At 45.9% G+C, this 71709-nt stretch overlaps 2 protein-coding genes across 3 annotated transcripts in view; both read left to right on the forward strand.

Moving 5' to 3' along the window:
• The first annotated feature begins 11383 nt into the window (after window positions 1-11383).
• On the forward strand, window positions 11384-41336 carry Apcdd1 (APC down-regulated 1). Its single transcript, XM_021150269.2, has 5 exons — window positions 11384-11778; window positions 23129-23312; window positions 26109-26640; window positions 38183-38504; window positions 40122-41336. Exons 1-5 carry the CDS (start codon window positions 11721-11723, stop codon window positions 40568-40570), a joined length of 1545 nt encoding a protein of 514 aa, XP_021005928.1. The 5' UTR covers window positions 11384-11720; the 3' UTR covers window positions 40571-41336.
• A 25015-nt stretch (window positions 41337-66351) lies between these two features.
• Window positions 66352-71709, forward strand: part of Napg (NSF attachment protein gamma) — a 21885-nt gene continuing 16527 nt past the window's right edge. For both annotated transcript variants that reach the window (XM_029471968.2, XM_021150837.3), the window contains exons 1-3: window positions 66352-66528; window positions 68976-69043; window positions 71146-71230. In XM_029471968.2, the coding sequence (XP_029327828.1) occupies window positions 66473-66528; window positions 68976-69043; window positions 71146-71230 (209 nt within the window). In that variant the 5' untranslated portion in view covers window positions 66352-66472. The remainder of the gene's footprint in view (window positions 66529-68975; window positions 69044-71145; window positions 71231-71709) is intronic.

A 71709-nucleotide genomic window follows, 5' to 3' on the forward strand; every position in this document is an offset into this window, starting at 1 on the left:
GAAAATTCTATCTTCCTCTGAACCCAAAACAAACACAGAAGATGCAAGCCTGCCACACACATCTCTGCTCTCCCTCAAAGCAGACTTCCCTCAGACCAAGTGTTCACCCCTCACTCTGTGAGGTGCTGGGGATGGTGGGTGGTATTCCAGGCAGTGCCTTGTGTGAATGCCATCCAGTTCTACCTTCACAGAGCAGGCTCATGGCTTCACTGCCATTACAAATTAAACCTTGATGAAAGTAGATGGTTTAGGGTTTATGGATTATTTATATTTTAGTATATGAGCTTGTCACATCTGATCTTCATGGACTCTATAATCACCAGGGAAACATATCTCTAGGAATTATCTGCGATCAGCCATCTAGATAATGATCACTACAGTGAGAGGATCAATGCTAAATGTAGGAGGTAGCAGTCCATGGGCTGGGTCCTGCACTGTATGGAAAGAAGAAAGCAAGCTAAGCACAAGCATTTCCTCTCTCCACTTCCTGACTATAAATGCAGACTGACGAGGTGCCTTAGGCTTCCATCTGCAGAACTTCCCCACCACGATGGATTGTATACTCTAACCATGAGCAGTACAATCTCTTCCTCCCTGGAGTTGCTTCTGGTGAGTATGGTGTTGTAGAAATAGGACAAATAGCTAATAACAAATCAACTGTTATCTTGTTAAGGGAAAAGCAAAGACCACAAAATCACTCTGCTTGGTCCCTGTGATGGTTTGAGTAGTTGTGGCCTCCATAGACTCCTGTCTTTGAAAGCTTGGCCCATAGAAGTGGCACTATTAGGAGGTGTGGCCTTATTGGGTAGGTGTGGTCTTGTTTGAGGACGTGTGTCACTGTGGGAGTAGGATTTGGAGGTCTCATGTTCAAGCTAGGCCTAGTGCTGACTGTGGATCAAGATGTAGAGCTCTTAGCTCCTTCTCCACCATCATGTCTACCTGCATGCTACCATGCTGTTTGCCATGATAATGGACTAAATTTCTGAAACTGTAAGCCAACCACAACTAAGTGTCTTTCTTTATAAGAATTACGGTGGTCATGGTGTTCCTTCACAGAAATAAAACCCTAAGACTACTTCTCACTAGGAAGAGCAATCAAAGAAATAAATTCTGAGCACGGGAAAGCGGACTCCAATCCAGAGTTGCACCAGAAGAGAAGAAGATTTGTAACTAAGAATCTATATCTAAGCCTGATATTTTCCTGTGTTTTCCTGATGAAACGGACCTCATATGCATGCAGAGCATAACTAATACAGGTTGGTGTTGACTATACACTAAGTGAATGATTTACCACAAACACGTAAGGGTCCTGTCATGTTCCAGGAAATGGCTATAACACAGGACCCAGTATATGGGCCAGGGGAAGATGAACTGGGAACGGCAGCTTCCTGGGTGCCTTGTCCCTTAGTGCCCAATGTTTGCCATTGCTGAGGTCCCTGCAGGGACCAAGCACTATAGTAAATGTCTAATCCCACTTCTTAACCCACTACTCATCCTCACAAGGGACTTCACCACTATTAAGACCATTGTACACCCCACAAGGGCTCTGGTATGGTACCCCAAGAGCCATTTTTTCCCACTTGATAGATCTCAAGACCTGAGGAAAGGGGAAGAGAAAGGAAAGGGTGGGAAGGGGAGGGGATGGGGGAGGGAAGGAAAAACAACCTACATGGTGAGTAAAGGTGCTAGTGCCTTTCTTGTTGAAAAGCAAAAGTACATTGCCAGGTGTGTCATGATTCTTCCTCTCCCCACATGTTTCAGAAGGAGCCAGGAAGAATGCAATAGATGCTCATGGAAAACTCGAGAAAACCGGTGGCTTCCGAATAAGCATTGTGTCTGCTAGCATAGTCCCCCATGCACACGTGATTAGACTTGCCCCAGCAGAAAGTCCACATTTCAAAACCACATGTATAAGAGGGGGAAATGAGATTATTTTCAGTAAATATTTGTCAGATCAAGAAGACAAGAGCTTTATTCTAAGTCTTAGGGTTTCTATTGCTGCCATGAAACACCATGACCAAAAGCAAGTAGGGGAGGAAAGGGTTCATTTGGCTTACACTTCCACTTTGTAATCCATCACTGAAGGGAGTCAGGACAGGAACTCAAACAGGGATGGAACCTGGAGGCAGGATCTGATGGAAAGCACGTGGAGGGATGCTGCTACTGGCTTGCTCCACATGGCTTGGTCAGCCTGCTTTCTTATAGAACCCAGGACCACCAGCCCAGGGATGGCCCCACCCACAATGGTCTGTACCTTCCTCCATCAATCACTGATTAAGAAAATAACCTACAGGCTTGCCTACAGCCTGATCTTATGAAGGCATTTTCTCAATTGAGGTTCCCTCCTCTCCAGTGATGCTAGCTTATCTGTCAAGTTAACATAAAACTAACCAACACCCCTTCCCACCATGTTTCTTTTCTATATTATTTTGTATTATTTATTGTTCATGTTCTTTGGCTATAGGGAGAATTCACATTTTTCAAGTAGTCTGACTACAGTATGATTTCAGTTGTGATATATGAAGAATCCTCAGATCATAAGCATGTTTAACATCCAACTTATTTCTTTGAGCTAACATTACCAGTGCTCGGCAGGATGACGTGTCTGCATACATATAATTTTACATGTCCAGGGGGATGATAACAATAATGTTAGAATTGGTCACACATGGATGTGTGCCCTGGTAGCTACTGCATAACTAGTTTTGTATGGATCGTGCCTTATGGTGTCCACTCCAGCACTTTCTACACCCCCAGGCTCAGACCAATACATATGCTGGGCTTCCCTGGCCAGGAAATTTCTTCTTGCCAGAGATGTGGATGTCTGTTGTAGGAAAAGAGAGGAAGTCCTTTATATGCAGGTTGTTGGACCAAAATGTTGGTACATCATGCTGGACCAGTACTCTTCAAATGACCTTTAAGCAAGGCATCAAAAGGAGTAGAGGCTATGTTGGAACAATGGCTTTCATGGAATTGGTGACAATGTGTAATACATCAAATTCAGCTTGAAGTAGAATTGACTTGGTCTCACTTTGGTGAAGCACAGACCATGCCTGCCTCTCCCCTCTAGCCACACTTTTGTCTCTCTGTATTCTGTATTTTGGAAAACTACCAAGCCTTAGCAAAATCATCATAGTTATGCAATGGAATAGACAATGTTTCCAGACTCTGTTTTTCATTAAAATATTAGAAAAGGGGGTGGGACGCTGTGGAGGTATTGGTGGCCTGTGTGGAAAGGCAGCCTCTCCCTTCTCTCTTCCCCCTTTTCCTATTCTTTTGGTTTGCTATCTAACCTGATTGGACTCTTCCCAAGCAATGCTCTTCAAAGCCCCACTTACGAAAGCATAATGGCTTATCACAAGAAAGGGACACAGGCAACTACACTACAATGAAGACAAAGCAAAGCCAGGAGTGCCACAGATATTGGCACTGTTACAAACTCATAGTAACACTGTTACAAACTCCTACAATGAGAAATGTCCATAGTGGGGTGTGCCTATAAATCCTAGCACTCAGGAAGTTGAACAGGCCTGCTCATTTAACAGTCAAATCCTGCCCAAACAATAAAAACAACTAAACTATGTCTATTATCTATACATCCAGTGGTTATAAATCAGGAGCTTGTAGTAAAGTAAAAATCTATTTGGTTGCTTAGACAGAAGGGCCAACTGCAACTCCATAAGTACCAACATCAACAATAGAGACAGTAGAGGGAAGACTTAGGTCCCTTGATATTTACAAGGGACTTAGTTTGAAAATTCTATGGGTATGAAAATCCTTAGATGCTCAAGTCCCAGGCAAAATACAGTTTTCCAAAGAACATGGCACACACACACACACACACACACAAGTGCTGTTTGCATACCACTGTAGACATTAAGTAATCTCTAGATGATGTTATAATATAAATGAAATGTACATAGTTGTTACACCCTAGTGCTACAGAATAGAGACAATTAGAAAAGCCTGTGCTTGTTCAGTTCAATTGTACCCTTTCCCCCAAGGATTGCATTGGCTTTTGGTTGAATCTATGATATAAAAGGCCAATAGCACCCAATTAAAAGAAAATACAGAATTGATTCAACAGTTTAACAAACAATACTTCATAAGACCCATGATTTCCAACTTTTTAATCATCGTAAGAGAAAATATGGACGTAAAGGGTGGAGGCGTAAGATGGCCTGATTCCCAGATATGTGACCTGGAACTCTGATTTGGAAGGAGCTCCGTGTCTTCATGTCTTTCATCCCTCTGGCTGGGTGTCCCCTGTCTCACAATCCATCCCAAGAAAGGCTGCTGCTGCCTGAGTTGCAGCAATCACTACAGGATTGTTTCCCTATTGATTGTTATAGAGTTTCTTAACATTCTCACACTCCAAGGGAAAAAATCCTGAGGGCTTACAGCTATGTGGTGTGACTCCCTGATGCTCTAGGCATCGTGTAGAATCTGTACATAAGGATACCTGTCCTTGCTGGGGTATCCTCATCACTATGTCTTCCCATCTGAATCAAGAACAGTCAGCTGGGCCCTGTTAGTCTGCTCTCAGACGACTCTTCTTTCTTATACATGCCAGCCCTGTGACTTGAACTGGGTGACCTTGCCACCACGTCTGATTCTTGGTTCAGGAACTCCCTAAGGGCTTAGCTGTACACTTGACTGAGTTTCTTAGTTCCCTATTGAATGTCACAGCCTTGTATGCTGGGGGTTTTATTTTGTTCTTCATTTGATTCAGTATGCCCATTGCCATTAAATATTTGGTTTTACCTCATCCACTGAGAATCTGAAAAACTAATAATGTAGGCACCTTGCTAAAGCCTGTGAAAATTTGGGGACAAATCAGAAAAGACGAGCTCTAAGGATATAACTGTTTTCTATGGTTTGGGGGTTAATTTTCAGGCCACAGGGGTCAAGACGCTAGCGGTTTTCAGAACTTGTGTTTATTATGGAATTGTCTGGTTTGCTCTATAAGGATGAGAACATCAGAATCACCAGGTTCTGCAAACAAGGTGCTAGATTAGGGCTAGCCTTTCTTTTCCTGACAAAAGAGCCCTGATGTCCCCTGGACTTTTCCACCTTGCACGAAGACCAAAAGATCTAGAAGTCTTATGAGAATTAAACAACATCACACAATGTGGAGATTAAACACCACTATAGACTGTTGAATCTGATACTAATGCTACTAAGAGACCTACAGAGAGATGGAGTGTTAGTGAGCAGGACCATTCCTACATGGTCCATGTATCTTTCTATACACAACTAAAAGCACAGCTTCACGCAGGAATAGACTACTTATACAGCTAATATTCAGGGTCCCAGAGCACTAGGCAACCTTTAGTCACCAGATGGGTCCATCTGCCTATCCTAAAGATGGTAATATCCAATTGTCTCCCTCTTCACACATGAAACTATGAAATTAACAATGTCAATAGATATGTAAACATCTACAAATGGGTAACAGCCATTTTTGGCTGGGGGGGGGTGCAGGATAGGAAATGTATGATAGAGATTTAAAGCTGAATAAATGTGGTACTTGCAAACCTAAGGGAGAAATCCTATCAAGCTGGGACTTTGCAGTAGATCATTTGATCTCTTTGGCCTCAGTTTCCCACCTGCAAAGATAGACTGAGAGAGCTGAGCTAGATAAATGAAAGACAAAGGAGCTCAGGCAGAGCTGCTGGACATGTAGGGAGCCATGGCATCAGTGTGTAAGACACTACAGAGTCATCCCACTGAGTCCTGAGCATGCAATTCAGAGTAGAGTTTTCTTCTTAGCTTTGACTTTGGTCTTTGGATGGTGGTCAAATGGTGGGAATACACTTAACCTATGTCTCTGGAAAATCAGTTATATGGAATCAATAACTGTGTTATTAAATCAGGCATCAGTGTAACTAACATAGCGAGAACACATCATATCATTGGATTTATTCTGTTTGAGTGTTATCATTCAGCTCTCTAAGTTTGAAGTTATCTTCAAATAGATACGTCCTTCAAATACGTATGTTGAAATTCTGCCAAGTAATCTCAAGTTGTAGTTGTGTGTGGCAAGTACAGGGTGCTGAGCTTAAGAAACAGAATGTGATTTTAATTGTCCACAGACTTAAACTTTTAGTTTATTAAATATGAATCATATTAACGATCAATGTAAATAAAACACATTACCTAAATCTCTTTATAACATTCAGAATTACATCCTTTTCGAGCCAAGCCTGCATGGATGAAATTTTACAAGATGCCAAACTAAAATAATGGTTCTAAGTCATGTCATGAATATGGTTCATATGGAATTGTTAAATTATACTACCCGCAGTACCAAATAAAATAATCGTCAAGAGCTATAAATAGCAAAAAGCAGTATTTCACTCTCCTGGGAGGGCAATTTTGCCATGGTTGAGAATGCAGGGTATAGTATAAATTTATTCTTGTCAATGAGTTATGTTTGATAATCACTTATCTAATTCTTAATTAGGTACAGGCATCTGGTTAGAGATGATACAGAGCTTGGTCAGAATAACGTGTCCAAAGTCACACAGCCATATCACCTGGCTCCTTAGCATTTGGGATGCTCTTGATCGTGATGGGTTGTTGTCATTGTGGTTGCTACCTGCAGTGCTGGGAATGAAACTCGTGACATTGCATATGCTACACAATGCTTGACCACTAAGCGATGCCCTTGGTCTAGCCATACTTGACACGGTTGCAAAGGGTTAGAGCTCACATCTAGGTATATCATAGCATCTTCTGGCAGGCCCTGGTGAGTGCCAGTGTTCTTAAGTCTTCCCGTGGCTGTCACACTGTGTCTTTTCGGTGGCTTAGAGTACTACTCACTGCTTTACTAAGACTCTGCACTGATCATCTAAGCTTATCATGTCTCATGTACCCAACTGACAGTCTGCATTATAAAGGACTTGTGAAGACACAATAGGAAGAAGAGAACAAAACCAAACAAACAAACAAAAAAAATAAGCATCAACTCCTTTTTTTTTCCATCTTCAAAATGCCAAAAGCTCCAAATGAGCCGATCAAGCTCTTAGATTAGGCAGACAATCATCTTACAAGAATGTCAGTTTTAGTAATCACAGAGCTATAAATCTCCCAACAACGGACATTGTGGCATGACCCCAAGTGTTCAAGGTCTGAATCTTCCCATGAGTCACACCAAACAAACTGGTGACAGATGGTGAATGGCAGGCTAAGCTGTATCACTCTCACATGTTCGTGCTTTTGGAGGCACTTGGTCCTCTGCAGCTGGCCAGCACACCTGGGATGTGCACACCATAAATGAACTACTGGGCAGAGGAGTGGTCCCCTCTCAAGCCCTCATCAATTTCCTCTGGAAGCCCCCAGGATCCAAGATGCAATGTGACATGTAATTGATTCAGAGTGACATCTAATCTGTTGTATTATTTTAAAACAACGTTGATCTAGGAAGTGAGTTTAAAATATACAACTCTCAGGAGAAAGAATCCTTTCTAAGGATACCCTGGCTGAGCTGAGAAGACAATAGCCAAGACAGTAATTTCCAACCTTCCCTGCTTCTAGTCTCTAGGAATCTACTCAAGTCACAGGCCTGGCTCAGACACTCAGCATGTTGTGAGGGGATCAATTCCTGGGGACATCTTCCAGCCTCTGAGAAAGCACTCTGAGGTGGCAGAGTGCTTTCAAATGTGTCTGTTACAGGTTTTGGTATGTGTGCTTCCCATTTCTTTGCACTCTCTTAAATATATCAGTTTCTTCAAGAACAGAGAGCCCTGGACCCTTGGAACATCTAGTGGCTCACATGATAACACACCGTTAGCTTGATTTTTGTAAGAATTATATTAGAAAACTAGCTGGTGGCATGGGGGAGGGGTCTCGCTTGCTGAGTAACAGTGACATTGGGCTTGCTCTTACTGTTTTGTGGCGCTTAAAAGCTGTGTCACGGCTTTTATGTGTATGTGTATTAGCTATGTTTTTATTGCTGTGATAAAACATCATGCCCAATACAACTTCTAGAAGGAAAGATTTATTTGGGGGCTTACAGTTGCAGAGGGTTAGAGTCCATGATGGCAGAGTGGAGGTAGTTGGAGGTGGGTAGCTAGAGCAGTGGAGAGCTCACATCTCAAACCACAAACAGGAAGCAAAACACCAACTGGAAATGATTTGAGTATTTTGAAGCCTCCCAACTTACCCTCAGTGACATATTTCCTCCGATGAAGCCATATCACTAATTCTCCTCATATACCTACTATGCACCAAGCATCCAAATGCCAGATGATAGATATATCATTCCAACAACTGCTACAAATCAAGCCAAATTGATCCCTGGATGCTGTGAGCTGTACCACACCCACTTCAGCATTGACCCCTGCTCAGAATCCACAGCAGATGAGACATGTCCACAAAAAATAGATGTTTTGGTAAATGTGTTGGGAACGGCACAAATCTTGAGAATTTTGAGGGTGCTGTGTGGCTGAGACCATAGCTCTTTATGCACATTCATCTGCATCAATAGACATAAAGGATTTGGAGGGGGAGTGGACTTAGACTATTCTACCGCGCTTGCTGATTCTACTTGGAGAATCCTGTTCTGCTATCTGTTTCTGGATCCTTTCCATCATTGCCGAGACCTGAACCACCTGGCTCTCACCTACTGCTCTGAGGATCCTGGAGTCAACAATTGCCCTTTCATCTCTTTAGATCTTCCCAACCCTGTTCCTCTGGGCACAGAGCCCAACATAGTCATTCCAGGACAGATTTATACTGTGCTTTTCATTATTATTCTCTAGAAGTAGGTACACTAGCAACAAAGGTTAAAAGCTACTCCTTACCTAGAGCATTGTGCAAGTGCAATACCAGTTACTTGGGAGGATGAGGCCAGAGGATCGTTTGACTCTAGGAGTTCGAGGCCAGCTTGGGAAATACATTGAATAGAGTCATGGTCTAAAGGAGAAAGGAAGGAAAGAGAAAGGAGAAAGAGAAGGGGAGGGAAGGAGGAGAAGGAGGAGAAGGAGGAGAAGGAGGAGAAGGAGGAGAAGGAGAGGAGAAGGAAGGAGGAGAAAGAGAAGAGGAAGAAAAGGAGGAAGAGAAGGAAAGAGGGTGGGTGATGCAGAGAATGAGCTCCGTTGTTGGGGTAGATCTGGAGTAGGCAGCTGCAGGACTAGACTGGGACATTTCTGGGTATAATCATGTTGAGATGGTCCAGCACTTAGATCTAGAAGAGAACATGGGGAAAATACAACTGACAAAACAAATTTCAAACTGCTGACATCATGCTGGCTTTGTTTATGCCACATCAGTAAGACCAGCTAGGAAAACAAAAGTTGAAAGAACTTGAGTGTCGGGATGATGCCAAATTACAGCTAGCCTTTTGGTTTTACTCTTTTTTGTTTTATTATCCAAATAACACAATTAAACAATGACTGAAATACAGTGCATTACCTAATTTTCTGCTGATAGGTGATGAATGAGCTCCACAGTCTTGTTTACTTGAAACACACCACTCCAAAGACTGTCCTAAATTGTCAGCTCATTTCAAATATTCTCCAATACACTAAAAGACATCAAAAGTTTAAAAGACATAGAATAACTAAATACTACGTCATAAGCGTTCCTGGTGACAGGTCCGATGTTCTGCTTAAGTGGGCAAGTGCACTGTTCATGCCATTTCCAGCTGCCCAACATCTCTGAAGGAATGAGTTCAAGGTTTAAGATGAATATCTGATTGATCCTTGGGAAACATTCATATTTCCAAAGCCATTGTTCTCTAGACAATGGTTGGCTACTCAAGTCTAGCAACCGGGTGATCAATGGCCAGGAACAAAGTCCAGCCCAGAAAAACTGAACAGAGCAGGAAAGACAAAATACAACTCCATCTCCCCAGGCACCATCTCTGAGACCCCACTCCCCCTGTCATACACACACAGATTCTTTCATCTTTAAGGCTTGCAAACAGTGGCATAGATAATTCTCTTAAGATCCCTGTGCACCAGGCAGCTGCTGTGCATTATGACCCTGTAATAATGATGGAAAGGTAACAACAGGGATGAAAATGCATCCAAAACTATCAGTAGCATCACATGGAAACAGTCCACAGAGAAGAACCTGTAAGAGTGGGAACCGTCCAGGGCTAAGGTCCAGCTAGTTTTGAAAGTCTAATGCCCCAAAAGTTGAATTATTGCATTGTTCAAAGGGGTTGAAAACCCTCTTGGGAAATCAAGCATGTAGCTAAAGTGTTTTATTAGGAAAAACACCAACAGAGTTGAGTCAAGAAATGGTTTCCACTCCATCTGGTCTCATGTCTGCTCTTTATCCCAATTTGAGGAGGAGGTGACCTGATGGTCATCTTTGGAGTCTGGTAATTCCCCTCCCCCACCCCCACCCCCAGGGGAGAAGAGGAAGCCCAGGCAAGACTTTTGTAGAGGAAGGGCTGTCCAGGTAAGTCAGCTACAGGACTGTCCAGTGCAGGAGGACTGAGAAAGAGGAGAGGAAGCTCATTGCCCTGGAATATAAAGTTCAATATGAACTTGAACAGACCACAGACCACAAATTAAAGCAGCCTCATAGTGGTTATTCATGCTGGGAGAGAAAACGACTCCAAAGGAGCCATGCAATTTTCTGTGAAAATTTCCCCAGTTTCAACAAGCCTAACAGAAAAGGGGTGGCAAAGAGAAAAGACTCCTGCAGTCTAAACCCTGCACTGGTCAAGAAGGGGCCAGCTACAAGGCTTTGGTGTTTCCTAGGCATAGATTGGTAGGATTTGCAGAGAAAACTGTGTTCTCCAGAGAGCCCAGTTTTCCAGAGCTCAGTACCCTCCGATCTCTTTTCCTCTCTGTAAGTTCCCATACAAGAGCATACCCAGCCTCCATTTAACAACAACAACCACAAAAAACCGCTTAGCTAAGATCGCACTAAAAAACTAAGTTCTAAAGACCCTCACCGCTCCCTTGCAAATGACTTCTGCAAATGGAATGGAGAAGAAGAGTCCGGGGCTGTACAGGTTTAAGGCTGCGAGAATGAATGGAATAGAAGGTAGCAGCACAAGCTGTAATTGCCTGGCTCAAGGGTCTCAGTTTTCAAGAGTGAGCAGTCGCGGAGGAGAAGAACAGAAAAGGGGCTGAAGATATGGAGATGCGCCCAGGCAGACGGGAAAGGCGGGCCTTTGAGGGAGAAGGGGGAGAAAACCAAAGAGCAGGAGCCCTGGAGGAAGTGGGAGAGGAGTAGGAGGAGATATCAAGGAGGAGGATGAGAGGCTCGGAGCTCTCGAGCAGAAGGGCGGGCTAGGGAAGCGGGGAGAAGGGGCGGAACTTAAGGCGTGGCCTCCCTGACACTCCGCCCCTCCCAGGCCCTGCCTCCGAGCCGCCCGCGGCGCTCTGCAAATATGAGGAGAGTCTGCCGCGGCGGCAGCAGCGGCCACTGTACCTCCGAGCTGTGCGCGCCGCGGCCGGGGCGGGCCTCGGGACTGGGGCTGGGAGCCAAGGGGCCGGGGCGAAACGCGGAGAGGCTGGGCTGCGGTTCGGAGTCCCGCGCGGACAGGGGCCGGACGGCGGCGAGGGAGCGCGCGCCCCGCAGTCCCGTGCTACGCCCGCCGGGGATGGGGCGCGCTGCTGCCTGAGGCCCGGCCTGGCGGGCGCCCGCCGGGGGCTGCGGCTGAGGAGCCGAGCGCGCCCTGCACCGGAGTGGCCCGCGCGCGCGCTCGGAGGGGGACGGGGACGGACTACAGCGAAGCCCGGAGGAGCCCCGAGATGTCCCGTGTGCGCCGCCTTCTGCTTGGATACCTGTTCCCAGCCCTCCTGTTGCACGGTGAGTTCGGGGATGGATGGGTGAGTGGGGAGGTTCTGGTCCTCCCATCGCCCGGACGACGACGGCAGGAGTCGCGCCGGGTCGCTGGGTGCACAGTGTGCCCATTTGCCCTTTCCGGCCGGTGGGTGCGCAGAGCCCCTTTCCCCAGCGGCACCCGCAGTGGTTTTTGCCGCTGCAGTGTTCTTTCTGGAAGGATGCGAACCTCTCCCAGATACTTTTTAATCTCTCAAATCCGTAGCTGCACAGCCGAGGGAAAACTTTCTATCCAGTCTGAGGGCCTTTCCAGCTGTAAACTGTCACAGAATCGCAGGCTTTGCGGTCCCCTTTCCACCGGTGTCAGAGCGCAGCAGGGGCTCTCGGTGAGGTCCTTTATGAGACTGTAAAGAGAAAGCTGTGATGGTTTACAGGGAGGACACGTCTCGCGGGTGTTTGTCTGCCGTCTGAGGACCAGTGTTTGTAGTCTGCCTGCACCCAGGCTCCGCATTGAATCTTAGTGTGCTGCCGGGTTGGACGGGCGCAAGGGGACTCTTGGTAGCGGATCATGGAAGCCAGACTAAAGGAGCTGGATGCCCAGATCCCTCCCGCTGGTGTGGAATCAAGTTTTTCCTGTGCTGCTGCTTGCGCTGGTTCTCCAGGCTGCAGAACCACAGACATCTGCTCTTGAAAGGGGTTCTAGAAATTGCACCGTGCAAAATAAGACAATTGCATTGGGGTGGACAAAATATGTTTGATGACAGGTGGTTGTTGATACTTGTGGTAGGCAGTGGTGTGGTCCTTCTGTTGTCCGGGGCAATAGTCAGACATCTGACGTTTCAGCCGAGTGGCTTCACGGCTCTCCTTCCTAAACATCCACTAAAGCCATCCGAACCTGCAGCTGGTCTATTGGGGGACAGTCCCCACCCCCCACTCCACCCCCACCCTGTGCCTCAGAGAATGAAGGGAAGGGAACTGCAGGCTTCTGGGGGTGCTATTTTCTTTGTAGTCTTTGGGACAGCTTTCGAAGTTCCCCCAGGCTTTATGGACCTACCTGAGCAATTGATTGCCAAGGTGTACACTGAGCCCCAGCCATCGCAACATCTTAAAAGTCAGAATGGAAGGCTTGCAGTTCCAGGGCAAAGAGAGAGAATGTATAATTATAGGGTTGGACTTCTAGGCCCATCTGCTTAGAATTACAGAGCAGTTTTAATCTTTGGCTGAAACATGAAACAAATCAGAGCCAATGAGCAGATCAAACAGCAGCTGCCACACACACAAGAAAAAAGAGAGGATGAAACAGGGAAAATTGCCCCTGGTTGAAAAAAAAGAACTGTTACAGTGTCTGCTGGGGGAGGGGGGTCATGGAGATAGTAGTGCTGTCAAATAAAGAGTTACTTAAAAGTTCCATATCCATAGACTGTTTCGAACGAAATCATTACCAGTTGGGCTTCAGGGACCATCTTCACAAATGTACCGTGCATGGCTCCACTCTGATCCTTTTGCTGCCTCTTGAGAAACGGGATGTTCGATATGCCTACTTAGCAATCCAACTGAGATAGGAGTGGCTGGCCGGTATATACAAGTGTATCGTTTGGTCAGTGTGGCCAGAAATCTCCCACACTGAAGTCAGGAGTCTGTGATTACTCCATGGGATCTGGGGAAGTCTCCCCACTGGTGCCAGGAGAAGAAGAAGACAGAGGGAGTAGCTGCAAGAGGCAGTCTGGGCTGCAAGTAGGAACGGGGCCAGAGAGCATGCATGCGTGTTTATGAAGAGAACTTCAGATAAAAAGGGAGGTTTGAAGAGCTTAATTGGACAACCTGGATAAACTTTCACAGAGTAATGCAACTTCACATCGAGTTCGCAATGATGCAATTATTAAAACAGAAGTCACCCAAAGTTCTATCTACTTGGATCCAAGAGGGAGTTGTGGGATCTGCTGCAAAAAGGAAACACAAGTTTCAAATGCTCACTGTCTAAGAAAGGTTGGCCATAACTGGTTAGGATAGCAGAAAGCGTCCGAAGAGGGTTGAAATCCTTCCCTGCCACAAGTTGTATATGATTAGAGCATTTTAACAGAAAATGAGTATTAATCAACTTAACCCCAGAGAGTGGCTTGATGAGCTGCCCCATTTAAGAGATAGGGGTTTTATGGGCTTCTAAACCATCCTGTGGCAAAAGCTAGAGCCCGCTCAATTATTTCAACAGAAGACACACGTTATCCTAGAATGGATTAATGGTTTCTTTTCTGCTCTGTAGGCATTTGATTCGCTAACCATGCGATGCCATTTGACTGTTTGTGATAGCAGTTTTGTAGATAAAAGCAAGGGTCATGTGGTTCTAAATGTGTGAGTAGTAACTTTAATACATTTCAGACTGCCCATCTAGAAGATTTGCTGCATGGACAAATGAGGTTAAAGAGGAAATCACAGAAAGGCTTTCTGAAGGACCTGGAGGAGGATGCTGGTGGGCAGTGCCATTATGTATGGGATCCAGTTTTTGTTCAGTTCTGTAGCCACTTTGATTTCAATTCATTGGAAGTCACAAGTCCACCCCACCCCCCCACCCCCTGCCAAGCCCTATCCATGAGCAAATGAGTTATCACAGGACCTTGGACTTTCTTGCTTTTATTCTCTTATACAACTGTGGATGCAGCGGCTCCAGACCCAAGTTCAAAGTGTGATGCACAGGCATGTGCCTGTCAGGTTGCTTTCCTCCCCCTCAGATTCTGCAAACAACTGCACTTCTTAATCCAAATAAACCCGCTGAGTGTCACAAAGGTACACAGCTGGCAGCTATCCATTATCACTGCTTTCTCTGCTTCACTGAGAAGGCGCTTACGTTCACATGTCAAAATTTAAAACTCATTCAGCTCTCGACACGGACTGGCAGGAGGTGTGGAGAATAGGGGGGTTGGGGGGGGAGCTACACTGACCTTACAACCAGCACATTTCCGTAGTGGAGCAGATGTTGGGGAAAGTTGTTGCTCAAACACTGTTTACGTTTGTAGAGCTCTTTGACTTTTCAGAGAAGTGGAGACCTTTTCAGTCCTTCCCTTCGATTCGGCTTCATTCTCAGCATCATCAGATGCTGAGGAGCTGAGGACATGGCTCAGTTGGTAAAGGGCTTGCCTGAAAGCAGCAGGACCTGAATTGATCTCCAGAACCCATATAAGCATATTTATTTGTCATCCCAGGGCTGGTGAGGTAGAAGTAGACATATCTCTGATCAGCCAGGCTAGTTTGCTTGAATAGTGGGCCAATGAGAGAGAGAGAGAGAGAGAGAGAGAGAGAGAGAGAGACAGAGACAGAGACAGAGACAGAGACAGAGAGAGACAGACAGAGAGAGAGACAGAGAGACAGAGAGAGAGACAGAGACAGACAGACAGACAGACAGACAGACAGACAGACAGACAGATGGTAGTATCTGAGGCTTGACACTTAAGGCTATTTTCTGACTTCCACACACAAGAATATACTCATGAGCCTACACACAGCAGACAGACAGACAGACACACACACACACACACACACACACACACACACATGGAGGGAGAGTGAGAGGGAGGGAGGAGGAGATAGACTTTAAAAACCTGCCAATTGCCAAATCAGTGCTTAACCAACAAATTTCAAGAAAACATTGAAATGGAGTGCAATAGAGATCTTCAAAATGGCATTTTTCTGACAATCGCCTTTGTAATGGAGAAAACATTTTCTTCCCCATTGTTTTTCCCCTCCTTGTCATCAAATGGAATCCTGATCATAGTTTGTTTGTACAGAGTAAGGGCAAGGACCTTGGACAGATGTCATATGTTCTTTTGTTACATAGATGGGCTTGCATCCTACGTGAGCAGTCCTGTGATCATGTGTGATATGACCATGTTGTACATACTGTTGAGGGACACATGATGACTGACACAGTCAAAAGGAAACATGAACCATGTCAGAGCAGGGATAGGATCTGGCACTCTGGAGGATGATGGGTAGAGGCTGGGGGCACACAGAGCAGGTGTGCCTGAGCTGAAGTGATCCCAGAGGAAACTTCAGGAAGACACCTGCCACCGTCTGGCAGGACTGCATGCTACTGTGTCATGATTGTACAGTTGTGGGCTATTGCTGAGTTCCCCCCAGCTTCAGAGTGACTCACTCTGGAAAGTAGAATGGTTTTACCTAAGTACAAGAAAGGAAGGGTCCTTAGGTGAAATCACTAAGTGTATTCTGTTCCGTGAGTGCTCTCTGATTTGATTCGTCCAGCTAGCCATTTGTTCAAAAACGTTTGTCTGCAGGTCCACTGCCAATATGTGTCACTGCTACTCAGCGCAGGGCTGATGAGGGAGTTTTCCCTTTTTAGAATCCTAAAGAATATCTAGTAGTAATGAAGAAATGACACTGAGAACCTCAGATCCAGGAGGGTGGCCAACTGTGGGTCATTGTACTAGTCTGCTTTCAGAAATTCCACATGTATAACACACACACACACACAAATATCACACATAAACATGCACCATGCACAGCACAAAGATCACATCACACACGGGTACTTAGAGACACACATACCACATATGTATATATGGTATAGATATCATAAGTATGATATACCACAAACATGACACACAAACACCCACATACATCACAAACACTGCACACAAACAAAAACAAATACCAAGCATATACCATATTGATATACTATACACAGTACATATATGTATGCTGTATGAACATATATCACATATATGTGGTATACAACACATAGACACAGAGGACTTGGCCATCTCAGTTCTGCCCATATCCAGTCCAAAGGCCTTGGCAGATATTAAAATATGCTCACTAAAATCAAACATAGCCAGAAATTTCAAAATTTTTTGCTTTATTAATTTTTATAAAGGGTAAATATTTTCTGTAGGAAGGTTTACAGACAGTATAAGCAGTTCATTTAGTGTTTGTTTGCTGCTGGACAGAAACTTGGAACTAAAACCAAGAGTGTGGTATGCACCAGGGCCCACATGGTGTTTAGCCCTACTACCATCTGCAGTACACAAGCTCTTACTCCAGGACCGGGGAGCTGTGCTGGGGCTTATCTCCCTGTATCCACTTCAAAGCATGCTTTACAGTAATGACTGCTCATTTAATTGGGCAGGGCGATTTCATGGGTAAGTAATTACCTGTAGTTAAGCTCGTCAGTCTCATTTTCTATATCATCGCTAGTGCTGACTTGAGATACCGTACCCCTCTGATTATTGAGGCACACACATTATGGAAAGTAGGGAAAGCTGCAAAAGGAGTTGAGAAAGGGATCCTTCAGAACCCCCCGCCCAGAGAAAATATTGCTAATGTGTTAATATCACATTTATTGACTTTCTAACATTAAGTTTTAAACATGAGTGTATAACTCTAAAGACTGGCCTGACCAAAGTTTATTTCAGACCCAAGTGTGTGCTTGAAAGTTATTGTTTTCCAGTGAATGTTGCATTGTGTTATCTATAAAATGCCTTAGAAGATTTTTCTTCCCAGTATGTCTACATAGGCATGTGGAAACCAGAATCTGTAGATAAATTGAGTTCTTAAAATATTGGAAAAAAATCAAGGATCTAGCCCCCATATACTTTTCATAAGTCAACAATGATCTTTGTATATGAAAGAACCCAACACATGGTTGTTATTTAGATCTTTGTTGAGTAAATGAATGTTGGCTCTCAGAGGCTGAACAACCACTGCCTCCCTCCCTTCCGTCTCTTCAAGGGTCTTCTTCAATTTCTCAGTAGCCTGGCTTGCTCCTGAGAGCACTGTGGGTCTGAGTTCAGGGGAGATGTGTGGGTGACAGTGGACATTTCAGTTCCACCTCTCCCCGTGAAAGCTGTTAAGTACCACCTTCCAAGAGTGTGACCTGTGCTTTTAAGTGATGTAAGACCCGGGCACTTCAAGGTCTGTTACTTGGAGCACAAACTTCATTGTAAGTCAACCTTGTGCTTCATCTTATTCAAGCTAATCTGCGTTTTCTTTGCCATTGTTGGGTATGCCTACTGTCTGAGTAGCAGACTGCTGGGTGTTGGTGGATAAGATCATAGCAAAATCTAGATTCCTGAGTGCGGTAATTCACCTCCCTGCTTAGGGTCATGTCACTCATGCATCTATCCCTGTGCGCACAGTCCATAATGAACCCCAGGGTCTGTATAATATTCCGAACTTGGTAACCTCTAAATGCTTAACCTCACAGAACTTAATTTTTTTTCAATAAGTGAACAGTTTCCATCTAGACTTTTACATTCCCCCTCCCTCACATTCCTTCAAAAGAACAGAACCCACCTGTTTGCCATAATGATTTTATTTGGGTACAGGCCATGCTTGAGGTCATTTCCTGGAGAAGTAATATGATAACTTATTCAGAGTTCCCCTGGACTGGGAACAGTGATAGGTGCTTCCCTGTCAATGGGTGCTGAGGACAACTGTTCATAAATTTACCTCAGACTGTCTCTGTGCCTAAGTGGTAATAGCAGTTGACTAAATGAGGCAATGTTTCTGAAAAAAATGAATTGTCAAGTGTTGTGTGACCACAGAGTCCCCTGGGTTGACCAGAAGTCTAAGGCTGGGCTCCTTGACTGACACACCAAGGCAATGCCTTGAAAAAGAGTTGTAAGAATGTTGGCTTTAGCTTCTCCCCCAAATGAAAATGGTACATCAAATACCCTTCCAATTCCTAGACATCAAACAGAATTAGCACTTAAAAGAAGGCCATCCATATGTTTTTATATCAGCCAAAAACAAAAAACAAAAAACCCAGAGATATTTTTATCCACCTGCAAAGAGAAAGAAGACAAAAACCAATACTAAACTTAAGACATAGTATGCTCTTCAAGGGTTCATTTGTAGAAAGCTGTGTAATGATGTCAGATAGTGGAACCTTGAAAAGGTGAAGCCTAAGACAGGCTGTGTTGGTACATGCCTGTAATCACAGTTTCTTAAAAGCTCAAAAGGCCAAGGCCAAGGAGAGCTACAGAGTGAGTTCAAGGCCACCCCAGGCAACTTAGTGAGACTCTATAAAAAGGGCTGAGGATGGGGATGTAGCTCAGGAGTGAAGAGCTTGCTTAGCTTGTGTAAAGCTCTAGGCTTGTTCAAGTCTCACTACAGCTCCTCTTCCCCCCCCCCCCAAACTGGAGCCCAGTGGGAAGTGATTAGGTCCCTGGAGACATTGCCCTTGGGGAGAATTAACATGACCTCAGGGAGCAAGTGGCTCTAATAGATCTGTGGTCCCTACCTGTGTCTGACTGTCTTCCCATCACAGTGCCATGAAGCATGCTGGGACCCAGCACAGTGAGAGGAGTCATAGCCCCCAGCAGAGCCAAGCAAAAGTCAAGGCCATACTTTGTATTCAAAAATAAACTTAATTAAAAAAAATTCTAGCCTCAGGTAGCTTCCTCTAACCATGGGAAATAAATGAAGACAATTATTAACACATAAATTCACTATCACACCTGTTGAGTTGTCTCCATCTGCTGGTCATGTGTTCCCTGGCTGAAGTGTCTGCCTCACCATGTTGCTAGGCTGTGTTCATGACCAAGAGCCACATCCTAGACTGATGTTTGTCTCCTACTTTCCAGTGATTTCCATAATGGATTTTATTTCTCTTGCCACCTGCTAAGAACACAAGCATAACTTTCCTTCCCGGTGCGATTCCATTCTTTTGAATGACCCATGTAGATACTACCCATCATTCCTGCCTCTGCCTTTGAGGACCTGGTTGTATTCCCAGAGTCCTCCTTAGTCGTCTCGACCCATTTCCTATCCAGACTTCCAAGGCAACAACGCTTACCTTAATTCATATTTGTATGTCCTGCCTCTAAAATGCACAAAGTGTTGATCAGTATTTGTCATGCTGAGCAGAACTTGCCAACAATCAAATGCTTGGTGCTATAGGCTCTTCTTTGGAATCACTGTAGAAGGCAGGCTGCCAGCCCCAGCCTTTGCTCTCTTCTTCTTCAGAATCATTAATAGATTGCTGGCTGCCAGCCCCATGCTTTTGCTTTCTTCTTCAGAATCATAAAATGTTGTCTGACAGCCCAAGCTTAATTCTGGGTACTTCGTTCTCCTCAGAGCTCAGAGGGAGGCCAGCTCTGGACCACCATTATTTTAACTGTTTGTTAGGAGAGACTTTGGGAGACTGGCATAAAAGTGTCATTATTGAATAGTGTTAACGGTGCACGAAAGGCACTGTGCTAAATTAGACCCTGCCCAAGAGGGGTGGGCTCATTACATAAGTGGGCTGAAGCTCAGAGAGGCTGAATAATTTGTGTGAGTCTATCAGCTTACAGTGTGTTTCACCAACCACAAGATGGCGTTCTCCCTTTTTTCTGCTTTAAGATCTCTATCTGGGGTGAGTGGTATTATGGAAGGGAGTCACAGTTTCTTTGGTCTGTAAGTAGTAGTAGAGAAGAGTGGGGTGCTCTGCCACTGATCCATGATGTTGCTCTTGACTTTGGCAACTTGGACACAATTGCTTCTCATGTCTCTGAACTTGTTTCCTGCATGGGTATCTTGTACTCCTTATTTTGAGGTTAGTTAAGGTAGACTGGGTTTGAAAATCAAAAGAGTAAACTATTGACTCAGCACGTATGCCTTCTCTCCATCGCCAACTGGTGACTACTCCGAGCCTGAGGAGGAAAACTATTTTGAAGGGTAAAATGGGTCTTCCAACAGAGCAAGGGGTGTTAATTTGTCCTCAGTGGGGCAAGTATTTATTATGGAAGGAATATCTGCAATGCCATAGTTTCTCACCCAACATGTGTTGGTGGCTTGAACATGAGTATACCTACAAAAACGTGAAGCTGTTTGTGTTTTGTGACCAAGACACGTGAAGAGTAAACATTTGCCACCAAAGACCAGAAGAATTGTCAGCTCTCCCTGAACAGATAAACGTCAGAGCCATCTCAGGCTGCTGTGAATGATTCTCGGACATTGTTAAAGCATTATGTCATGGCTGGAGCCTTGTGTGTTGTTGCTGGTAATAAAATAACGACATATCTCAGACGCCAAGGAAGTCTTGAGTTGAATAAAATCCTGTTAGCAGCAAATCCAGTTTCAAACTCAAGCAGCCCGGGTGGGGCGACCTCAGCCTCTTCCCTTGAGCTCTTGGCTTTAAAGATCCAGAAGTTTGCACATCAAGCTTTAGAACACAGTTTGGCCATCCCCGAGATACTAGCATCTTTATTGAATGCCTAGAGTCACATTTCAAGTAGAATCCGCTCCTGTTCTCATGCCTGAGGTCTTTAATTAAAGTCTATTAGAAGCCAGTCACATTATAATCGACTATATTATTGATCCACCAGATAGCGAGTTGTGTGACATTTTGTTCTTTGATTGCCTGACAAGGGATGGACTTGTTTACTGTCATCAGGATAATTATAGCTGTTGGCGTTGGTAGAGGTGAATGGCACTTTTGTTCCCTGTATTAGTTCAGAACCACATGAAAGATCAATGTAGATATCAGACAAAGAGGTATTAAATATTAAATGATCAGAGTTGTGCTAAATGCTGCATGAGAGAGCAGGGCATACGGTGTAGATGATGTCCATCACAGAATTGCCAGTAGTTCACTCCTGACTTGTCCTGGCCCAGTGTCATCACAGCTGAACAACAGGGGGAGGGTCCTTTGCTGTGTGTGTGTGTGTGTGTGTGATGCTGTTGTGTTAGTGGGTGCTGATTTGGGGAGAAAAAAGGCAAGTCTGAGATCAGCAAGCTTGCTTCTTCTTCCATTGCCCAGGCTGCCCATCTGGGATAGTACATGTGAAATGGAACGTAATGTTAGGAGAATGACTGGAAGAAGTTTCCCTGGACTATGGAGACCCTTACTGCATAACTATGACTGTGAACAACGCTGTCACAATATTGCTATAATAATTGCTTGTATAATTGCCCACAACCAGCTCAGGTCAAAAGCAGTGGTCTTCGCCTTCAACTGAGCACCACGTGTATCAGCAGTGTTTGCATCACTATGATCACAATATCTGACAACAAAGAATACTCTCATTCTGGCTCCTTCTTCCAGAGAACTCAGTCCTCCATGACGGGGAAGGCAGAGGAGAGTAGTTCAGCTCATGATGGTGAGGTCATGTGACGGGGGCTCTTCACTTTACGTTGGACCAGAAAGCAGAGAGGGCAGTAGAATCAGAGGCAGGGCTATAACCTTCCAATGCCTATCCCCAGTGACTTCTCTCCCTGCAAGGCTCTGCCCCCTAAAGGGTCCACAGCTTCCTTAAATAATGTTACCAGCTAGGGAATGAACATTTCAAACCATAAGTCTATAGGGAGACATTCCATATTCAAACCATAACGTATCATCGTCAACTTAAGTCAAGAATCTCTTACTCAGGTTTCCACTAGTTGAATAGAGCCCATAGGTGGCTTAGACTCATAGCTCCCAACTGTGTTTGAATAGTGCTAAGAAGAAGAAGCAGTTGCTCTGTCAACAGGGCAGCATTTTACAGAGGAAGCCATGAGAGGTCATATTCAGAGACATATATCTTCTAACTGCTAGGACTGTACACCGGCAACCCATTCTGTCCTCTCAGTGTTTGAGACACTGGGAACAGATATCTGAATATGAGCATTCTGCAGGGTCTAGGGTGGCTCCCACAATGCCCTTGATGACAACTATTAGACTTCATTACTTAAAAGGCCCTACCATCTCTTAACATCACATCTGGAAGCCAAGATTCTAATTCATAAGCCCATAGATAAACCATAACAAGGGCATCCATCTGGAGACTGTGATGGCCAGGAATTATGAGACTTGGTGCAAGCATATGGAAGGCCAGCCAAGGAGCAGGTCCCAGCCAGGAATTGAGAACTGTCTCCTGGCCACTTCTCTTTCCACATCTGCCAGGCTATGTTTTCAACACTGTTGATCTCTTTGCTCTTATTATTCCTCACCTAAATATGTCACTGTGTGAAGGTCCCCTTCTTGATATCCCCTTTCCCTTCTCTTTCTTCAACACCACCTCTTTTTTTTTTTCATGTGCGTCTAGAACATGCCTCTCTGAACTGACCCGGTGAGGTCCATTCAGGGCTCTACCACACAGGTGCTTGTGCATATGTAAAAAGCCTAGGTAAATGTACCTGAACCTTGGCTTTGCAAAGAACCAGCTGGGTGGCCCCAAGCAAGCTAGGTTCTGATTCTCGAAAGCCTCCGTTTCCACCTGGGAAGTGATCTTCAAGAGTGTCCCTGGCATGGGAGTTCTGAAGGAGCAGGCACAGTGCACAGCCTGGTGGAGTGGGCACGCTTTTCCCACCACACTCACTGCCAGTTGCAGACAGGATGGTCTGCCTGACTCACACCAGGGACTGCTGATTTGCTTACTTTCTGCTCTTGGTTTGTTTTTTCCAGGGCTGGGAGAGGGCTCTGCCCTCCTTCATCCAGACAGCAGATCGCACCCTCGGTCCTTAGAGAAAAGTGCCTGGAGGGCTTTCAAGGAGTCACAGTGTCATCATATGCTGAAGCATCTCCACAATGGTGCACGGATCACAGTGCAGATGCCCCCAACCATTGAGGGCCACTGGGTGTCCACAGGGTAAGAGCTCCATTTGAGACAGGAAGTGCAAAGAGAGCAACCTGGGAAGCAGGGTCTGAGGATGGGTTTAGATGCTAGCTTTGTACAATCAACAGCAAGAGAGAGAACCAGGCATCTCTTGGAAATTATGGTTGGTTATGCAAGCAGAACTAAGAGCTGCAGAAATCTTACTCTGAAGCAGCAGCAGTATCAGAGCTACACGGTGTGAGTGAATGGATCCTTGTTTACTGAACTCGGTGGGACCACTTGCCTATAAAGAGAAACCATTAGCAAGTGAAATTAAGCGTCTGTGTTTCGCCAACCCTGAAACGCGACTGCAAAGCTTCTTATGGTCTGAATATTCTCTCCATACACTCTGTAACTTAATCTACAGTTTCAGGGCACCAAGCGTAAGTTAAGAGCTGCCTTCACTAGCCAGGTCTTAGATTCTTTTCTGTGCTGTGAAGCTGAGATTTATCCTAGTTTGAGCTCTGGCTTATCTTCCATTAGAGCTTTTAAAAATAGCCTAGAGGCGGATCAGCGAGTTTTTTTTTTCTGCCCATTAAATTGTTGAGCATTAACAAGACTAACTGGGATCTGATGACGTCTCCCTATGCACAGTCCCTGGGATATGAAGAGCAGCCTCCAGAGACCTTCCGGGAATAACTCAACACATATGGACATAAGACGAAAGAAATCCTATAAAATGATGAAACTGATTTTTCCCCCGAAAAGTGGGTCTCTTAAAGTGACTGTGATAAACTCTTCGCAGATACATTTTTAAATGTGGAATTAAAACTTGAAGATGGTCATTTATTAGGTGGCTGCTCTGTAGCCAGCAGTTGTGTATATTTTGTGTATATAGCTCAAACAGACTTGGTCCATATTGTCAGAGATGTTGCAGATGGACCCAGAAGATCAGGAGCTCAATGACAGGAAAGAGAGTGTGAGAGAGCCTTGCGTTAGAATCAGGATAGGCCCTGAAAGTCTACTTTCTTCCCGCAGGAAGAGTTATCTATGTAGAGAAAGAAGCAGAGTTAGGGCTGGATATAGAATGGGCATGGCTTGACTAGCCTGGAGTCCCCAATGATCCCAGCCTTGCAACCCAGCTCCCCGTGTGCAGGGTGGCTCTGAGCTATCTTGCCATCGTGAAGATTAGGTTCTTTTTCGTTGTTGCTGTTATAATTGTTAATTTAGAGTAGACTTCTTGTTGATGATGGTTTGACTTTGTTTTGTGGTTTTGGTTTGGTTTGGCTTTGAGACAGCATGTCATTGTGTTACCCTTGAGCTAGCTGAGTTCAAGGCTAACCCTGAACTCCTGAGGTAAATGGTTCTCCTGCGTAAGCCTCCGAGATAGCAGCACTACAGGTATGTGCCGCTGTGTCCAGCTGACAGGTATTCTAATCTAAGAAAACTTGGAAGTACTGCTTAAAATAGGATCCAGATCTATTAAAGGGCCCTGCAGCACTTTTGAGCAAATATACAGGGGCAACCATAGGCTGGGAGTGACCCTTGAGAGATGCGCACACTTCTGGCTGGAGCTGATGGTGGCTGGATTGCAAAAGAGAAATGGCTGGGTCTGAGATGCATCGAGTTCAGGAGGCAGAGCCCACACACTGTTGATGTTGAGATTAAAAGCAATAGATCAAAAGAAAAAAATGAAGAAGGAGCTCTTCCAATCTCCACAAATCTCTGTCGTTGCTCATGCTCAACTCTAGTCCCTTTGGGTCAAAAGCCTAGGGTGGGCCTTTGCCCCTTTCTTCTGCCTCCAAAGACCACAAGGCATTATTTAACATTAACAACTATATTTACATAACACAAGGTACCCATATTAAGTAGTCCTTATCCCTCAGCAGTCTGCCAACTAAAAGTCCAAGTTGTTGTCAGTTTGGGGAAGCACCTGTGCTTTGGATGGCTTCCCGGTTGCTTGATTTAGAACAGCTCAGGGTTGTTCATGAGCAGAGGGAGAATTCTGATGAGCCAAGACTCCTAACTGGAAAGACCAGGGTCTCAAAAGCTTCACGGACAAACACTGGGCAGTGATTCAAGAGTCCCTGCCTCTACTGGTATAGGCTCTGCGGTGTCCATACGATTGGTGACAAACCATGTGAGACTACTGTCCAGCCATTTTGCTCCATAGGACCCAGTCATGGGGTTTCTGGCTTGGGAGCCTAACATTTATCTAAGGGCATTTCCTCCTTCTCAGTCAACACAAACCAAAGGAATCCTGGTCTCTCTTATTGTGTTAACTCTGCTTCCATTTAACAGCCTCTTAATGTTTTTTCCCACTGAGTGGATAAAACTTTTGAGTAGATAGAAGGGCAGACTTCCATTTCTGCCAAGATTCCATTTCAGAACAAAGCACATCTCGTACCAGCCTAGACAAGGTCCCTGATTTGAAGGATTCATGAGTCTATATCTACCAGGTGGGTGTTCCTGGTCTAGGGCAGCAGCACACTATTCCCTTTTCTCCAGAGAGAGGGGAGCTTCCCTAAGGCCCCTGCTTCTCCTCACACACAATGAGTGAAAGTCTTTTAAGATAGAGTAGCTAGGGTCAGTGACTGAAGCTGCATTGCCTAGATTCACGGTCAGACTCATGTGCTCTTGTACATGTCTCTTCATCTGCTGCCTCGGTTTCCTCAGAGATGGATGGTAGTCATACACAGTACCTAGCCTACTGTGAAGATTCAATACAGTGACGTTTGTCAAGGACATAGAAGACATTGTTCTTCCTACTGCCATGACTTGCCATGCCCTCTCTGTCTTCCACACGCGGTTGGCTTTATGTAGCTCTTCCCCTGTTCTTGTCTTCAACAGCTGTGAAGTAAGGTCGGGGCCGGAGTTCATGACAAGGTCTTACAGATTCTACAACAATAATACCTTCAAGGCCTACCAGTTTTACTATGGCAGCAACCGCTGTACAAACCCCACCTACACCCTCATCATCCGAGGCAAGATCCGGCTTCGCCAGGCGTCCTGGATCATCCGTGGGGGCACCGAAGCTGACTACCAGCTTCACGGCGTCCAAGTCATCTGCCACACAGAGGCAGTCGCTGAACAACTCAGCCGACTGGTGAACCGAACTTGCCCAGGCTTCCTGGCTCCTGGTGGTCCCTGGGTACAGGACGTAGCCTATGACTTGTGGCAGGAGGAAAGTAACCACGAGTGCACCAAGGCTGTGAACTTTGCCATGCACGAGCTGCAGCTCATCCGTGTGGAGAAGCAGTATCCTCACCACAGCCTGGACCACCTGGTGGAGGAGCTCTTCCTGGGCGACATCCACACGGACGCTACCCAGAGGGTGTTCTACCGGCCGTCCAGTTACCAGCCCCCCCTGCAGAATGCCAAGGTACTCACCTAGCCACAGAGCCCTGCAGACTCTGTATCTCCTTGATTAAGTTAAATAGGTGGCCCACTGGGCATGTCAGAGAGATCCTGGGAACTTGAGGAATGTAGGGTTCTACCTCATAGAGGAGGCGTTTCTAGAATGCAAAGGGGGAAGTGTGGAAGGCTGGGAAGGGACATGTAGCTGGGAGCTCAGGGATGCCACCCCCCGTGGTTCATGTTCTGAGGAGTAGTCGTGATGCCCATCAACAATAACTCCAACATCCCAGAAGTTCTGTACAGCCCAGAGGACAGCATGAGGGTCATGAGCGGTACCATAACCACCATGCTGGGAAAGACCCCCATCAGCAGCACACCCCAACTTTGGAGAAGGTAGGACGAACAACGCTGTCCCATAGGACCTTAGACTTCCCTGTGGTCATTTACCTGTTCCTGCTTCCAGGTTGCCAATGGCTTCCTGAGACACGCTATCGTTACCCTGTGAGGTTCTTGGGTCAGGTGCCTTTGTTCTACACTTGGTGAATTTTAGTGCCAACAGTTGAACCAAATCTCTTTCTTCAAGACTCCATCTTCCTTTTTATTAAATGACTGCGATTAGAAGGGGGAGGGAAGAAGGCAGGAAGCAATTAAATCATACAATTCCCATTATTTGAGTTATGTTCTGGTAGTTTTTGGAATTCACAAGACGTTTCCTCCCCCACGCTCCGAATCATGTCAGTTGATGTCTTGTGGTTCTGGGCTTGGGCAAGCAGACAGATTCAAGCTTGTAGGAGCAGCCAGGCGATTTTTCTCTATAGTATCCACCAGCCTTGCTAGCCCTGTTGGCCTTGGTGGACCACAGCTAAGAACAGTGGGTCTGGCTGACTTTTCTTCATTAATCAAAGTCTTCTTTATAGGTCCCACTGAGTTTACTCATCACTAATCAAGCACCTCAGGGACTTCTCTGATGGAGATGGTACAGGGCTGCCTGTCTTTCCATCTGCTTTTGTATGCTCGTGTAAAGGAGCTCTACTAAATAACCATCCTCGTTAAAACTATGAAAATTATGTCCCGTGTGCAAGGTGGTGCTTCATGGAGGCCCAGAGCGCACAAGCCCGCACAAGCCTGGACTGCCTGGGGTGATGGTGCACTGCTGTAGGCAGCTAACCAGCAGGACCTGCAGGGCTCCTGGAGCTTCCTTCCCACATGGAGGAGGAGGAGGAGGAAGGTCCCTTGTGCTCTGTCCTTAATATTCAGAAGTACCAAGAAGCAAGGGAAGCTGTGGTACCCAAGGAAGGCCTGGTATCCTCTTACTGTGATGGGCAAGAGACCTAAAGCCCCATCCCTTCATGGTGTAGGAACTGCTTAGCAGGGTGCTGCCTGCTTCTGGGGGCATGGTTCTAGACCAGGCTTCAGTCGATCTTTTAGAAAAGCAGGTAAGGACTGATGGCTTCCATTTCTGTTCTGAGTCCCGACTGGAAGGTAGCGCCATCTCTATTCTGCAGTGAGCTTCACAGACGTGCACCATCTTGCTTCCAATTGGATTACAAATGGAGGAAAGGAAGGGTCATTTCACACCTACATGTGAGGTGTCCTTTGAGTAAAGAATGACTGACTGATTTCATGTGGTCTGGGTTGTCCACCAACACTCCCTTAGCCAGGGACATGCCTGTTCTGTCACTCCAAACCATTATGGCAATCTGCCAAGCAGGCAGGGTCATTGTCATGCCCTGCACCCCTTCCAGTGAGTAAAAAAACAGCTGTATGCCTAGTGTGTAGGCTCATGACTAATTCTAGCACTCAAGAGGCTGAGGCAGAATTGCTGAGAGGAATGCCTGGGCTACATAGTGAGGTGCCAGGGCCAGCCTGAGTATACAGCTTGCTGTCTACAGTATAAGACATTGTCTTGAAGACAAACAAAAAAACAAAATATAAGCAGCAAAAACCCATCCCCTCAGTAATCATGGGTAGAGGTCGGTCAGGCTGCCTGCCCCTTCCCTAACCTTGTGCTGCTGTTTGCACGGCCAGGAACAGGTTCTGTTTCCTTGCCAGCATGTGTCCACTTGGGCTCTTTGATATCTTAAGCTCCTTTTAAATGTCAGAAAGAGAAGAATTGGTTTTGTTTCCTATACCCTCCCTCCCTTTTTTTTTTTTACATGAATCTCTTCCCTTACCTCCTCTGCCTCTAGAGTGTGAAGGTTTCTGGGTAAACTTCTTACCTATGGCCAGGTGGGGAGGACCTAGCCTGAGGTTTCTGTTCCTCCCCGGTCAGAGGTCAGAGCCTGACTGGCTTGTGATTCCTTGCGGGTAGGAAGAATGTCTTCAGAGTCAGTTATCCCGGCCTGGCATGGGATTTCAGGGTGACAGGCACGATGCTGACCTTCTCTGGGGCACTTTTTATTTCTAAACAGTTAAAAGATTTTCTTGAACTCTGGATAAATTGGCAAGCCTGTGGAATTTGGAAATGGAAGCTAGTCCGAGTACACAGCTGTCCTGCTGGCACCAGCTGGGGTCAAGTGTTCCCTTTCTGACCCCTTGGAGGCTCCGTCCATACTTCTTTCCTTTACAATGGAAGTGCTGCACAGATGCTGTCCATCCTGTCTCCCTGAGCTGGAGAGAGGAGCCTTTCTGGCTGGCGGCTCCTGGAGAAATGAAAACGGCAGGCTGGAGAGTGTACAAGCGCTGTCGGCAGCCACGAGACACATCCTCCTGTCGTCTCCTCCCTTCTCTGGATGAGGCAGTTGTGGGAGCATTTATCTAGATTCTCAAGACTCAGACTCCTTAAACCACCCCAGGTCCGAATCCAAGATTCCAGAAACATGAATGGTGGAAAGAATTTGAGGAAGTGAGGTTTATCTAGGACATTTCTTCATAAAAGGGATAAGAAGACCAGCATGTGTAAAGGGATCTCATTTGTGTAAAACTAATGCTGACAACTAGGGGGGAACAGAGGGTGTGAAGAGGGGGGACCTAGCAATGGATTCTGAGGAAGGGTTCGGGTGGCTTCTGTCATTTGTACCATGGTCTTGCAGAACCTAAAAACCATTGCAAGGGAAAATTAAAATTCAAGAAAAGAAAAAAATCCCAGCTAGGCATCATAAGGAATAGTGAAACCAGATAAGGCTGGTAGCCACTGGGAGGAGGGCTGAGGTTCCCCTGGCTCAGCAAGACCTATGCTGTGGGACCACTGTGGCTGCCCAGCCAGTGTGGTTGCAAGACTGTAAGGCCACTGGGCTCAGCAGCTGAAAGTAGCCATTCTTCTCTTGTTGTCCCTTGCCTTGTACCTCTTGGCTTTGGTGCATCGTGATGCCCCTCAGGAAGTTTGTAGGTCCTTCCCCAAGACAGCTAGGAGGAAGTGAGTGGACTTGGCCAGTGTCTTTCTAGACACTGGACATGGTACAGCCCAGTTGCTCGTGCCCATGGGACATTCCAGCAACAGGTTGTTTGGGCTGGTTGTGGCTGTCTAGCCCAGGACAGGAAGCAACTGGGAGAGAGTTTCTTCAAAGAGTACACACGCCCGTGCAGGGGTCCTGGAATCTCTATCTTTGAACTTGTTGCCTCTCCCTAATTGCTGGTCCATGGAGACCTGGCCGAAACTTAGTTTAACGCTAAATTGAGTTTGAAACCGCTAGTCTTAGCCCCTGTGGAAACAGGACACCATGTAAAAATAGAAACTTCAAGGCAGCCTGTTTTTCTAGGCTTTATGCAGCTTGGCTCTAAGGCTCTGAGTCTTTTGGCAAATAAGAGCTGTTTGCAGACTCAGGTGTGTGGGGATTTCTTTCAGGAGGAAATTGGCTACTCTTCCTTAAGAAAAATCAGGGTGGCCTAAAATAACCTCTAAGAAGATGCTCCGAGTGGGAGTTTAACCCCAGCACAGCACCACCCTCTGTCTTGATTCCTGAGAGCTGTATAGTTGGAATGTATTTCATTCATGCAGTGATAGATTCAAATGGTTATTAAAAGCAAATGATGGCCAGGAGCCTTGGAAATGGCAAGAGTTTTAAGCTGATGGAATTGCTCAGTCTCCAAAAACCTCTACAGATTCATCCACAGGGTTGCAAGTCAAAAGGATTGTCCAAAAGTAACCGCCAGGCATTGCGTGTCTTAAACATTCTGACCTAGCTAACTTGCTCCTACAGCTGCCTGGGGTTGGGAGGGAGGCCTTCACAGCACCAGACCCTGACAGAAAGAATGGGGTCAGAGCTCTGACACACTCTCCAGTCTACAGAAACTCCCAGGCTGGGAGCCAGCATCAGTTTCTAATGCAGAGTCTTGTTTGAGAATGAGGGCTTTCATTGTCTACAAGGTATTCGTTCCAAGACTCCAGAGACATCAAAAGATGGCTCAAGTCCTATGCTGGAGTAATGTGTGCACGGGAGCTCCGTATACCTCCATATACCTATACATCTCAAGTGGACTTACAATGTCTAAGAGAGCCTGAGTCTATAGGAGTGCCTGTTATACTGTATCCTTCAGGATCCTGCGAGCAGACACACTTGAAGGTTTAGCACAGGTGCAGGGTTTCTCCCTTGGTATTTTGATCTGACTCTAGATGTATCCTCAGATAAAAACCCATTCATGGGGGAGGGATGGCCATGTGTGAAAAGGACAGTGATCTGTGGAACTTCCTGGCATTAGTGACATCAGAGGGACTGGAAAAGGTGGCCATGGGCAGTAGACTTTTTCAGCCCATTGCTGCTGCAGACTAGGTTGTTCTTTGAGTGTATGCTATGAGACTCCTGGGTAATGGGACAAGACACCAGCTGGGGAAAGGACAAGGGGCTTTTGTGTGCTTTCTCTTAAGAATCGGACATGGCAGAGATGATAGGAGATGGATGTGGTGGTACAAAGTTGAAGGTTGGGGGGGGCGGGGCTTGGGGACCCGAGAGTTCCCCATGCCATTCTTAGGTAAATTTTCGTAAAGAAAATTCTTCCCGTTATGGGGCCAAGGTGTTCACTAGGCAGCAGATGCCACATGGTGTATATACAGACAGGGCGCTGGCGGTTGGTCATTTCTTGCTTGGTTGTAAGCATCACACCATGGCTGTGCTACAGCGCTGCTGCCATGTCCCGATCGCAGATATAGATCTTGTTATTTCTTGACTCCTCCAGAGGATTTTGGCAGACAAACAGGCATGCAGGGTTGCTTTATTTAAGGAGTTAGCAGGCTAGGAAAGATTTGTTGTCAAGGACAATGCAAGCGGTAAACATTTCATCCCTTAAAAGGCAAAAACACTGAGAGGCCAGGGTGAAACCCCCAAGAAGCAGGAAATTGGCCATTTAAAAAGTATGTCTCAGCAGCTAGGGAGAGAGGAGGGGAGCAGGCAGGAAACTTCCTCTGAGACCAGTGAAGTCATCGCGGCCCCTTTAAAGGGATCAAAATGAACCAGAGGTCATGGGTTACCTGAATCCAATTCTGAATTTATGCATTACATTTATTTATTTATTTATTTATTTATTTATTTATTTATTTACTTTGTGTGTGTGCGCACATACAGAGCTTGGCAGCCAGTGTCCTCATCCACTGAGCCATCTCCTTGACTCTGAATCTGTCTCCAGAAAGCACTGCAAGATGTTCCTCCCACAGACAGCATCTCTCCTGATGGATAAATGTGACTTTCATTACTCCACCCCTTAAATATCCCGAGATCCTTTCTCCCTATCAGTTTGTCCATCAGGAGCCTCATCAGGCTTGCCAGTGTTCTGCCAGGGGACCTAGGGAATGAGGGAGGCTCTCTGGTCTTGGCCTAAAAGGACTAATGCGGAAGCTAGATGGTCTGGAACAGAAATGTCACCCAGCACCCAGCAAATTGCCATTGCAAGAGCATTCACCGTGGGCTTAGCTACCCAGGGTTTCTGTATGGGACTCATGAATACTTTTTTTTTGTTATCCAATGGAGCAAAGCCTTAGGAAAGGAAGTTTCCATCTTCGCCTCCCATTTCTCTCCTTGAACAAAACTTTTAGCCAAGAATGGCTGCTTTGAAGGCTTGTGCTTTGTCCAGCCTGCTTCTCTAATTGATCTTTCACAAGATCTTCTCAAGTAATTTCTTCCATTCTGGGAAGCCCGTGGAAACAAGTGGGCACTGTCAGCAGATGCTGTTGACCAACCCTCCAGAAATAAATGCTGGCAGGAAACAGGAGAAGCCTGAAGAGCCCCCATCAGTCATCAGCCTCAGAGCCCTTTGCCATGGGGCTGCAGCACTTGGTGAGGGGACATTTGCTGTTTGTAGAACCTCAAGCCTGAGAGGGGAAGAAGTTGGAGGTAGCATTCCATAAGCCCTAGGATTGAATTAGAGGCCCAAGATGGCTTTACGTTTGTGACGTCATCTGACCCAGGTTATTTTCTCTTCTACATCTTGGTTACACAGGCTGGAAATTATGCCAACATTCTCATTAAACTTAAGACCTAGATTTACTTGAATGCCTCAGAACCTCGTATTCTTATGCACAGGCTGCAGTTCTTGAACCTGCTGCCCCAGGGCAGTGTGCAGACAAGCAAACCCTGCTCCCTGTCAGCAATGCCTTGTACTTGGGAACTGCAGGGTCGATTTCCATTTTTAACACGAGTTCTTCTTTTTCAGAGAACACTTGTATGGGGCTTATTTCTAGCTCCAATCCTCTTGAGTTAAGTCTTCCCCCAACCCCTGGTGCCACGCATGGAGCCCAGAGTCACTTACATGCCAGATGAGCACCCAAGTCCTTAGATAAAGCTTTTATAGAGCTTTTTATAGTGGGCGTAAAGAACAGCAGCAAAGCTACACCTACTGCGCCCCGACTCCCGATCTTAACCTTCAAACCCTGTGTATGCAGAAGTCCTGACACTATATAGTTCTTTCTAACATGGAAGGAAATGAAGTGCTATAGAGCCAAGTTGGTGAGCCTCGGAAAGGACACTTCTCAAGTGGGAATCTTGTATCAGAATGCTTTTCTTCTTCTTCTTCTTCTTTTTTTTTATAGTAAAACTAATTTTACAAAGCAAATGCTTTCTGGTGGTGCAAATCTTCTTCCGTGTGAACGATCTGCATACGGAGTTCTCTTCTGCTAATCTGTAAAGGCTCTCTCATTAAACCTCCCTAGAAAGGGAGCTGTAGGGCAATACAACGTGCAGACTTTATTCTCTGTGACTGTGACACAGTTGCTGTAGATCCCTTTAGTTTTCATTCACGCCAGAAAGTATAAGAACTTAAGAAAACAATTTTTAAAACTTAATTCACACACAGAAGCATCGCCGTACACCCCCCTCCCCCGCCATGACTAAAACCGTCACCTTCTTCACCTCATCCACTGAGTCCAAAACCTCTGCCTCTGCTTATGACATCTTTGGTTGCTTAATGGTAACTGCAAAACTGCTTCAAAGGGATGGGGAGGTGGGCAAAACAGACCCTGCTCTAAAGAATTTTACAAGTGACAGATATGCTCTTTATCAAATTGTTACGGAAGGATAAATTTAAACCACAATAGGAAGTTGCCCATTGGGAAAACTGTTACCAAAGGGGGTGGGGGGAGTGGAAAATAAATCCTGGCAAGGATGTGGGGGAATTGGAACTCTTGTAGTTTGCTGATAGAGATGTCAAATGGTACAATGACTGTGGAACCCAGGCTTCTCCCTCAAAAATACAAACATTGCACTGCCATATGGTATAGCTATTTTACATTGCACATGTGGTATAGCTATTTTACATCTAGGTATATACTCGAAATGATTGAAGGAGGATTGCAAATATATACCCATGCAGCCATGTTCATGGCGTTATTCACAGCAGTCTAAAGGCCTAGGAGCTGATAAGCAAAATGTGTCCCTGCCTGAAATGCTTAGGCCTTAAAAAGGAAGGCCATTCTGATACATGCTCTAACATGGGAGAACCTAGAAATACATTTGCTAATGACACTGGCTCGCCACAAAGTTGCAAATATTATATGAGTCTCCTTATAGGGGGCCCTAAGTTATCTCTCATAGGAGGTCCTTAGTCTTGTCATGTTCAAAGACAGAAAGTGCAGGGGTGGTTGCCAGGGGCTAGGAGAGGAAGGGATGGAGGGTCATTTGAGTTAAGGAAGACAAGAAAGTTCTAGAGATAGTGTGATCGCTACCTAATCATGTGACTATTCTCAATGCCACAGAATGGTACACTTAAAATTACTAAGATGATGAGTGCTACAACCTTTTTTTTTAAAAAAACCACAATAAAACAAAAATAACCAGAGTAAAATGTTTGGTAATACTAATGCTTAAGAGCCAGGTTCCTCCTGGCCACTGCACATGAACACAAATCCCACAGGCACACTGGTTCAACCATGCCCTGCCCACTTTTGATTTCTGCCCAGTGGAAAACCTTTTATCTCGAGAGCACAATTCATCTGGCAGAACCACAGGCCAGAAGAATCCTCTTGGAGTCCAGGACTCCTGCCTGCTGTTCTTAAAGAAGTGATATTCGTGAACACCAACCTACCACTCCTGATGCCATTGTAGTACAGCCTGGGTGACAGCTGGACCATTTCCCCACTCATCCTTTTCCTGCTGAACTAAAGAGCATTGATCTTCAGTGTTGTGCCATCAGCACTGAGCTGTCCCTGAACCAATACGGTCCCAAAAGGGGAAAACAAATCTTTTCAGGGATTGAGACTTAACTTCCTAGAAAGGCCAGAAATGAAGGTGGCACAGTGGATGGTCCTAAACTCTCACTGGATATAGAAAATGAAGTTGTGAAGAGTGGGGTGGAGGAGAAGTGGAGGTAGAGATGGGTGACAGTAAGTTATTAAGCCCACAGAACCTTGTAAGACCCCCTGGGAATCAGATGCGGTGGGCAGCAAGCATCTTTGCGGTGCAGATTCCAGCAGTAGGGACCCAGCTCTGTGTGTGTGGACCACTGGAGACTGACTGAACATCAGCTTCTGATGCCTCCTCTGGAATGTAGCAAGCCACCTGCAGGAGCTTTAGACTGTCATGGATGGCCAGGGCCTCCGTGGCGTTGTGAACAGGCTTCATGCTGATTGTGGTAATATTCTGACCTACTCTGCTCTTTGCAGGAGCCCCAGAGTGTACATGTTATAGACACCACCCTAACTTCCCATCCTGGCCTTTAAATGTCAGAACAACCCGTTTAGGGCAAAAGCTTTGGATCCTTCACCTCCTGGCAGCTTTCAGAGAGGACATAGCCTGTCAGAGCTCAGGACTCTGCGTTCTCTTTTACTTCGGTTCGTTCTTTCCTTCCTATAATGAACCCAAAGGACCATGACCTTGCTTTGGTCTACCCAAGTGGGGCCCCTGAGTGGAAACCACCTTATTCTTCCCTTTCTCTCCTGCGGCAGTTACTCAAGCATGTCCAAGAGTCACCTTGGTGTAAGTGAGGAAGTTGAAATAGAGAGAGAGGAATAACTTGTTTGTGGCTCCCACCAGCTGTGAGGTAGGCAGTGGGGGCCTGCTCAGGCCTTCAGGATCTGGCCAGAGATATTCTCATCAGCTCTGATTCAGCTCTGCTTTCAGTGGGCTGTTTACTTGTTATCTCCCTGGGTCTTATCACCCTGTGGTCTGCTGATAACAGGCTGGAGCATGGTTTATATTCTCCCCTTGCCCCAAAGCCCTCTGCAGGAATCCCAGGCCAGCCAATGCCCCTGGACCCTGGGAGATGGAAGGCTTGTCCCCTCCCCCTTTAACTCGGTACCCAAAGTGATCTCACCATCTGCAAGCCACCACGCATCACAGGCACAAAGGAAGTGTTCTCTACTGTAAATGGTAACTAAACTCATCCAATGGATGGAAAGGGTCATGTAAGTACAAAGTCTTCCCTTAATGGGGGTGTAGAAGAGGCAGGTGGCAGCCACCTGCCTGCTCTCCCACCCCCACCCTTACCACAGTCTTCCAGGAAGGCAAACTTGTCACCGTTGCCAAGTCACATTTATGAGGGCTACCACCCTACCTTGTGGAAGGAGGTGAAATTTTGACTTCAGGAAAAATGCTGAACAAGTGTGTCCCTCTCTCAGAGGGGTGAAGGTATGACCGTGGGTCTGACTACATATAACCTGGGAGTCCCAGTGAGCTCTCCCTCCCGATCAGAGGGCAGAGATCAAAGGCTATGGTCCAGCTCTGCTTACCTCTTGTGCCTTGTACAAACTTTGTGGGAGTTAAAGAGTAGAGGAGACCATTGGGTTAAGAGTTGTCCTGTGGGCTGGATGTGGTGACAATGTTCCAGTGCTGTGCCTGCTGGCCGGGGCCAGTCCTCCTGACTTACAGTCAGGTTTTGGTTGCCAGCTCTGACGCCTCCAGGCAAACAGGTTAGTCAGAGGTGACATCTGCCATACAGGCACCAAATAAACGCTTCACAGACCGTGCCTCCTGGCAGCGAGAGCACAGCTTTATGGTGGACCTTAAACTGCAGAGAGTTGGGAAAGCAAGCATTTCAAGAGCTGAGGAGCTGTGAGCCTTGGCCTCTGAACACACATGGACAGGCTGTGCACATGCCCCAGAGGTCCCCCATACCCTTCTGTGTGGCTCCTCTGCCTCCTGCATTCACTTTGTCAAAGGAACCCCGTGATTCCTCTCATGTGTTGTCACAGCTCTGTGTTTTCTGTGGTGTGTTTCTCCCTTGAAAAAAATATAATTGTGCTGAAATACACCCATGGATCTGTTTCATGGGTACCCGCTTAAGAGCACAGTTAAGTGGCATAAGTTACATTCATAATGGTGACGTTTCACCACTGTTCATATCTGGAACTCTCACCTTGTGAAACTGAAACCCACTATCTGTGTTTTCTGTCCCTACCTCCCGTCGCATCCCTCAAAGTCACCTTCCCACCTCCTGTCTCTGGATTTCACCATTAAATGTCTCTCAAATAAATGGAATCGAGCAATGTATGTGTGTGCACGCATGTGCGCGCACGTGTGTGTGCGTGTGCCTGGCTTATTCCATTTAGCACAGTGTCCTTGAGGTCCATCCGTGTTGTAACTTGTGTAGAACATCCTGCCTTTTAAAGTTGAGTTCTCTGCCATCACACATACAAAGCACAGTGTGCTTCGCCGTTCGTTTGTGGCTGCACAGTTGGATTGCTTTCCCTCTCACTTCTGTGGGTCAGTCAGTGCCCTTGCTTTGAGTTCTTCTGGACCTGTAATTAGGAGGGTGATAGCTGGATCACATAGTAATTCTATGTTTGAGCGTTTGAGGAACCGTCCCACTCTTATCCACAAAGGCTGCATCATTTTACATTCCCACAGACAGGACCAAAGGATTGGGAGGTCTCCACATCCTCACCCACATAGCCACTGGATTTGTGATGATCTGAAACCTCAACAGGGTCCCTAAAGGGTCCACGCCATAGCTGACGTTAGGCAGGCTGTCCCGTGACAGCCGCATGCATTGTGTGAATATACATACTGGCTCACACTGTTCTCTACTCTCTGGGCACCAGAGCATGGCTCCATTTCTTTTGGGGGTTTTGGGTATAAACGATGGTGACCCAAGTACCTAATCCTAACCATGGTGAACCCACCCCCTGCCCATTTTCAGGGATATACATGCACACTGAGCTCATGAGAAGACTAAAGTCTTTAACTGTCTTGGTTTCTTTGTTTCAGAACCACAACCATGCATGCATAGCCTGCCGCATCATTTTCCGGTCCGATGAACACCACCCTCCCATCCTGCCCCCCAAGGCTGACCTGACCATTGGCCTCCACGGGGAATGGGTGAGCCAGCGCTGCGAGGTACGCCCCGAGGTCCTCTTCCTCACCCGCCACTTCATCTTCCACGACAACAACAACACCTGGGAAGGGCATTACTACCACTACTCAGACCCTGTCTGCAAGCACCCCACATTCACCATCTACGCTCGAGGCCGCTACAGCCGCGGTGTGCTCTCATCTAAGGTCATGGGTGGCACGGAGTTTGTGTTCAAAGGTAAGTCTGCTAGTTCACATCTCGCAGCACGGCTTGGCACATTTCTGCTGGGACAGAACCTAAGAGAAAGGGTATCTTTGCTGCTTGAGATCTGGGGATGAAGTGAGAGCCATGTCTGCCTTAAAGCATCCTTGGAAATACCTCCTTCCTGCCTAGAACAGGCTAGTACCAGATCTCCACATGACACTCAGGTACAATGGAATCCAAACCATCACACGGGCCACTATGATGTGAGAGTCAGGAATGCTCCTGCAATGAAATCTAGCAGCCTCTCTGATAGCATCAGGCCTGTTTGTATGCTGTGTCCTTTTCCTGAATGAGGAATACAGAGCAGGTGTCGGTTACTTCTTGATGCTCAGAGCTGTCACTTCCAGTCTGAGCTGAGGCTGCATATGAGAGCCTGTGCCAGGCTGGAAGGTGAGAACATCATAGGGAAAGTTCACTCTGTGAACTTCTCACCCAAGCAAGGAAGCTGGGGTTGGGAGGCACCTGCCCTGACCCCAAGGGAGGACTTACTGCTTTAGTTTTAAGTTTGAATGCCCAAAAGGTGGTTATCAGTAGGTAATACCAAATAAAGAGGGTAGCTGGGTCATTGGGTAACCCCTTCAGAGTAACACTGTATCCAATGATTGTGAGATGTCTGTGTTGCCTTAGTGAAGCCCTGAGCATGATTCCTCCTTTGATGGAGGAATTTAGCTCTTGGACACTGGTCTTGTGCTAAACTTAAGACAAATCTGTCTACTCACTAAAAATCCCACTACACCTGTATACAGTTAACCCTTAGGACCCCAAGGGTCTGCAAGAGCTGGGGCTTATATTTATTTCTTCTTATTTTTGTTGTATGCAACCTAACTGCATTTAGATTCCTGACTGATGGGCCCATATTAATCTGTGAAATTGGTGATTCGGATACATGTTCAATGTGAGATCTCTTGGATATTTCAAAACCTTTTCATAAAACAAACATTTGAGTTTTGTTAACTATGGAGGGGTTTTTTTTGCATCCTAGGGAGTAATACCAATTAAAGGGGGTATCTGGGTCATTGGGTAATCCCAAAGATCACTTTTGACTTTTGAGAAATGCTGGGACAGTTGTATTTCACAGGGATGTGTGTGATCATCTCCAAACTGGGCTCAGCATGTAAACCAAATGTCACTGTTTTTTGGTCATATGTACAGTATACCGTCATGACTTTACATTCATGGGAATTAATTTTAGGGCTCCCTGAAGATACCAAAACGCAAAGTTGCTTTAGTTCCTTCTGTGAAATGAATACACTTGCACAAAACCTGTGCATATGCTCTTATACTTTACACCATTTCTACATTACTTCTGATACTTAATGAAGTCATTGCAGGGCCATGTAGTTAAGTTGTAGCTGCAGAGTGTGTGACACTGTGAGCTGGCTGGCTGTGCTTGGTATGATTACCATTCAAGTCAGCATATGGAACTTCCTACCCGAGCCTACTGTTTTGATTACTGTGGTCAGCCAGGCAAGTGATTGGATTGTGCTTTAAAGAGAAAGCTGTGTTGAAACAGCACCTCTAGCATTTGCCAGGAGTGTCTGCCTCCTTAAGTTGAGTCCCTAGAGTCATAGATATCTCTCTTCTCCACAGTGAATCACATGAAGGTCACTCCCATGGACGCAGCCACAGCCTCCCTCCTCAATGTCTTCAGTGGGAATGAATGTGGGGCTGAGGGCTCCTGGCAGGTGGGTATCCAACAGGATGTGACACACACCAATGGCTGCGTGGCTCTGGGCATCAAACTACCTCACACAGAATATGAGATCTTCAAAATGGAGCAAGACACCCGAGGCCGCTACCTGCTGTTCAATGGCCAGAGGCCCAGCGATGGCTCCAGCCCAGACAGACCAGAGAAGAGAGCCACATCCTACCAGATGCCCTTGGTCCAGTGTGCCTCTTCCTCATCGAGAGCTGAAGACTTGTTGGAAGACAGTCAAGGTCATCTGTATGGCAGGGCAGCAGGGAGGACAGCTGGGTCCCTGTTGCTTCCTGCCTTCATTAGCCTTTGGACTCTACCACATTGGGGCATCCTCAGATAGAAGACATTTCCTAAACCAAGACTCTTTACCGTGTATGACTTTCCTTCACACAGAGAAAGGACATTGATTCTTTCGATGCACTTGAATGCCTTGAGATCTGCCGTTGCTTCTCCTCTCCCCCCTCTTCCAGCCTCTGTGCCATGAGCAGTGTGTTTGAAGTTTCAGCTTTGAATGTCTTCCCGCCCGATCCATGGCCTGAGAACTTCATAGCGGTGTGATTGCACTTTATGTCTGCAGAGAGCCGGGGCTAGTGTGTTTAGGGGTGGCAGCTGCCTTCTTCTCTCTGTCCCCTGACTCCTGACTATGTTTCTGAGCTGAACTTAAAAGATACAAATGACAAGCTGTAGCTCTCTCTGCCGTTGTTTCTCTTTAATCTCTCCAAATCCCTTCCACACTCGAGGTTTTCGACACTGGAACCCAGTGCAGAGTTGGCTTGGGACCGCCATGAAGACCCCATGTTTGCGACAGGAGAGCCGGGGGTGTTGTTAAATACATAAGAGACGAGGCAAGGTCCAGCTAAGTCTTTGTTCCAGCCTTAATGCCAATCAACACTTTGAGAAATGTTGAGTAGAGAGGTGTCCCTAAAGCTTCAAAGTAACTTAAACTCTGTTGACGAGCGAGCGCCGGTTTTCACTTGTTGAGAAGAGATGTGTGCCATATACTTGGTTTGGTGGCTACAGGGTACAGCCTGCTGCTTAACCCTCAGAAGAGACTGATCCATTTGGGAAATTCAGAGCAACTCCTGCTCCAGGCAGCCAGAAGCAGCAGTGGGGAGTGGGGGGTGGGGATGGGGGTGGGGATTCCTTGTGTTAAGTGCCACACAAGTGACAAGGAGATCTGTGGAGTTTTTCTCTAAGTGAACCAATCCCCTGTGTCCTGGCTCACAGGGTGGGCGTATCCACTCTGCCATCTTTGACACATAGAAACCGAACATCAGTGCTCCAGTAGCTTACTAATGGAAAGAGGTTGGGGTGAGACTCACCCACAGATGAGCCACTCTGCTAGGAGCCAGCTGTCCCTGTGCTCCATGGTGGGGTCTAGGAGGAGTCACCCTGTTACTAGAATTACCAGCTTGACTCAGCTTCCTCTCTGCTTTTCCTTGGTTCTGCCCCAGCTGTGAGGGCCAGAGCCATCTCATTCAGGGTTCGCCGCTTCACAGTCATCCGAAGGGAGGAGGGGATGGCCACCACCCATTCCTTTGTATTATTGCAACTGGTGCTATAAACACCAAGTGCTATTGCTCACAGAGACCCATGCAGTCAGGTGGAGGAGAGACAGAAAACCTAGATGGAACTGAAAGCAGACATGGAGACCAGGACCCAGGAGAAGAGTCAGTCATGTATTTAAGAGTTCACTTTGTGAAGCAGTAGCTTTCAGTGTGGTGTTAAATTATAACGAAGGCATGGAGTACCAGAGTGCTTTATATTTAGATTATATTTTAAGTCATGGTGCATACTTGAGGGGGTTTATTAAAAAATGAAAGTACTAACTTAATGTCTACTAAGTTTAATAAACAAAGAATTTGGAAGTAACCCCACGAAATATGTCTTCTTTGTCGACTCAATGAATTCTGACACTGTCTTCAAAGTGTGAGCCTATAGACACACTTCAGTGACCAAGAGTTGGGCTTACAGCCACTTTGGTTCACTGCAACCCACCTGGAGTTATCTATCTCTACCCTTTAACAATGTGCTGATCTACGCCCACAAAGAGATAGATATTAACACATACATAGTGTAAGCATGATGAGTCTGTGAAGTTTGTGTGATCACTTTCTGATGTAATATACATCTCTACAGAGAAATAATAACAGCTTATTCACAACTCACCGACACACTGAAGTATGTCACCATCACTCCCGAGTGCATTCATCTTGGCTTGGTTATATCATGCTAACAGCAATAGGGTCTCTAGAGTCAGGTCCCTTATGTGCGCCAAGGTGATCTTGATGTTATGTGTGACCTTGAAGCCACAATGGAGCTCGAGGCCATCATTGGCTTGAGGGTCAGACATGACAAGTCAATACTGAGATGCTTTCGTTGTTCTTTAGATTTCCCTTGTTTTAATTCATGTGTATGTGATGGAACAGGTAAATATAGTCACATCCTATACCTATACCTATACCTATACCTATACCTATACCTATACCTATACCTATACCTATACCTATACCTATACCTATACCTATACCTACCGAGTACAGGTGTCACACAGTGCAGAGAGATCCCCGAAGCTGAAGTTACAGGTGGCTTAAAGCCACCCAGTATTGGTACAAAGAGCCAAAGTCTGTTCCTCTGCAAAAGGAGTACACCAGTCTATCCTCCAACACCTGCCTACTTTTAAGACAGTGTCTTACTATGTAGCCCAGGTTGGCCTTGAATTCATGGTCCTTCTGCCTCCACACAATAAGTGCTGGGATGACAGACCAGTTCTACTATGTCTGACTGGAACAAGTCTGAAAAAGGTATGCCTGACCCTAGACTATTCCATTTACATAGCAAGTTTGAAATCCACCATAGTTCGGTACTCAGCACCTGGCAAGTCTCCCTGTTAGTCGGTGGTGGGTAATTCTGCTAGTAAACTCTACATCTGAGGGAAGTCATAAGTCATGGAAGATTCTTACAGAACTCACGGGTCAGCTGCAACTGGGCTTTAGGCCACTGGTGTAGCAGAACATGAGGCTGGATGGTTGGCAAAGGATACAGGTTTATTTTGGTTTGTGGTTCTGGAGACTGCGATGCCTGAACTCGAGCAGCTGCATCTGACAAGGGTCTTCTGCTGCTTGATCGTGGCAGCAAGCCCCAAGTGAACTTGAGGTGAGCATGAGGGTGGACTTGCTCTATCCAGTCTGTTCTGGCAACAAATCCAGTCCCACGAGATTGAAGCCCTGCTGAGAACAGCATCATTCCGTTCATGATGGCTCCATCATTGACCTCCGCCCCTGCTATTGGCTCCACATTCCAGCCCTGCCACAGTGAGGGAATGCGACTCCCAATCATGAATGTCGGCGCAGCACAGTCAAAGCATAGCACCAGGCTTCTTTTCTTCCTGAGTAGCTTGCTGGTAAGAGTCAGAAAAGTCCCTGGAGTTGACAGTAAAGAGTTCAAACTCTAAAATTCAAACTGCCCCACCCATCAATCTCCAAAGAAAACTGATGGAGTCTCCTCTTCAGTCACCACAGAACAAAGGGTCCATTTTCTCAGACATGGGGCAATTCAGCAGGGCCCCACATAAAGAGCCACAACCAGGGTTGCTGGCATTCCTGAATGCCATGGTGGCCTGCAGAAACAGCCTGTGGGTCTTGTGGATTCTGCTTGAAGAAGAAACTTCAGTAAAAGAACCAATTGGTATTCTACCATCTCTCTCAACTTAGCCCGAATGCACGATTTTCATGCCACCCCACAAAGACCATGCAATATTTTATTGTGAATACTGCCTTCCATCCCTACAAGATTTGAGAGACATGACACTGAGACTCAGAAACCAAGAAGGAATCTAGTCAGGCATCAGGTACTATCCCAGTGGAAAATGGAGAGGAAAGTTGGATGGAGATAGAGCAGAGCCCATGCAGTGCCCCACACAGGTGTCCCCAGGCTTTATGTAGACACCTGAGCTTTTACGGGTCCAAACAGCTCCCACAAGGCTATGTCTACAGAAAAAACAAAGACAGTTTAGGTAAATGCTCTCCACAGACATCTAGATTCTAGAGAAAACTCATGAGCACATGTCCTGGAAAAAAAAATTCCCTAACAGAAGGCCAGAGTGTCGCTGGCTTGCAGCACAATCACCAATGATGAAGATAGCTCCTTTTTAGCCATTATCCCACTTCGTTCCTGGTTCAGCTGAAAGAAATAATACTTTTTTAGGGGGGGAAACCATACGGGAAGCTGTGGCCTCTGACTTCTCCACCACTGGGATATGATCAGATCAACAAGTTAGACTGAGTTAAATTTCAAAAGAACCTAACAGAAGTGATGTACCTCCAAAGACATGAACTCAGACACAGTGTCTTAGTCACAGTTTCTATTGCTGTTATGAAACAATATAACCAAAATCCAAGTTGGGGAGGAAAGAGTTTACTTGGCTTATGCTTTCATATCACTGCTCATCATTAAAGAAAGGCAGGACAGGAGCTCACGCAGGGTGGGAACCTGGAAGCAGGAATTGATTGGAAAGCCATGGAAGGATGCTGCTTATTATCTTGCTCCTCCTTGTTTGCTCAGCCTGCTTTCTTATAGAACCCAGGGCCACCAACCCAGGGATGGAACCACCCACAATAGTCTGGGCCTTCCCTGCTCAATAACTAAAAATTTTAAATGCCTTACAGGCTTGCTTATAGCTGGATATTTTGGAGGCATTTTCTTTTTTTCTGTCTGTTTTGTTTTGTTTTTGAGACAAGGTTGCTCTGTGTAGCCCTGGCTGTCCTGGAATTTACTCTGTAGACCAAGCTGGGAGGTATTTTTGTAATTTCTCTCCTCTCAGATGGCTTAGGCTGGTGTCAAGTTGACAGAAAGCTATACGGCAGTGTATATTCACACATCTGTGCCCAGCCTCCTCCTGTAGGTAGACGTCCTAGCGAGTGGATTCTCTTTCACAAAGCAACCAATGTCTGTTCTCTGTTTCTGGTCTCTACTTATGTGGACTCCATAGCCCTACACTCTCTAAAACACCACTGGAGTGATTTGACCCCTTCCTGTGAGCCACTGAACTGCTATTGGACACCAAGGGAGTCTGCGAGTGCAGAAGGTATCCTGACTTTCCTGGATCAGCACCAGCTCAGCATTGACTTCCTGCTTCAGTGGCAATGGACACTTATGCCCATGGCCAACAAATAGGGAGCTGCTGCAGACTTTTTCTCATTCAGTCAAAATAAATAAACAAACAAACAAACACATCAAACAGTCACGGAGGGATGCAGCTCAGTAGTAGAGTGCTTAATCAACAAGTATGAAATTCTTCTAATTCAATCCCCAGAAGCAGGAAAAATAAATCCACTGAGCCTATCGAGTTGAGGGTGCATTTGGCTTGATGGGCCAGTGAGATGGCTTATTATAATGATCTTGCCGCCAAGCCTGCTGATCTGAATTTGATCCTAGGACCCGCATGATAGAAGAAGAGAACCAACAGACTTTCACCAACAGACATACCATGAGTGTGTATATCATGGTATATGCACACCCATACCTATTAACTACATAAAAGCAATGCATGTTTTTAAATCAATGACACAAGGTTCACCAGGAATTTGTATTTCCAAGAGGACTTTAGGGACAGAAGACCTAGTCTAGTGGTCCTCAACATTCCTAATGCTGTGACCCTTTAATATAGTTCCTCGAGTTTCGGTGACACCCAGCCATAAAATCATTTTCATCATTAATTCTTAACTGTACTTCTGATACCGTTATGAAGTGTAATGTAAATATCTGTGTTTTTCAATGGTTTTAGGTGACCCCTGTGAAAGGGTCATTTGACATCCCCAAAGGGTCAAGACCCATAGGTTGAGAACTGCTGGCCTAGTCTTTCTGCAGCTAATGGGACAACCTGAGTAAGAAATTCAAATTGAAAGAAATCTTCAGAAGACCAAAGTTAGGGTGAACATGAGTCTGCCTAAAGGTTCTTTGCAAACCATCTTCCTGTCTAAGCCAGCAGGTCAGAGTCTCACAGACTGGGGGTGGTGTGACAGAAACTTCCCTGGGATTGGAGACAGGGGTTAAAACACTGTCTCCTCAGAAAGAAAAAGAGGCTGTGAATTGACAACTGGTGGAAAAATCAGAAGGAACCGACTACTGTTCTTTTTTATTTATTTATGTGCACTGTCCAGTCAGGCATGGGTCAAGAGCAGGACTCTGGACTCCGTTACAAGATGGTCTTGGGGTGTGTGTGTGTTTGTGTGTGTGTGTGTGTGTGTGTGTGTGTGTGTGTGTGTGTGTGTGTGTGTACTCCCTCACCAATACCATAATTCAAGAGAATGGGTCTCTTGTTGAAATCTGAAATTCCTCAGGTGAAAGGCTTTGGATGGGAACAGGGGCTGCCCATTCTGGCTCTCCATCCGAGAAGGAAGAGTTAAGGCCTTGAAAGCAATGATCTTGAACACGTTTCAAACACAGCAGCTTTGATTCAGCAAATGCAACAGTTACAAACAAGGAGATGCTAAACCTCTTTCCATGATGTCTGTTTCAGGGGGTGGGGAGGAGCCGTGCAGTGGGCAAATGTGTAAAGCCTGAGTTATTCAGCATCATGAACTAGATCCTGAATTATAAGAACAAATTGAGATATCTTGGAGCACAATAAAAGGCACACGTCAATAGAAAAATAAATAAGAGACTTTTAAAGACATTTCTTTCCAAAATATATGGCATTTTATATTGGTCCCTTCCTTGACTGCTGTTTATTTGTCATGAGAAGCACTTAGTGATGTCACGGGGTGTTTTATAAACATGGAAGTTCAGGCTTTCAGGGAAGGTTTCCTAAAAGAGAAGAGATCATTCTGGTTCCTCCCACAAAAGCTTTCAAGAGTCAAGAAAACCCCGGTATGACAAAGTGCATTGTCTAAAGACCCTTCTGTGAGTCTCTCCTTGCACACTCCGGCATCCACAGCAAATTCTAGCCAACCACAATGTTTCCTTATTAGCCTGAAACTAAATGGCAGGAAACATCCCTGAGAAGCAGTAACTCTTCGAAACCTCGTGCCAACTTAAACCCGAGCAGACAGATCTGTGAAGATCATTTCTTAATACTTTGAGAAATTCCACTGAAATGAGAGATAACACACTTGAAAGGCAAGCACTTTTTTTTGCATCAATAAATAAAACATCAAAGTGATTTTTTGAGGCAGAAATCCAAGGAAGTTGTGTGCCTTTTCAGCATAAATAAGCAGGGCATATGAATTCAAATGATCAGCCCTGTTTAAACCCAGCAATCCCTCCTGCCCCTGAGCGAGCTCTCTCCGAGGGAACAACACAGACACAGAAACTGCACCTTCCACTAGAACCCATTTTTTTTCACTTAAAGGGTCTAAGATTTTGATCATTTTTCCAGACCTTGTGTGCTGATATGTTAACTTTTCCATTTTAATTCACTTGAGAAACACCAGGGTTTTAGAGAAAATGGTAGTGATTGAAATAATTAGGAACCGAATAGGAATTAGAAACTCGACGTACATCTAAGAAGGATAATGGAACCCCTCCCCGCTGCCTGCAGCTGACTTCAGGCTGTATAAGGAGGTGGAAGCATCACAGACTTTGCCCTAGAGATGGTTTCTCCCTGGTTGATCTCTCCAAACAGGTCTGGCAGAGCGGAGTCAAATAAGTAGAATGTCTTTCCTGCTTGGTACATTTAGCTTTCTAGACAATACGTAGAGGCAAACATTGACCAGTCAGTTAAGACACTTGCGTTGAGCCTAACAATCGACCTGAATTCTATCCCCCAAGCCCTCACAGTAGAAGGAGAGAACCAACTGGCTCCTGCAAAGCTATCCTCTTTGAGTTCTATAGTGTACTATGGTATACACACACACACACACACACACACACACACACACACACAGTGAAAAGGAAGCAAAGCAAAGAGACCTGTGTGGATTTGTGCTCCCCCCACTACATCTGAGTCCTTGTGGAAGTCCTTACCATCTCTGCGCTCAGCCTCCTGACTTACAAACTGAGAATGAGGGGCCCAGAAAGAAGGCTCAGCTGGTGAAATGCTTGCTTGCTGTACAACCATGGGGACCTTATTCCAGACACCCAGGGGCATACACATGTAACTCCAGCACTTAAGGGAGGAGACTATAGGATCCTGGGGGCTTCCTGGGTGTGCCGGTCTAGCTAGACCCATGGACATCAGGTTCAGTGGAGGGAGGAGAATGACAAAGCTACCTGCACATACATGTAGAATTCTGTATCCACCGGTATTACAGCACCTGTGGAGTTTGCTGCAGGTTCCTGATTCTGCACTCTGTTTAGGCCTCTGAACATACTTTTCAATGGGATTTCCCCAGAAGACACCTATGAACTCACAAGTTGAGAGAGAGAGTCATGGTTAGTCTCTAAGCATCTGCCACCAGTGGAGGTACATGTCCTATCTTGCACCATCCCATGTGTGAGACTGAGAGAGGCTGAATGGGAGATCAAAGGGGGTGAGCATGCTGGTTTGTCTTCACAGGGTTGTCTCTGAGTAGTGATAAGGGAACATCAATTAAGGCTCTCTGTGAATCCTGGTATATGTTTTCATGAAAGAGTGGCATACAGCTAGACTTACATAAAAACAATGCCTATGTGTAATTTGAATAGTGATTTACCTGTCTGAAAAACACACAGTGTAGATTTGTTATTTTAACCATCTTCAAGAGTACAATTCCATGAAACACAGTACTTCACCATTTAATCATCTCTATTATCTACTTTGAGAGCATTCCATCACACACAATGTCCTCTTTAAAAAGTTCCTCTTGGGGCCATTGGGATAGATCACTGGTTAAAAAGGTTTGCTGTTCATGTAGGGAAACGAAGTTTGATTTCCAGCACCTATGACTGGAAGTTCATATCTCTCTGTAACTATAGCTTCAAGGGATCCAACAGCCTCTTCTGGTCTCCTTGGATGCCTACATGTATGTGGGACATGTACATAGACACACAAAGTACGTACACACACACACACACACACACATACACACACACACACACACCAGCAACCACCAATTTGCTTTCTGTCTCTGGATTTGCCTGTTCTAGATTATATTTTGTCTTGTCTAGAACTTCTATCCTTTTTTGAATGAATAACATAACTTGTGTTGATCTCTTCTGGAGGGGAAGATCCCAGATGCTGAAACTACCCTGGTCTGAAAATCTGAGACCTTGCTAACCCTCTAAATTAATTTTTTTAAAAGATTTATTTATTATATGTAAGTACACTGTAGCTGTCTTCAGACACTCCAGAAGAGGGCGCCAGATCTCGTTGCGGATGGTTGTGAGCCACCATGTGGTTGCTGGGATTTGAACTCTGGACCTTCGGAAGAGCAGTCGGGTGCTCTTACCCACTGAGCCATCTCACCAGCCCCTCTAAATTAATTTTTATAAACACATTTTATTACATTGCAGAAGTGTGGTCTATTTCTATATTTACAAAAATCCTTGGATGCCTCGAAGATAAGTCTGCTTACTTAACAAAGTCTTACAAACTTTAGTTTGGGGGAGGTGGATAAATTGTAGGGTCTTTTTCTTTAGCTGATTGTACTTCACAATATTCTGTCTGCCACAAAAAGACAGCTGCTGGGAATAAGACATCACTCATTGTGTTCATTAGGGTACTTTTGACCCAAAGGAAGGAACTGTGATGTCACAGCCTGCAGCCTTATTACACAGCTCTGCAGGTGATGCTCACTCCAAAACTCTCCTAAGAAAAAAGTTTGAAACAGCTACCTGGCCTGTTCCCATTAGGTCTGTGAAGTGCCACCATGTTTCTTCATGCTAACTACCCAACCTGTGTTTTACCAGAAGACATGCTAACTAAAGCTCAGGTAAGTGAGCCCCAGATGCTGTGACTTAAGCCAAGTATTCTAAAGTCTAAACATCTATCCCAGCAACTATCCACTAATTTTTACAAGGCCAGTGTGACATAAGCTGACCACTGGGGCTTAACCCTTTCACTACTGAAGGGCAGAAAGTGTGTAGGGACAAACTAGTATTGTACACGAGAAGAAAGCTTTGATTTCATCAGTTTCCACCGAGATCCAATGTAGTGATTCTTTGACACTATAACTGATGAAGGATGCCCAGTGCCAGCTGGACACTTCCAGGGACATTGCTCAACTCTCTAAGGCATCTTATTCCACTTAGAAACTTGGAGTTCTAAGAAACGTTTTCTTCTCTTGCGCTGAAATCAATCTGTTTTTACCCATGGCCCTAGTTCTGTCTGAATAGTAGCCTCTCCTTCCACTTGGTTCCCTTCCAACTAGCGGCCTGTCCTGTCTATTCCTACTCCTCTGAAACTGCGGCTTTCCCAGTCCCACTCGGACACCAGAGCTTCTAGTCACTTCTCTGTTTTTATCTTTTTTACTCAATTTCCAATTTGACAGACAAATATTTCTAGATGGTGCTGCATAACCCACCATCACCATGCAGGAGGCATTGTAAATAAGATCGTACAGTCCCCATGTTAAGTGGAGTGCACAAGCTTGTGGAGCAAAAAGCCTTGGCCCTCAAGCAGAGCTATGGGGAGGTGGTGGGATCTTTAGCTAAAGATGGGACTGTATAGAAGCAAGTTAGGTCAACAGAGTTTGGAGGGGAAGCCAGTGTATTCTTCTGTCTGTTTTACCTCCTTATGGCAAATGAGCAATGTTGTTCCACCATGTACCATTGCTAAGGCTAGGCTGCTGTAGGCCCAAAGCAACAGGCTGATGATCATGGGCTGAAGTCTCTAAAGCTGTGAACAACAACAGCAGCAACAACAACAAGAGCAACATCAACTTCTTTTTCTTTTTTTGAAAAAAGATTTATTTATTTATTTTATGTATGTGAGTACACCATTGCTCTCTTCAGACACACCAGAAGAGGGCATCAGATCCCATTACAGATGGTCGTGAGCCACCATGTGGATTTGAACTCAGGACCTCTGGAAGAGCAGTCAGTGCTCTTAACCACTAAGCCATCTGTCCAGCCCAACAACTCCTCTTTCTAACTTAATTAGCTCAGATATTTGTTACAGGAATAGAAAGCTGACTCACATATTTTCCTGAATCAAATGAATTCCAATGGAATCAGTAGGTGACTGTTTCAAAAATAAGACACTGAACTTTGAAACTGTTGGTTGTCCTTAAAGCTTCGGAAGAGAGGCCAGCCCTTTTATGAGGTATGATACAGAAACGCAGGGGTTCAGAACACCCCAGCAGCATAAGACTCTGAGAAGGTTCAGCTTGAGCGAAGCTTACTGGTAGAATGCCCACATTGCATGCACAAAGGTTTAAATTCCATCCTGCACATCCTTATTCCCACCTCTTGCTCAGAAAAGAATTTGAGATGGCTCGATGTTTATGAAGAGAAAAAAAACAAGTCATGTATGTAGTTATGATGGCTGTCTGAAGGTAAGTAGAGTTTAACCTCTTTGTGCCTTGTGTTCACGGAATACATTGCTCATAATCCACAAAATAGCACACAGTGCATGAAGATATTTTTTTCAACTATTTTACCTTTGGGAGACTCTATCCATTTGGAAGCTTGCAGAAGGTACTTACTTAACACAGTGGATCCAAATAGGTGAGTCGGCACCGAGAGACGTTCTGGTATATTGATACTGTTGCTGGAGGCACTGGGTTTTATTTCCAAGGACATCCCTGGTCTGATGGGTAGGGCCCCCACCCCCACCCCCTGGAGCAGAGGGTTGGGCTGTGAATTCAGCTTTTGCTCATCTTGGTGCTTGGTTCTTTGTGTCTGAATGGCTGTCTTGCGTTCTTGGCTCGGATCTTCCTGCTCTAGCTTAGACTATATGGTGAAAGCATCTGAGTTCTTTATTGTGTAGTCAGAGATTCTTTATTTACCTATTCATATCCGACTTTATTCCAAAAATGGCTCAAGGCAGTTTACGGAAATACCTACCACTCAACAAGACCAAACGGTATAAAAATAGATCCGTTACATCTGGACAACCAGAATGGAAGGCCATGCAAAATAAGAACAATCCAGATGTGGCCTTGGTATGCATTAGGATATGCTGTCAACGAGTAAACTCTAGCTAGAGGTGAGCCATGGTTAGTGCCAAGTCCTCTGGAATTGTCGTGGCAGCGTGGCTGAACATTTCATTAAACTAAAAGGAGTCGGTTGCTCCGGGGGGAAAAAGTGTAAATGTTTCCAGGACCATGAAGAGGTATCTATCTCTCCTTTGGGAATCCCATTTAATGGAGAATAAGCTCTTGTTTATCTTGGCGGGTTTCATTCCCATCCAGGAACAAGGAGTCAGAAAGGAAGACCTTTTCAGGTGACCCACTGCCCTAGAGGTCATTGTTGAATAGCTTTTGGAAAATGGAGTCAGGGTACCTGTTACAGGCACTGTGCTTCCCAGGCCGGCCCAAGTGTAGAGGCTTCCAGGGCTGTTTACAACCATGGGCTCATCTGAAATTAGCTTTCACTGGCCCGTGGAGCTTCAGAAAGCATACTCCTCTTATTTTGCACACCTTTGATGTGCGTGGCTTTCATGTCGAATTACTGTGTTCACCACCAAGGAGATCTTTCCCAGGGATTTCGGTGGAGCAGGATTTGACTTTCATCTTTCAGTTAAATGTAATTAGGAAAGCCAACCGAAGGAACTTCCCATAAAATGAGATGTTATTAAGTGCTAATAAAAGACAGACAGGTAGAGCGAGTCTCTTGGTTCACAAGTCATAAAGGCAAAGCCTCCTTCCCTTCAGAGAGCCTAATTATCTGTCTCTGAGCTTTCATGTGACTGGGGCAGGCTATTATTAGGTGTCAATAAATGCCCACAGGATGCCATCTGCATACAGAATATGCTCTGTCGTGTGATGCTCCTGACATTAGCTTTTGGCTAAGCCGCGTCAGGTTTAAGGCTCAAACCTGCTCTACTTCTTTGTAGCAAAAGTATTTACCATGTGCTATCCAGGCAGTTTCTAGAAGAACACTCACCAAAGATCTAAGATGGACTATTTGGGGAGGCGGCAGGCACTGCCTGCTTGCTGTTGTTTTTCACAGGGTACTAATGTAGCCATTCCTGGAGTGGGTGAGTGGAGGTGGGGGGGACTCTGCCATGGACATGGGCCTGTGTAAGTGTCTTCTCCTCCTGTCTGTTCTCTCACAGGTTGGGAGTGGAGAGTCAGTTCCTTGTGTGGTCCTCTCACTAGCCAGCCGACCCTGATAGGGTACAATGGATCATAACATAGTGGCTGCTCCTCTGGCCCCTCCCGCTCCTCTTTTTTCATGTCCCTCTTCTCTGCTCACAGAGGAACTGTTACGGGCCCTTAATCTAAGGCAGCCTCTTCCCTGGAAAAGAGATTCCTGGTCCTCCTAATAGAGGTGTGCGCACGCATCTGTGTTTTATGTGTGTAAGTGTGTTAGTGTCTTCCTGGTGCACATGCTGCTCAGCATGTGAGCATACGGATGTTCAGTGTGTCTGTACGTCTCTCTGTGTGGCATGTCTGTGTTTCCGTTTGCATGTGTTTGCATCCAGCATGGCTTGGTCTTGATGACCTGACTAGGGCAATGGAGGAATGAAGAAAGGATAGCGACACAGGCACAGGTGCAGAAAATCTGGGATCAGGTGGGCTGTGCACCCTCTGTCTACATACAGTGTGGGACAAGTGGAAGACTTGGCACTTTTATTGAGTATAGCACAGGAGGAGGGGTTAGCTACTCTTCATGGAGGGTCTCTGTCGGGGTGGGGGGAGCCATCTCAGGCTCTCAACATCCAGGAAGAGGATACTGCTGTCAAGGCTTTCCGCACTCTCTGTCAACATTCATACATGGACCAGAGGAAGGCTTGGCCTAGTGCCTGAGCCTGACCTGCATGGCTTTGCCAGTCCTGTGCATCTGAGGACTTGTTGATAATACACACCCACCCACAGTTTCCTCTGCTCCCCATAGTTTACAGATGTGCCTGTGTATGTTGTGTGTATCTGTGTGTATCTAGATGGCTTATGTGTTTGTGGTTTCTGACTTTGTTGTATGTCAGATGTGTGTCTGTGGTGTTTGTGTCTTCTGTGGGTGTACATATAGGTGAGTGCCAGTGGTATGTTTACATATATCTCAGTATCTAGTGTGTGTGTATTCATATGTCTGCATGGTGTTTGTCACTGTATTACACACATGTGTCTATGTTGTGTATTTTATTCCTGTGAGTGTTTGGTATTTATGTGTGTACATATTTGTGTTTTTATGCTATGTGTCTTTGTGTGTATGTGTGTATATGTGTGTGTTGTGTATATGTGAGAGAGAGATTGTATGCTCTGTACATGTGTCTACACACATGCACCTGTGGGATTGTTTGTGTATGCATACATGAGACTTTGTGGTGTACCCCTCTGTGCACATGAATGCTTCCTTCTCTGCATGTGCACACATGTGTCAATGTAGAATAAGTTCACATTGTCAGGTTGAACAAACACCCCCTTGTGCCTTTTCATTGTACAGTGACCTAGGGTCCCCATCCAGGGTCTAGTGGGTGGTTCCTTTCTCCATCATGTCACCTGCTGAAGCGTAGACACAGCAGCTGGAAGCAAGCTCTGAAGAGCTCCCTGCATGTCCTTCTCAGTGTCCCTACTGTGTGACCTGAGCCTTCTGTCACCAGGGGTTTCCATCATCAGGGGCAATTGTTCCATAGCAAGACAGACACTATTCATTCATTTCTTCCTTCCTTCTTCCCTCCCTCCCTCCCTTCCTTCCTTCCTTCCTTCCTTCCTTCCTTCCTTCCTTCCTCCCTTCCTTTCTTCCTCCCTCCCTCCCTCCCTCCCTCCCTCCCTCCCTCCCTCCCTTCCTTCCTTCCTTCCTTCCTTCCTTCCTTCCTTCCTTCCTTCCTTCCTTCCTTCCTTTCTAAACCAAAGTTTTAAGCAATTCCTGACTCTTTTCTGGAGATCCTTGCAGTATAGGAATAAACTTAGAAAACATTAAAACCGTTCCTTTGTCTCCTTTCCTCCCATGCTGCCTCTGCTCTCAGCAGCCACACATAAGGAGCGATGTTCAAAGGAAGTGCACACTATGCCGTCCGGTTCCCTAGCAACCCCAAAGCCCCGCTTCATTAACAACTGCTCTACATGAAATTAAATGTATAGGATATTATGAAATAGAACCGGAGCATGAACAGATTTCATCAGAGTTCTGGCAAGGAGACTAAAGAACTTTTACTTCAAAAACTGTCTCGCAAGTCAACCCCAAACGCTCAATTCTGTGCAAAAGACATATTTTTTTTCCTAATAGGAATGTTACTTTAATCTTGGCTCCAAAACGACCGTCAGGTGCAAAGCAAACTATAAAATGCCCTCTACTACTTAGTGCAGGAGTTGTGAAAGAACCAGAGGAAAAAAAAATCTGGGAAAATGTCACAGACTCCGCAACAAGTGTCCCTAATGTTGTGTTCCTGACAAGCAAGGAAGCCAGGCTCTAGGTGCTGTTAGAATCGCAGAGGCAACATATCTCCCCAGAAGATTTTTGTATTGTCTTTATAGTATGTGTGTGTGTGTGTGTGTGCACATGGGCGTGTGTGTGTGTGTGTGTGTGTGTGACTGGTCTGCACCTACAACTGACTTCTGAGAGTCAAGGGGGCCAACTAAGCTGATGTGATGGGGCCAGGGAAGACGAGTGACCTTCACAAGGCAGGATTTCCAGCAGAAGTCTGGACACAGAAGACGCAGAGGCCGCTAAACCTTTAGTAGAGGAAACCAAGGGCTGACTAGAAAGCCCATCTTGAATATCAAGGCTCCACACTGTCATTTGCTTTGGTTAATTTTTGGCTAACCCTTACTCTTAGTCATAGGTCCAATTTAGAACTCCAGTTTTAAAATCAACGGGTAGGATTCTCTAGTAGCAAACTCCACAACTCAAGGAACCCAAGGTCGGATGAGAAAAACCTGCTCAGGATGCCTCAGGTTCTCCAGCTTGCATCACAAGGTTGGGCTGTTTCCCATTCACCTACAGGACTAGCGCTGATCACGGAGAGGGTGTGGGGGTTACCGGAATCCATCAAAGTAGAAACCCTTACTAGATAAACACACAACCCAAGTGCTCCTGGCGGTGCAGGCTACACTGGACAACACACCTGTAGGCTAGATGCTGGATTGTCATTATGTCATGAGAAATAAACTTAGCTGGGAGCAGGCTGGGGTGATGAAAAGGCATGAAGCCCTCTAAAATTAACAAGGGTCTGGGCAGAGCAGAAATGAGCTTAGATCACACCTTCAGGTCAGCCAGAGCAAGGCAGGCCAGGTAGGAATGCTGGAGATACTGTGAAGCTGGCTGGAAAGGGTATGGATGACTGATCAGGGTTGGGATCCGGGAGAAGCAGAAAGGCAGGCAGAGACTTAGCTTCTGAGTGAGACTGGTGGCTACTTGGAGTCCTCTCAGGCCAAGCTGTACTCCTTAGATGCAGAACGGAGTACAGGTGTCTGGCTGCGTACCGTCATTCAGCACACGAGGTCTACCTGGGTAGCCTTCTGTTTCCCTGGTCTTGCTGTTTGAAGTTCTGAGTTTAGCCATTCTGTCCCCCTTTCCAGTGAGCCAGTAAAGAAAGTGACCCATTGAAAACTATGTGTTCCAGTAACTGGCTGCTCTCCAGCCCCTCTTTCTTAGGCCAGAGGCAAACTATGATGGAAAGAATTCCTTAAGCAAATAATTGCCCTCATCTTCCCCACTGGTTTTTATTTAGGCTGCCCCATCCTGTCTCCAAAACCCCACTTCTCCCTAGTATTATTCCTGAGCTGCCCGACACAGCCTGATGTAGCACCCAGGACCCCATCAGAGGATGACTGCCGGGCAGGAGTGCATGGGGATATGTGTGCCTTAAAGAGTTTATGCTGTAGAGGGAGTGATGGAGTTACAGAGGCAAAGTCAGAGGTGGAGAGTCAGTATAAGCAGTGGTCCAGTATGTCCAGAAGAACGTAGCTGCTCCCCTGCATCTGACTTGCCTGACACACTAGAATGGGCAGTAGATTCACTCAGGGGAAGCTGTAGACTCAGTTATGCATTATCCCGGCAGTTCTCAATTCTGGAAGCTCACACACTACACACACCAAGATGGCTTTTCTGTTCTAGTATTACTGTCACCTCCAAAGGGGCCAGGGTGTTGCCATTGGAAACGGTCCCTAAAACCGTGCATTCGAAAGATCAGTTTACTTGGGGATCATGAAGACTGAAGGTCTTGAGAGCTTCTCTGGTAGGCTGGTGAGCGGCCCCCAAACCCCTGCACCTCACAAGCAGCAGCAGCAGCAGCAGCAGCAGCAGCAGCTGTGGGTTAGTCCTCAGGCTATTGAGCCAAGCGTTTAACTTTCAACTCAGTTCCCTTCAATTGCCTCGTGAGTTTAGGGAGGCAGGGGGATTTATAGGAGACAAACAGAAACAGTACAGGCTGTGGCTTGCCTGTGCCATGGAGTCCTAGGACACCGGGGCAGCACGATGTTAGCTTAAGGCACACGTGTTCCATGGCTGTGCCAGCAGAGGCTGAACTCGGGGGCTCTGCTGCACCTGACTTGCTTAGGCTGAAGAGGATCTAAGATGTCAAAGCCCATGGACTCCCACGCCAGTCAGCTGCAAGGGATTTCAGTGTCCCCATGAGTATGGAAAGGACTCAGAGCCTAATGAGGCTTCGTAGGGAAAACAAGAACAACTGTGATGGTGGGCTGTGGCGCTCTCACCGTGGAGCTGTGGTTTGTAAAACTGATAGAAACTTCGCAAGACAGGCACGTAGCCTGCTTACCTGTGACTTGGTAAGTTACCACAGTGCTCAGGGGCTTACGGTGGTGGCAGCTTGTTGTCGACCTCAGGACATTGTCCTCGTGATCAGGAATGCAGATGCAGCATGTCAAAAGAGCTAAACATCTGAGACCTCAGCCGAGGGCTGGGTTTTAAGGAGATGGGTGGTTACCACCTCTCTCCAACTGGCTAGCTTCAGTGGTCCACCATTTCTGTGGCTTCCGAATAGAATTGGCCATGAATTCTAAGAGTAATATTTCCTGTTTCCAGATGTGAGATCTGCCCGGGCCCCAGCACTACTAGGTTCCTCAGTACCACCCCAGTGCTAGGTTCCTCAGTACTACCCCAGTGCTAGGTTTCTCAGTACCAGCCCAGTGCTAGGTTCCTCAGTACCACCCCAGTGCTAGGTTCCTCAGTACCACCCCACTGCTAGGTTCCTCAGTATCACCATCACTTTCTACCAGAGATGGTACAATTACAAAGAGGAACAGTTTTTTCTGGTCCACAGTTTTGGAAGTTTCCATGCCCATTGCTTTGGTAAGGTGGTCCTTCATGGTGAGGGTGCCTAGCAAAGAAAGCTGGCTAGTTTATGGTGGTTGAGAAACCAAGAGACTAATGGAGTGCTAAGCACCTCAAAATTCATTTCAAGAGTATGTCCTTTTGTTGTTTGTTTGACTTTTTTTTTTTTTTTTTTTTGGTTTTTCGAGACAGGGTTTCTCTGTGTAGCCCTGGCTATCCTGGAACTCACTTTGTAGACCAGGCTGGCCTCGAACTCAGAAATCCGCCTGCCTCTGCCTCCCGAGTGCTGGGATTAAAGGCATGCGCCACCACGCCCGGCTTTGTTTGACTTTTTAAGACAGTGTTTCTCTATGTAGCTCTGGCTGTCCTGGAACTCACTATGTAGACCAGGCTGGTCTCCAGCTCAGAGATCTGAATGCCTCTGCCTCCTAAGTGCTGGGATTGAAAGCATGCGCCACCACTGCTCGGCCAAGAGTGTGTTCTTGATGGTTAACTTTCTCATGCCAGGCTTCACTTACTAACAGCATCTACTATCTCCCCACAGGACTGTTCTGAAGAGGGAGCCTTCAATATCACATGGGCCTTGGGGGGAGGAGACACTCCAGTTCCCAGCTTCCCATCATAACCCACTACGTTATCATTTTTAGTCTTCCTACTTTGTAAGAGAGACCATGGAGAAATCAGAGTGTATGCTGTGGGAAACACAGCATCCGCTGAGAATGTGAGTGACTAAAACCTTTCCAGTGTTCAAGCCCACTCTGTTGAAATCCACACATGGGGCTTAACGAGAGTAGTTGAGAAGTTGTCTATCTTGCCATTTCCAGGAAATGTAAAGGAAGAGGGTGGTCTAGTCAGCTACCAGGGTCAGCATTATTCCTCTTCAGTCTGAGAGGTTGTTCAAGGTAAGAGAAAGGAAGAGAGACAGGGAATGCAATCAGAATCCAAATGAATGCAAAGTACCTGGCCCAGGGCAGGTTTCTTCTCCCCAGAGGACCGGAAAGTATTTCCATTATGTAATAAGCCGGAGTCCAATGGGAACCCCTGGTTATTATTAGATTTCCTCCCGAGAAGGATTTATAAATGAAAACACGACTTGCTATTTTAGAAGTTTGTTTTTCAGGGCAGAAAAAACAAAAACGCTTTGCAAAAACAAACATGAAAAGAAAAAACATCCATTCGGAGGTGCTCGTTTCTTTTCTTGTTTTCCAGGCTGAGGTCACCTTTCATCTTGAGAGGAGAGGGCTCTTTTGCTCTGCTTTTTCTTCTCCTCTGTTCTCCAAATCTGGAAAAGTCTCCTTCATTTATGCTAAAGCTTTTTCTTACCCAGGACTGCGTTGCTGTAGGCAAGACCGCCTGCTGTAGCTATAGCCATGGGCTGAAAGCGCCCCCTAGAGGGACAAGCTGGAGGATGCTCAAGCTTTTGGGCAGTGGTGAGCTCTGGCCCAGCTCAGCGCTTGGTGCTGCGACTTGAAGTCTCAGCATCCACCTGACAGGACACAGCCCAGTTTCCTAAACCCTTCTTGCCTCTCTTAGAGCTCAGGCCCTACAGCATTTCTCAACCTGGGAATCATGACAAAGGACCCTTCCCCAGGGGTTGCCTAAGACCAACAGGAACTGCAATATTTGCGTTAAGATTCATAACAGTAGCAAAATGACAGCTATGAAGTAGCAATGAAAATAATTTTATGATTGGGGAGGGGGTTACCACAACATGAGAAACTGTATTAAAGAATCGCAGCGTTAGGAAGGTTGGGAACCACTGTCCTACACTGTATTCTGTGCCCTCTGCTACCCAGGATTTCCAGGAGAAATGGCCTGGTGGCTGCTGTGGTAGTGGCCATATTTTATGGGCTTTGAAAACATCATGGCATATTTAGTAGTTGCATATTTAGGTTTCCTTATTGACTATTAATTTCCGATGGCAGAATGGAGGAAAGTCATGGATTCAAGGAGACTTTCAAACATCACACACCCATGTTAACACCATCATAATCATGGAAGACCTGAGCCACTTTCCTAGCTAAGGAGCCCATGTGTCCCCCTCAAAGCACAAGAGCCTCTCATGAGGACCCAGCCTCTCACCCCCACTGCGGCCTCACACACAGGTCTTTAGTAAGTTGTCCCCTGGCCAGTGAGGAGAGCAGTCGCCTCTCTATGCCTGCTTGTCTTCCCTCAAATATTCTGCACACATGGACTTCCCGTGTCTCCTCTTTGTCTGAACCCCCCCAACCAAACCCTTCCCAAGCAAGAATGCCAGCCCCATTTTTGCAGAGCCAGGTGAGTATGTGGGCCTAAGGTGTTTTTTAGCTATGTTCAGGAGGCCAGCACAGCGCCAGGCCGGAGCAGCTGCACACATCTGTGGAATGGACTATGTCTCAGGGAGGAGACCTAGGATGAACCCAGTTCATGGCTTTGTTCCCAACAGATACAAAGATGCATTCTTGAACAGGTTTTAATTTGGAATGTAAATGATACTCTTGAAATATCGTCCATATGAGGTAGGAGTAGTCATTTATTTCACCTTTGTATAACTGACAAATGCATAAATGTAACTGTGTAAATATATTGTCTTGGGGTGGGGGAGGGGTAGAGTGGGGTGGGATCAAAGATTGTGATTAGGCTAAATTCTGCTTCACAGATGATTTCTGGGATATGTTTTTACAATAAGAATGTCATACAGAACTAGGTTGGTAGCAAGTTGCCCGATAAAATATTCAGGAGAACTTTACGGAGCGAAACCAGAAAATCTGTTTGGTCTAGCGAAGTAGCTTCTTAAAACTGCTATCTTAGAGAACTGCCTGTGCTCCTTAAAGTGTCTGTGAGACAGCACTTCCAGGGAGCGCGCCTGCGCTTTCCAGCTTTCAAGGCTGAGAACGATCATCGCTTTTATGAGACCACGTTTGCTGTGGGGGCTAAAGATGTGTGCACATCGCGCCACCGTGTGTTGACTAGCGGGAACTGCAAGACTACGGCAAGCAAAGAGGAAAGCGGATGGGAAGGGCCTGTTGGCTTTTAAAGAAACCACGCCTCACTGTTTCTCCTGCTCATATCAGCTGGGGTTCTTCTTCAGCCTCTTTACGACTACTTCAGCCATGAATAATAAACTCCCAGCCCTAGTTTAAAAAAAAAAATTATTGCTAAAATTCCAAACCGTTACATAGTTGCACATTGACTCTTTTATTTAGAAGCATTTTGAAGATCTACATTATAATGGGCTTAATGCACCAGTTATAGATTTCGGAGCCGGGTGCTTATGAGCTCACAGATTAGCTGTGTGACCTTGAGCGATGGCAAGACTGCCACCCCCAGGCTGGCCTCAGTGTGGATTTTGGCTAGAGGCCTTTTTCAGGCGTCTTCAGGCTCTGCCAAGTTTAGAGTGCTGCTTCCACTCCCCATGGCTTGCACTGGGAGGTGGCTCCATCTGCTCACACAGATCTGTCCCTCTTTGCAGAGGGGAGAGGGCAGACACGGGTGTGTGGTCCAGAGACTTTCTTATGCCCCTCAGCCTTTCTTAAGTACCCTGTTTCTCACTTGGCCTGTTTTGTAAGTTTATGGTAGACAGGAGGCAAAGGGACCTGGTGACTGGGCAAAACCATTGCATATTCAAACTTGAACATTCTGTCCCAGCCCCTCAAAGCTTGTAGACATTTCACAAGGCAAAATGTGTTTATACTGCTCCTAAGTAACCCCAAAGCCTCAAGAGTTTCAATACCGTTTGAAAGTCCAAGTTCAAAGTCTCCTGCAACTCCTAGCTCTGAGTCCTTATAAAATAAAACTTAAAACAGAAACAATCAAGTTATACCCTTCCAGCAAACAAGGGTGCACGTTAGAAAGGCACGGGTAGACATTAACTGTGGGAGTTTGGTCCTACGTTGCTCTGTATTTAAATGCTAAATGCTGGCCTGCAAGATCTAGTTGCCCTCAACAGGGAGATCCACAAGCACGGCAATGATGCTATAACCTTGCTCCCCAAGTTAACTGGCCAATAAAAGGCTAAAGCCTGTGATTGGGCAGTAAATAGAGGTAGGTGGAGTTTCAGGTACCTGAAGGAGAGGTCGCAGGTAGAGAGGAAAAGAAGGAGTGACAAGAAGGGAGGAGGAGGTGGCCATAGAAGGAGATGGATCATGAGCCTGTGGCCAGGAGAAACAGCAAGCGACAGGGGACACCTGACTGGGAAGTAGATTAGCTCCAAAGCTTGTGCAAACCAGGCTTATAGCTTGTAAGTAAAATACCTGGATTGTGTCTTTTATATGGGCTGGCTAGGATAATTAATTCATTTTATAACTAGGGAAGGATCTGGCAGAGCAACCCCAAAACTCAGCAGGGTGGATACGGAATTCTGCCACTTCATGCCCAGGATAGGGAGTCGCATGCACTTTAGAGGGCTCCGGCAGTGCTCCCTGCCCAGCCCTCCTCCTGTCAAGGCTTTGATTCTTGGATTTTCTCATTTCTCTGGGCTTTCCTTGTCAGGTATCAGAGGGCCTTCCTATCTGCTCACATCCTGTGTTTCTAATACACCAGCTTTATCCTTACAGATTACACACAGCACTGTCGCAGACTGCCTGCGCGGGGCATTGCCAGCCTCCCGCAGAACTCTGACTGGCAGGCTTTCGGAATCTGTGAACTACAACAAATTATTCTGCTCTTAACAGTTTTTTCTACATGTATTTTGGTTACAATTAGACAAAAGTAGCTAATATTTAACCCAAGAATTGAACCAGGAGTTGTTATGCAGTTTCCCTGCAAAAAATATATTCTGCATAATAAATAATGGATTTACAGATAAAGTTTTGGGATCAATCCTATTATCATTTGGAAGTTTCTTCCAATTGGAATGAGACTTTGGAAATTATTCTTGGCTTTTGCTGGAATAAAACTAATCCCATCCATTATGGTTTGCTATATTTATAAGTAGTAATTAACAAGTTAATGATGGCAACCTGGATTAAAAATAATCCCCGCATCTCAGGGAGATTAATATGGAGGATTTCTTCTTTCAGCCCTTCTTGTCCGATGTCCACACCACCATTCCAGCTCTGGACTCCAGTATTCATCTGCACCTGCTCCTAGTGCTCCCGCCCACACGGGCTGATGGACATTCCAGTCTTTACTGACACTAACTTTGTGTGATTGGCTCCCCGTATTCTCACACATGCTGTTTACTCTCTCATCAAGGTCAACTGCTTCTCCTGCCCCTCAGTCACCATATGGCTTGTCACTCCCGTCTGTCTCTTCCCTACACGTCCTTGAAGGAATTTCCAGCCCTGTGGCTTAATTCTCTTTGAGCAAGCCCTGCTTTATTATTCCAAGAAGAGAGTGAAGGGAGATGGTGGGATTGTTTTCTCATGTCCCTATGCTGCCTCTGGCTCTCTTCAATAGCACAACGGCTGTCGTGGCTGAATATCTCTTTTGCGATCCTCATTTGCTGATGCTGAAATATAGGTAGGTGACTAGGTCACTCACTCCATGAGGGCAGGCAACCCATACCTTGCTTAACAATTGTGTCCCATGAAAACAAGACTAATATTTTGGGCAGAGCCCCTGAGGCATACTAAGTAAAAACTTAACAATGTGCACACAGGCTGGAGAGATGGCGTGGTGCTTCTGAGCACAGGCTGTTCACCCAGAGAATCCAGGTTCAGTTCCCCAAAGGCGAGCTCACAATTGTCTGTAACTGTAGTTCCAGGGGATCTGATGCCCACTTCAGGGCTCCATGGGCACTACATGTACTTCATAAGCAAACATACATGCAGGCAAAACACCCATATACATGAAATAATAAGAATAAACACTTTTTTTTTTTCATAAAAAGAGGGTAAGAGGAGTAGCATCAGGCTCTGAGGGGCGTGGCCTAACATGCCAGTCAGCTGAGGGGGCGTGGCCTAACAGTACGTGCCAGTCAGCTTTGTATGACTAACAAAATACTTCGGACACTCCACTTTAAAAGAGGCTGGGTTTCTTTTAACTCACAGCTTGGTAAGGGTTCAGTCTGCAACCAAGTAGCCCTCTTTCCTTTGGGCCTGTGGCAGTAAACTGTGGCAGGAGACCACGGTGGGGGAGCCCATTCAATTAGTAGCCTGGAATGAAAATGAAAGAAAGTATCTATCGGCTCCCACTATTTTTCTGGAGAGCACCTGCCTTAGTTAGGGTTTTACTGCTGTGAACAGACACCATGACCAAGGCAACTCTTATAAAGGACACATTTAGTTGGGGCTGGCTCAGAGGTTCAATCCATTATTATCAAGGCAGGAGCATGGCAGCGCCCAAGCAGGCATGATGGAAGAAGAGCTGAGAATTCTACATCTTGTTCCAAAGGCAAACAGGAGAAGACTGGCTTCCAGGTCTCCTCCTTGCTTTTCAGTTTAGGAAGCAAGGCAGCACAACATGGTTGGAGCAAAGCAGCCAGTCCATCCCATGGTGGCCAAGGAGGGAAAGATGGAAGAGGGGTTGCAGTCAGTCCCTTCGAGGATAGAAATGGCCTGTGATGACTGATTTTACTTCTACCAGGCCTCACCATCTAAAGGTACCATCCGCTCTAATACGACTAGATATTGGCTTACAGACAATTCCACTAGGCTCCTCCCAGGAACCTAGCAACAGTGACCTAGCAACAGCTTACCTCATCACCTGCCACCAGGTGGGAGCCAGGTGTATAAGAGGATTGCTGGCACCCCTAGCTCGCTCACGCTCTCTGTCTCTCTGTGTGTGTCTCTGTCTGTCTGTCTGTCTGTCTGTCTGTCTCTCTCTGTCTCTCTCTCTCTGTCTCTCTTTCTCTCTCTCTGTCTCTCTCTCTCTGTCTCTCTCTCTCTCTCTCTCTCTCTCTCTCTCTCTCTCTCTCTCTCTCTCTCTCTCTCTGTCTCTCTCTCTCTCTCCCCCCACCTCCCCTCACCCATGTGCTCCCGGGCCTATTCCTCTCTTTCAGTCCTTCTGCACCCCCCCCCCACTTTCTGTCTCTACTACTTCCTTTTCCCAATAAACTTTCTTTATGCTAGGTCTGACATATGGTGTGATTGATTATCCAGGGAGATGCCTCGGCCTGGGCCCACTAAGATGCTCCCTCCGGCCACAATTATACCATTATGCCGCCATTTCACAAAACACACTAGATGTTGGGCACCAAGCCTACAGTGTGTAGCCCTTCAAGAAACACTCACTTATCCAGACTCTCTCAGTATCTGAGGTGGATGTAAGAAAAGATCGTCACAGATGAAAAACTGACGGGTCGCAATGGCATGGCAGCAATCAAGGACGTAATTCCAAAACTACCATTGATTATCAGCAGAGCTGCCAAGTCACCTCTACTAGACCATTGCAAAGCCCACTCACCATCAGTTTTAAATTCTAGAAGGATTGACAGTAACCAAGGATTACAATCTGTTTTCACGACTGACTGATACATAACTAGAACTAGTAATAAAGAGCTGTAAAAGGTAGTGTGCCAGCACTAGGAGGTAGGAAGAAACACAGGGAGACCTTGTCTTATAAAACAGAAGAAGGAAATCATAAATGATGAATGATGCGCAAAGACTATCATAGATGTAGTGCAGAGAAACTGTAATAAATTGCAAGGACAAATAGGTAAAGCATTTTCGCGGCATGAAAACGCAGAGCTCTTGCGAAGGAGGACTGTTTTTTGTTTTCCAAGACTAGTAAAGACAAGTACTCGACATATATTAATTGCTCCTTAGATATTTGTAGAGTGCAGTCGCCAACGCTGGAAAGAACGTACTCCTGTAAATACCCAACATCAGCTTAAGCGCCTTCAGGGCAGCTCCGCATCACCGCGCTTGCGCAAGGCCTAGCCCCGCCCTCCCCGCCCATTCATTTCACCCATTTCCGGGACAGCTTTGCCACAGGAAGTTTGAGTCCTTCGCTTCCCGTAGCCCCCTTTCCCGGCTTCCTCCGCGGCGTTCCCACGCTGACGCTCCGGGTGTTTTTGCTGAGATTTAGGCGGCTTCACTCTTCGCGTCAGCAAGCGACCGAGGCGATGGCAGCCCAGAAGATCAACGAGGGACTGGAGCATCTGGCCAAGGCAGAGAAGTAGTACGTGGAGTCGCCGCCGGGCTGGTGGCCGTGCGCGCCGGCTGATCGGGAGGGAAGGAGGGCTGTGATGGTGTCTGCGCTTGGGGCGGTGCCTTCCCTTGTGGGTCAATCCCCTGCAGTCGGCCGTGCGTGCCTGCGCCACGGCGTTTGCAGCAGACGCCCTTGTGACAGCCAGGTCCGCCCGGCGCCGGGTCCTCAGGGTTTGCTGCTGCTCTGCTCTGTTCTGCTCGTTGCGGGCTTTGGCGTGGACACCTTGTTTCCTCTTCATGACAGCCAGAAGTGACACTATGGAGGGAGTCTCGCGGTGGAGAACCACTGCAAGGAAAGAGACCCTGGTGCCGTGCGGGGGTGTAGACTGATTCTGAAAACCTCTCATATTCAGACATCCTATTCACTGGGGACAAGGTTTAAGTTTCCTTGGTCCCGTGGGTGTTCGTCACCATTTGGTTCTGGGCGCAGTTGGCACACAGCTGTCCTGGGAACTTCGAATTCTCCTTGGCCCTCTCCTCCACTTCCGTGAACTAGAACATACACATTTAATGATTATCGACTGTAAAAAATTTCTTAGTACACTGTTAGGTGAATCAGAAACTAAGATCTTAACACATAGAAAGGCCTCAGTTTACAAAGGAGGAATTGAGGCGGCCGGAAACTTCCTGGAGACCTGTCCAAGGCTGCTCAGTTGAAAACAGCAGGGCGAGTTTTAGGCAGTGGAAAATCACAAGCCCTTTCTGGTGTACCACCTTGCCTCCTGGCAGTGGCTAGGAAGATGGCTGTCAACGCAGAGGGTGAACCCAAGAATCCTTTTTGCTGGTGAAAACAAACATAAAAGAGCAGAATGGGTGCTCTTAGCCATAATAAAGTTGCGTTTTGTGAACTAAAGGAGGATTTTGACCACCGGAGCTAAGGGAACTGTAGGAGCCAGGATCCTTTCCTAATAGCTTCGGCAAGTCCTCAGGGCAGCTGTGTGTGGAGTTGAGAACTAGGCTCCTAGGCTTCTCTGTTGGGAGAATTGGTGAAAGAGGCCTTCTGTCAAGACAGGGTCATAGATGAGTGGACTTGCTTGTGGCTGTGGTGGGGTCTGAAAGGTGCTTGAAGTTGCTCTAAGTAGAAGAGCCAATGGGTGACAGGAAAAAATGGGCCAGAAGTGTAGAAGAGGTAGTGGGATTGGTCTCTGTTTTCTGATGGCGGTATCACTCATTATCACTATTCTGGCTGAGGAAAGTTTACTGACTCTTAAAGGGACAAAAACAGTCAAGGTCCACAACAGATTGGCCGTGACCCCGACATTATTAGGGCCTTCATTCTTGCTAATTAGTGGTGCTCAGCTGCCTGGGGTTGATCTGCAGTCTTAAGAATCTCTTTCCGGCACATTGGATGTTATGTCTTGTTTTAGGGAGACTTCCATAATCACTTCAATATAGGGCGTAATGGGTGCTTTGGTGAAGGGGCAAAGAGTTAAAGCTTTATTTTGCTGCATATTTTCTCAATTTTGTGGATTAGATATTACATGTAATTGAAAATCTGCTTACATATATAAGTCTTGTTACAAAATATATATGTGTATGTTAAATGCAAACTATAAAATGCATCATGCAGGGATATGTAACTTCAGAGATAGACTCTGGGTAGTTGACGCGTGTGTCACTGAATGCAGGGTGCACTTCTAAGGGCCTCATCTCTCAGCTGAGTGGCCCCTGATTCAGATGAAGTTAGCAGTGTTGTATGTAAGCAGGCTTTCAGTAATTGAGTTGAAATTTATAAGATGGCAGTCAGCAATTTTTATGCCTAGCCAAATTTAATACCTACCAGAACTGTGAGTTTGATATTTTTTTTTTTAAGTAAAAGCAAAATTAAGAAGGGCAAGAAAGATAAACAACACTGGATATCTTTTGCTCTGGCTTCTAAGCCAGCATCAATCCTGGGAGACTCTATCTCTTTGGTGTCCTAATGCACTACTTCTCTTTCTCCCTCCTGCTCAGTGGTGGTTATTGTCTCCTCTGAGTGTTGTTCCCAGTACTCCCTGTAGTCTCCTCAGAGGATGCTACCTGTGACCTTGGCATAACAGATACCCATGGCTGTTAAGTAGTACTCCCCCTCGTGGCTTCTTGGCTGAAAAGGATAGTATACTTCAGGTTCTCAAGCTTGTTAAAGCATACCTTATCTGGTTTGTTAAAATCCAGACAGTTTCTCATTCTGTAGATCTGGGGTGGGGTCATTGTACTTTTCTAGCAAATTTTTAGGCAGTGTTGTTACTTCTGGTCTGGGGACCATGCATGTTCTTTTTGGATGGTATGTGGAAGAAGGAACCTTGGTGATGGGATGGGGATAGAAGAAGAAGCAAAAGTGCATTTATTGTGAATGCACCCAAAGAGAGTTGAGAAGGTGAGGGACCTGTAGCTGATGCTATCTTTCTAAATAAGAAACGTCTTTCTTTCTCATTCTAGCCTGAAAACTGGTTTTTTGAAGTGGAAGCCAGATTATGACAGTGCCGCTTCTGAATATGGAAAAGCAGGTATTTGTGGCTGGAGTCCTGATGCTGCTGTGTGTGTTGTTAACTGAATCTGATAACTTTAGCATAGTAATTCCATCACTCCCTGATATACTTCCCGAGTTAAAGCAGAAAAGCAGAGCAGAGCAACCGCACAGGCTTTGCATAGTCCCACACCTTCCCTCTCAAATATGGCCAGTGCTGAGTCAGGTCCTGGTCCGTGCTCCTAACTGCAGACGTGGGGTAGTGTCAGCTGTCCAGCCGTCAGCACATTCACGGGTATTCATAAATATTGCTTATTTCTGTCTTAGACTTTCTGCAGTTTAACTTTTAAAACTAGTCTCACTGAAGGAGATCTACCAATCTTGTTTTTCCCACATTCACATTTATGAGCTTCATTTTGAGATAAACTATTGAATATTCACGAAGGGTTTTAAGCTGTATATGCATTTTAGTAAATTTACCTTCTATAAGTATAAAATACCTTAAAATATGCAGCATAGGGGTTTGTTAAAAGCTCAGTGATTTGGTAAGGAATGATATGATAGCTCTGTGTCGTTTTGGATATAAAGTAATAAAACATAATTGTGAGGCTGGCAAGATGGCTTAAAGTGAAGGAGCCTGCGCTGCCGAGCCTGCGCTGCCGAGCCTGACCACCTGGGTTTGATCCCTGGATCCCATGGTGGACGGGGGATCTGACTGCTGCAGCTTGTCTCTCACCTCCCTGCGCATGCACAATAAAAATCTAAACCACCACGGATATGAAGTTCTGCAAGCATATTTTCATCCGTGACTTCGTTCATGAACTTGGCTTAGAATCACCTAGAGCAAGCACTTTTCACCAAATTTTAGTTTCAGTTTGTCTCCAAAGGAAATAAGCTGGAAGCTACCATTATCATACACACAGAGGGTTATTTCTTATTCAAAAGGAAAACAAGAGGCTTTGGCCCTGCATTTAAATATTGAGTAAACTTGTTGCTATTGTGCAAATTGCTTGTATTTTATATTTAAAGATAAAGATAAATTTGCTTAAAATTAAGCTTTATGTGGATTTTGGGTTATACTTTACACGGTCGCTTAAAACCAAACATACATTTCTCAGGTGAAAGAAGTTTAACAGCTTTGCTTTATGCCTCCAGGACCACGTGCTGCTTCCAGAAATAAATATTCTGAATCAAGTTTCCTATTCAAATGGCCTTTGTTTATCCTCCTTAAGAGTGCACGCAGAATATAGCCACGTGATGGAACTTTTTACAGACAACTAGGCAGGCAGGAACAGGAATAGTTGTAATATTCTGTTTGTTTTCAGCACTTCATTAAAGACTTCTTTGAGAGAGGTTTTCAGAAGTAATAGTTGAGGAGACTTTATCTAGAAGTGAGACTAAGGCAGGAGCATGTGCTCAAGTCAGAGGTCAGTCTGTGTCGTGTGGTTGAGTTCCCAGGCAGTGGGGGCTGCATGTATGGTGAAGACCTTGTCTCAGAATGGAGAAACAAACAGAAGACAGCGCTCTTCTTAAATGAGTATGGGTTCTACTTTTTCATAATCCACCTTTGGTGGATTTTCCAAATGTTATTGTCTCTCAGGCCATCCTGGTTGTTTGACCCCCGTGAGCCTCCTGTAAAACAGCCTGCAGTGTAAGGTTAGCTCTTTGAACAGCGTGGATAACTAAATAGAAAAGCTTTGTGTTCAAAAATGACTTGGTGCTTAGAGATTGCCCAGAGGGAAGACTTGTTACAAGGCTGGTGTGTGTCAGTTGGGCTGCAGTTTGTCAGGAGTGTAGTGAGCTGGACAGGAAGAAGCTCGGGAATGCGGCTCTTCCTTGGGGGACCCCAGCTATTTGGGAGTAGGTGCTAGAAGGAGTTCTTGGTGTTCAATGGAAGCTGCACCAATGTGTTGCTAAAAGTTGATTAAAACTTTCACAGGCTTTTAAAAATGAACTTAGAAAGATGGCAATTTGCTTTAGATAAAAGTACTATTTCACGCCATTATGAAACCCCCTATCTGAAACCAGTGTATTTTGTAATGTCTCACACAGACTGCTGATCTTGGTGCTGATTCATCTTAGGTCTGTTAATGATGGAAATAGAAAGTCTTTTTTTTTTTTTTTTTTCTTTTTCTGTTTCAGCTGTTGCTTTTAAAAATGCCAAACAATTTGAGCAAGCAAAGGATGCCTGCCTACGGGAAGCTGTTGCCCATGAAAATAACAGGGCGTATCTTTTTTAGCTTGAAAAAGAAATGGAACAATTAGGAGATTGTGAGAACACCTTTTCCCTGCTAGAACTTTGTGTGTGAAGGAAAGCGCTTTTCAGTTAAAGCAGGATGGACAGTGCGTGTGCTTTAAAGCCCAGGGAATAGTCAGTGAGTGACGCTGAGCACACGTGGTACCAACAGCCATGCTTGTCTGTTTGCTTCTGGGTTGACAGGGATTTGACTTGAGATGAAGTGAGGAAGGTCTCCAGACCTGTGCCAAAAAAGAAAAAGTATAGCTAGCTGTTGGAAATGCATAAACTGTTTTGGAAAAAAAAAATTAAATTAGTCTTGCTTAGGTATTTGAAGATTTATAAGCATTCTTGAAAGAAATGTTCTTGTTGTATCTTAAAGGCTCTCATTTATAAATGTCCACTTTATCTCACATGCATGTCATAGTCTTGCTAGTCGCGCCCTTTGTCCTGTTGCTGGACAGCAGTTT

This window comes from Mus caroli, unplaced genomic scaffold (genome assembly GCF_978045245.1).
Source record: "Mus caroli unplaced genomic scaffold, Mus_caroli_1 scaffold_19, whole genome shotgun sequence".
NCBI classification, from domain to species: Eukaryota; Metazoa; Chordata; class Mammalia; order Rodentia; family Muridae; genus Mus; species Mus caroli.

Bases quoted from the DNA above. Each gene is read 5' to 3' on its own strand.
- Apcdd1 (XM_021150269.2), top strand. From the start codon at position 11,721: ATGTCCCGTGTGCGCCGCCTTCTGCTTGGATACCTGTTCCCAGCCCTC. The intron at 23,313-26,108 runs GTAAGAGCTCCA...TGTCTTCAACAG, and splicing joins GGCCACTGGGTGTCCACAGG to CTGTGAAGTAAGGTCGGGGC. The intron at 38,505-40,121 runs GTAAGTCTGCTA...TCTTCTCCACAG, and splicing joins CACGGAGTTTGTGTTCAAAG to TGAATCACATGAAGGTCACT.